The sequence below is a fragment of the Nelumbo lutea genome, chromosome 1 (assembly GCF_056320005.1).
Source record: "Nelumbo lutea isolate HS-2025 chromosome 1, American lotus-T2T, whole genome shotgun sequence".
Classification (NCBI taxonomy): domain Eukaryota; kingdom Viridiplantae; phylum Streptophyta; class Magnoliopsida; order Proteales; family Nelumbonaceae; genus Nelumbo; species Nelumbo lutea.
The window spans coordinates 176,474,442-176,530,098 of record NC_142684.1 but is presented as its reverse complement, the minus strand read 5'-3'; the positions used below and the strand labels follow the sequence as shown (position 1 = coordinate 176,530,098).

The following is a 55,657-nucleotide window of genomic DNA, read 5'->3' as shown; positions in this document are numbered from 1 at the left end:
ACTAAGCAATCATTGTATTTGCACTGCCTAATCCCAAATTCTGGGCCTTTCCTTGGAGCCGTCGGTTTGCTCCACCTCTCTTACCAATTGGTGCTTGTATGGCCAAACCATCTCAATAATCCCCTCTGGTTAATTGGGGCTACCTTATTGTTGTTTTTGGTTTGATAAGAAATAAGAAAAACAGAAAGTTGAGGGCAAGTTCTTAAGAAATTTCCCTCTTGCCTAAGGTCCCTTGGCACACTTAATTCATTACAATACTCTCAACTCAACATCACATCTATATCCTGATTGAACTTAACTTTCTGTTCCCTCTTATTTTTCCATCAAAACAAAAACAGCCTAAGTTACAATTCATCTTATCACAATATTCTCAACTCAACATCACATCTATATCCTCATTGCCCAATATCGTGCTCTATGTATGAAGCATTTATAAAAATTCCTCCACAAAGGATGCTAGCATAGCCAATTCTATATCCTAAAAAACTTCTCCAATTGTCCAACTTGAATGTACTATGCATCAATTGAGAACCGCTGGAATACACATTCACTTTATCCACCTAGCTCTAGTACTGTAGGCTTAAACATAAAACTTCAAACTCAGGAAGGCTTTAACCTTCCCAATGAGCATGGAGGCAAAAGGAACAAAGAGTGTTTCATGCAGGTTCAAACATATAGCAGCACGAGCAAAATAAAACAATAACACGACACCAAAACATTCTTTTTTTTCTGGTTGGTATGACATTGCAAGAAATTATTATACCCATGATATGTGAAAGACAATGAAAGAGGGATGATAAATTTGATCAAAACAAAAAAAAAAAAAAGAAAGAGGGATGATAAAACTTTTTTTTCTGGTAAGGAGGAATTTCGCAATCAATTATTCTAGACATCCTTTCTTATTCTTTTAAATGCCAGTGTTAAATTATAGTCAATACAAGAGTGTAAAATCGCCTTTTACATGCACAACCAATGGCTATAAAAAGAAATTTTCTCTTTATTAATACAAATGCTGATCCCTGAGGCGTAGTAGGACCATCAACCCAGAAATCTGGGCCTTCAGCTGACTGGGTGATGCATGTGCTTGGGGCAGAACCCTCTCTGAAAAAATGAAACATAAGCTTCCAACTTTTACTTTGTGAAAAAGTTCTCTCTAAAGTGTATAAACATAAAACATGGAAATACTCCATAATATACACATTACGCAAACACTCAAGTAGGAAAAACTTGGTAATTTTCATAAAGAACAAGCACTGGATCTTTAAAAAATAATGCCATTATAACATAAGAAATTTACAAGATTGAGCATGGAATAATATATATTATCCTCAAAAGTAGCTGCTCAGGTTACACATTGAACAATGATAACAATGACATCATATAAAACCACCCAATATATGTTCAATAGCAGAACATGGTAAGGCATTTTTCACTAGTCCATAATGTCAGCATATAATTATGCAAGTCATACATGAGAGAGAGAGAGAGAGAGAGAGTATTTTCCAAGAGGAAGAGGTTTAGCTCTACTAGGAATTCCTAGATAACTCTCACAATGTTCTCTCTATTCCTTTTAATGAAAGCCCCTCTCAGCATATGTTTCCTAGAACCTTATTCGGAATGCTTTCTCATTTTTTTTTTCAAATTATGCACTTCTCGTATTTGTAAACATAACATGTTGATTAAAAAAACAAACTTACTAAAGTTTGACTAAAACTTAGGCAAGTAAAGCTTTGTTTTGATTACTATGGAAATGGAACCATTTTGATTTTGATGGAAATTCAAAACCATGGTCATTATAGATCAAAAGATGGATTAAGCCAATAACTTCAATTACATGAGTTGATTCCAAGCTTTTAGATTTAATGATTACTTAAATCGCTAATTATTACCAAAAAAAAAAAAAGATTTAATGTTTACTTTACCTTACATCAGTTCAATCAATTCAAATATATACTATCCAGGACTGCATAACCAGCAGCAATTCCACCTTCATTTGATGATGACACCTTTGTACGCACCAGGTAACCACATTGATCATTCATTATAGCCTTCTCTTTGTTCCTGCATATCATACTCAATGCCATGCTTAATGCAAATGTTTAACTTCAAAAACTACAGTTCTGAAGTGCAACTAATTTAAAAAAAAAAAAAAACAAAACCGAACTTTAACTCAGGATTTTATTCTGCCTTAATTGTTCATCCTTCTCCCTCTCTCCAATGCATACATGATAAAAGGGTAAAACATGACAGAAAAGGGAAATAGAAAACTTAATACCTTAGATAAGCACTATATATCCCAAGTTCTGATATGGCATTTTCTTGATGATAAATGCCATCTCGGACCAGAAATGCAGAAGAAGCAGTTGGAAAAATCCTTTGCATAAGAATGTAAGCTGCTAGTTCTTCACTTCCTTCCTGCTCCAGTTTCAATAGAATTTCCCTCACATTGTCACCATAGATATTATTCCCTGGAGGGTGATCATAAACAATTGTTATGGACTCCACCACAACAATAGAAATAGCAATCACAACAATAGAAGCAGCAGCAACAACAACAACAGCAAATGATGATTAACCTTTATCAGCTCTTAACATAATCTCCCTAAGGCTCTAAAGGGGTAGTTGCGCCATGTCCCAAGGAAGGTCAAGGATATCTTCTATGTTTCTATATCCTGAGCATAAGAATGTTGGACAATAGAGATCCAAAAAAGGTCCAAAATCTGAATTAAAATGTTGCAAACAAGACTGACTTATTACCTGCTTCCTTGAAAGGCAGCTCTCACGTGCATCGAGGCACCAGCTGTCACTCTTCAGAAGAAATATTTGCTGATGTTTTATCGTATTGATTTATGGTGCACTTAGGGTTTAAGAGAGAAGATGAAAGAAGAAGACAGAGAAGAGATGTAATCGTAGGTTAGGTCTCTAATCTGTTTGAGTGCCCACTCAGTTATTTTATTAGATCAAATATGGAGCAGCAGGACACTTCTACCTTTGAACAAGACAAATGACAGAATATATTGACACATACATGTAATACCCATACTACCCTTACAAACATCTCCCTCAAGTTGGTGCAAAGATCTATCATACCCAACTTGCTAATAACCTCACATAAGTGAACCTTACTAACTCTGGTAAGAACATCTGTAAGCTGCAATTGAATAGTCATGTATAGGGGTGCTCAAATTTGGATGATAAACCTAAAACCTAACCGAACCAAACCAAACCAAATAAGCTAGTTTGGTTCAGTTAATTTGAGTATTAGTTTGGTTCAGATTAAAAAAAAAAAAAAAGGTTATCTGTTTTATTTAATACTTTATACTTATTAATTATTATCTTTCCCAATGACTAATTTAGCAATTCCCCATTGGGATTTGGGCCCATTCTAACTTTTAATTAATAATAGTTAATTAAAACCTAGACTAATTATTAATTGTTTGTGAATAATGGCCAATTCAGTAACTCACCTTTAGCATTGGGCTTTGGACCTATTCTAACTTTTACTTAACAATAGTTAATCTAACTTTTAATTAATAACACTTATTAATTATTCATTAATTGTTGAATGTTTACCATTTATGTGGAATCAGGGACCAACTGAACCGAAAACCGAACCAAACCGAACTGAGCTCAGTTAGGGTTGGTTCGGTTATGAACTCTAGTTCAGTTCAGTTCAGTTAGAGAAAATGGTCAAACTGAATAGTTCATTAGGTCTTCGCTTCTAGGGATGCAAATGGATCGGATCAGGTTCGAATCACAGGGTATATCTGAATCCAATTCGATGACTTGTGGGTCTGATCCGATTGGATCTCACACATATTGATTCAGATTGAATCCGATAAGGATGTTGGATATCCAGATGTGATCCAATTCAATTTAACTTTTAACAAAAATTAATAAATTATTAAAAGAAAAAGAAAATATAACAGTTTAAATAAAGAAAAACAAAAAATATAAGTAACTTTTCAACTATTTTCATCATATATATATATTTCTTCTCTACTGCTGAAATCTTTCAACTTCTACTTTTCTTCACAAGGAATTCATCTAAAACTGCTATCAGCAACTTCTACTTGGTATTAGAGCAGGTCAAAGGTTCCTTGAGCTACTTTATCATGCAGCCCTAGATCGGCCGACTACATGGTGATTTGAGAGGCTGATCGAAGATCTCAGGTAAGCCTAGTTTTTGGATTTTTTTGGTGGATTTGTTTTGCCCTATAGCTGGTCTAGGGTTTCCCATCAAATTCAGGAAAAACTAGACAAAGGGGGAGAGTCCTATTTTTGTAGGACTCTTCAATTTTGACCTAGGAAGTGGCACCCTAATTTTTTAGGGTTCTTTGGAGTTTTCTGAAGAGGGCAGTTCAAGTCCTACCTTTTTTGGAGGTTTATGGAGAGAGCGACAGCCTCTTCTCTCTTTTCTCTAGTCCCGCAGAAAAGGAATCTCTGTGAAAGGATCATCTGGGGTACCAAAAGGGAGTCTGTGATACTTAAAGGGATTTATTTCATATTCTATTATCTTGAAGTAACTTTATAACCCTTTTTTGAGAATTATGGAGGGTAACAGAGTTGAAAACAAACCTGGGGGTGAAATTGGACCAGTGGGGGGAGGTGTTGGAGACCTTTCCGGGGTTGGGACCATTACTACAGTTAAGTTAAATGGTTCAAATTACTTAGAATGGTCACAATCTGCAAAGATGGCCATTGGTGCTCATGGGAAGTTGGGATATATCACTGGTGAGGAAGTGAAACCCGTGACTAACAGCTCCCGGTGGGTACCAGGAAAACTATATGGTAATGACTTGGCTGTGTACTTCAATGCTGCCCCATATAAGTAAAAATTTTTTGTGGGTAAATACAGTTAAGGAAATATGGGATGGGGTTGCAGAAACCTACTCACAGAGTGAAAATGTTGTTAGGACCTATCAGTTGAGGAATCATATTATTGCTACTAGGCAGGGAGATAGAACTATCGTTTATTTTTCAGCCCTTAAAACTCTGTGGCAGGAGATTGACCATCTGGAGACAATTGTTTGGGAAACCACAAAAGATGCAACTGCCTACCAAAAGCCCCTAGAGAAGTATAGGGTTTTTGAATTTCTTGTTGGACTTAATCCCGAATATGATATTGCAAGGCAACATATCCTTTCCAGAGGCAGTGTTACTCTCACTTAGGCATATGCCTTTGTATCAGGGGAAGAGAGTAGGAGAAATGTGATGATAAAGAATTCAGGTTTTGAACAATCAGTCATGATCAGTACTATGAAACCTAAACAGAGTGGAGACCAAGGTGGCAATGAAATCAGGAAGGAAGATAAGAAGGATTTGATTTGTGATTACTGTAAGAAGCCTAAACACACAAGAGATACCTGCTGGAAGCTTCATCCTCATCTTATGCCAAATAGAATCAAAAACAAGGGAAATGCTCACATGGCAGTCGCTGGTGACATACCTGGCCCTCCTTGCAACTACTACAATGAGGGTTGAACTTGAGAGATATGGGTAGTTCCTGAATCAGCGAGATACAGTCAGCCCTAATTCAGCAACAAGTGGACAGTTAGGTATAAGTGGTTCTGGAGCACACTCTACTTTCTTTGCTCAAATAGGTAGTTCACATGCCACTACAAACTATGTTTCTACTATAGGTAAGGAGGGACCTCCTTGGATTATAGATTCTGGAGCCTCAAAGCACATGACCCATAGTTCCACTATTTTTTCTTCTTACCAACTTTGTTATAGCAGAGACAAGTCTCCACAGGTGATGGATCTCATGTTCCCATTGCTGGGAAGGGGTCTGTCAAGATTACTGATTCCATTTCCCTACCCTCTGTCCTTCATGTTCCCAGATTGAGTACTAATTTGTTATTTATTAGTAGTTTGACTAAGAACCTGAGTTGCTCAGTAATTTTTTCTCCTTGTAGTTTTGCAGGATCTGAATTCAAAGAAGACGATTGGGAGTGGTCGTGAAGTGAATGGAATCTACCTCCTGGATGCGCTTCCTCATCATCAGGGTCATCATGTCAGCAAGGATAATGAGTCAGGGCCTATGACTCAGATTATGCTTTGGCATAATCATTAGGGTCATTTCTCCTTTTCTTCTTTGTGCTTCTAATTTCCAAAGCTTTTTGAGTCTGTTAATTTGTCTAGTCTAGAGTGTGAAGGTTGTTAGCTTGGAAAACATTGTAGACATTCCTTTAAAGCTAATAATAAAAGATGTTCATCTACTTTTGATGATATTCATTCTGATGTATGGGGACCATACCATGTTCCTTCTATGGGTGGCTATCGATATTTTCTTTTATTTATGGATGATTTTTCTCGATATTCTTGGATTTACTTAATGAGATCTCGTAATGAGGTATCATCCTTGGTTCAGCAATTTTATCAGATGGTGCTAACACAGTTTCGGGTACGAGTGAAGGTGTTCAAATCAGACAATGTCAAGGAATATTTTGAAAAGAACCTTGCCTCGTATCTATTAGAGCATGGAGTTATCCATCAAAGCAGTTGTTCCTACAGTCCATAGCAGAATGGTGTTGCAGAGAGGAAGAACAGACACATTGTTGAGATTGTAAGAAGCATGATGATCACATCCACTATTCCAGTTCAGTTTTGGGGTGATGCAATTCTCACAATAATCTTCCTAATTAATAGGGTGCCCTCTCGTATACTTGGATGCAGCATCCCATTTAGCCTCCTTTTTCCTGCGAGGTAGATGTTCCACATTCCTCTCAGGGTGTTTGGGTGTGTTTGCTTTGCACATGTTCTTGGTCCTCACTACTCGAAGCTCAATCCAAAAGCAAAGAAGTTTGTTTTCCTTGGGTATGTAGAAAATCAGAAAGGGTACTATTATTATGATCCAGCCTCTGGGAGTCGGTATATTACTATGAATGTCACATTTTTTGAGTCCACATCCTTTTTCTTAAAGGATCCTTCTCAGGGGGAGTGTTTTGGGGAAGTGAGTAGGCAGTCTATTCCTCTTCCAGTTCTAGTTCCTATGTCCACTCCTGTGTCTAACCCTCCTATGTCACCTACCTTACCACCTCCCTTGCGTCCTGCTTCGCAGCGTTACTCACGACAGTGACTTCACAGGGAGGTTGATTCCACTGCAGAAGATCTCACATCACTTCCTATCGGTTCCTTGGAGACTCCAGATTCAGCTAACACGGATTCAAGTATTCCTCTTGATCCCTCTAATGTTTCAATTCCTATTGATTCTACTAATCCCATTACAGATGACCTGAACCTTCCTATTGCTTTCAGAAAAGGAAAGAGAAAGTGTACTACTCATTGTATTTCACAGTACCTATCCTACAATGGACTTTCCCCTTCCTATCGTGCTTTCCTTTTCTCTCTTGACTTTGTGTTTATACCCAAGGGTGTCAATGAGGCTCTCTCCAAACCTGAGTGAAAGATAGCTATGCAGGAAGAGATAGAAGCCTTAATTAAGAATCAGACATGGGAAATTGTGGATCTACTAGAGGGCAAGGAGAATGTTGGATGCAAATGGGTTTACACAATTAAATATAAGGCAGATGGAAGTATAGAAAGGTATAAGGCCAGACTGGTTGCGAAAGGGTACACACAAACCTATGGCATTGATTACTTAGTGACCTTTGCACCAGTTGCAAAGATGACTTCTGTTCAGATCCTTCTCTCTCTTGTTGCCACATACTCTTGGCCCCTATTTCAACTTGATGTGAAAAATGCTTTTCTGGATGGAGATTTGCAAGAAGTGTATATGGATCTTCCTGCTAATTTCCACAGTGATGCTAAAAAGGGGAAGGTATGCAGACTAAAGAAGTCACTTTATAATTTAAAGCAGTCTCCCAAAGCATGGTTTGACAGATTTAGGAAGGCCTTGATTTCTTTTAGCTACACTCAGACTCAATCAGACCATACCTTGTTTGTGAAGAGGATGGGATCCTTGGTGTCAATCCTGATTGTTTATGTGGATGATATTGTTGTCACAAGAAATGACCTAAGTGAGATTGACAGTTTGAAGAAGAATCTACACAGAGAATTTAAAATTAAGGATCTTGGGGAGCTGAGGTACTTCTTGGGCATTGAAGTTGCAAGATCAAAACATGGAATCTTTAATTCTCAGAAGAAGTATGTTTAAGATCTTCTACAAGAAACGGGGAAGCTTGGAACAAAGGTTGCCAGTACTCCTATTGATTAGAATCACAGAATTAATGCATCAGAAGGTGAGCTGGTAAAGGACATTGGGAGATACCAGAGACTTGTGGGGCGATCGCTATATTTGTGTATGACAAGACCAGATATCTCCTATGCAATGAGTGTGGTGAGTCAATACATGCATGCCCCACGAGTCCAGCATTGGGAGGCTATTGATAGAATTCTTGCTTACATGAAGGGACACCCAGGCAGAGGCATATTATTTGTTGACCATGGACGGTTGAAGCTATAGGCTTATACAGATGCTGATTGGGCATGATGCCTTAATGACAAAAGATCTACTTCAGAAGTCTGCACCCTTGTTGGGGGTAATCTAGTCTCGTGGAAAAGTAAGAAACGGACTGTGATGGCAAGATCAAGTGCAAAAGCTGAATACAGGGCCATGGCACATGGAGTTTCAGAACTTCTAGGGATCAGCTCCTTGTTAGGAGAGATTGGTGTTGAGGCAGAAGAACCTATGATGTTGTACAGTGATAATCAGGCAGCAATTAACATTGCCCACAACCCAGTTCAGAAGCTGAATACAGGGCCATGGCACATGGAGTTTCAGAACTTCTATGGATCAGCTCCTTGTTAGGAGAGATTGGTGTTGAGGCAGAAGAACCTATGGTGTTGTACTGTGATAATCAGGCAGCAATTAACATTGCCCACAACCTAGTTCAGCATGACAGGACAATAGACATTTCATAAGAGAAATGGTGACTTCAAGGGAAGTGTGTCTTCCATACATTGCTTCTTATTTGCAGCTTGCTAATGTTTTCACAAAAAGTGTTGCAAGGAACAAGCTGGAACATGATCTACGCAAGTTGGGAATGTGTGACATTTACTCCCAACTTGAGGGGGAGTGTTGAATTGGGCCGATTTCAAGTTATTGGGGCCAAATTATTTATCATTTATTTTTTAAGTTGTTAAGTTATTGGGCTTTAGGCCCATTAGTATATGTTTTTTAGTTGTACTATTCAGCTACTTATGTAGCCGCCCTACTAAGGGCATTCTTGTAATCTCTCATTATTTTAATTCAAGTATATAATACAAAGAGGGGTTAGCAGCCAGAACCATTTTTTTCTGGTTGACATCCCACTCTTTCTTCCCCTCTCTTCTTTTCTACTGCTGAAACCTTTCAACTTCTACTTTTCTTCACAAGGAATTCATCTAAAACTGCTATCAGCAACTTCTACTAATAACATATTTATAAATCAATAAATAAACAAATAACATATATATTATATCGGATCAGATAGGGGTGATCTAAATCCGATCCAATTCGAAAATCATCCAAAATGAGGATATTCGAATACAACAAAATAGGATCGGACTTCAGATTGGATCGGATCATGATCCAACCCATTTGCACCCCTACTCGGTTTGAACCAAACCAACCAATTGTACACCCCTACAAATCTATCAAATAAGAAGTTTCTCTCAAATAAAATGTTGATGAACCTTAATGTGCTTAGTACAATCATGTTGTACCTAGTTATGAGCTATGTTGATGGCTGCCTTAAGCCATAAGCTTTCACAGGCCCCATGTGCCATAGATCTAAATTCAGCCTCTGAACTAGATCTTGCCACAGATTGCTTCTTACTGTGCTATGTGACCAAATTCCCACCCACGAATGAACAATAACCTGAAGTAGAATTTTTGTCTGTTAATAATCCAACCCAATCAGAATTAATGTACACATCAATACTATGGTGAGCAAACAAAATACCTCACCTAGGTGAAGATTTTAGGTACTTCAGAATCCTATGAACAGATTCTACATGAGTGGTACTGGGATTATGCATACATTAGCCAATCAAGCACACAAAATAGGAAATGTCAGGTCTAGAGAGAGAAATCTCTCTGCATCAACCAATGGTTCAACTAGAGTCTCAATTGGTTTAGATCCAACATCCTTGTCTCCTTGAGCAAATCTAACACATATTTTCTCTGATAAATGATGATTCCTCTCCTTGATCTTGCAACTTCAATCCCAAGGAAATATCTAAATGTTCAAGATCATCAATTTCAAATTCTTTACTCAGGAAATACTAAAGTTCTCATATAGCCACACTGTAACTTCCAATCACAATAATGTCCTCAACATAGACAATAACTGCAACTATTAGTCTGATAAACAAAGTATGATCCGATCGGGTTTGTTAATCAACACTCTTCATAACATTGCTAAACCTTTCAAACTAGGCTTGGTGATACTTCAAATTATATAGTGCTTTTACTAATTTCCAAACATTCCCCTTTGATATAGGAAATATAGGTGGCAATTGCATGTAAACCTATTATAAGTCACCATGCAAAAAAAAAAAGGCATTTTTTAACATTCAGCTGATAAAGTGGCCAAGACTTGGCTATAAGTCTTGCCTTGTATATTTCTACAAATTCATCAAGTTTATACTTCACAATATATACCCATTTGCATTCAACTAGATGCTTACCATGAGGCAAGCCAACTATTCCCAAGTCTTATTCTTCTCAAGTGCTCATATCTCTTCAAGCATAGCTTCTTTCAACTTTGGCTGGAATAGTCCATTTGCTACACTAGAAGGCAAAGGAAAGAAAGACTCAAGGTATCGAAGCTTCGATAAGAGGGTGAGGTAGAACTCTAAAAAACAAAATCAGAGATGGGATGTTGCATACATGCACACCTTCCTTTGCAAAGGGTAATGAGAACATCAAGGTCAAACACAAGAAATAGAAGAATCATCAAGACAAAAGAATCAATAGGAATGGAAAAACTATGAGAAATTAAAGATGGATTACCCAAGTCCAGGAGAGCTCCATAGGGTGATGGCCGATCATCTTTTGATTTCTTTCTCCTAGTGAAAACTTGAGATTTTGTTCTCAAGTCTCTGCCTCACCCTTGTCCATAGATTTAATATGTACCTCATAGTCAAAAACACTAGGCTAAACTGGACGTAAAGGGAAAAAAGTAAGTCTCCCTTCACCACAACCAAATTGATCTTACTAAAGAGAAACTTTACAAAGAGAAAAGAAAGGAATAGACTCAAAAAAGGATACATCCATAGAAACAAACTTCTTTTGAAATACAGGACAGTAGCACTTGTAGCCCTTCTAAGAAGGAAAATAACCCAAAAGCACACATTTCAGGCTCAAGAGTCATGTTTGGAACAGGATGAGGAGGGAATATGAACTTATAAACACAACCAAACACCTTGGAACAATGTGAAATAAAGGACAACCAGCATAGAGAAGTTGAGTAGTGTTGAATAATTGATTTTATGTTTGTTAGGGTCTGTTTGGATGATTAAAGCATTTTTATTTTAATCTATTATTGTACCATCACTTAGTAGGGACACAAGGGTCATTTCCCTTCTTTTTTTTTTTTGCCCTATATATTATAATGAACCTGGTGCCGCCAGCACTGTTCCATTGCCTCAGCGCTTCTTTCTTCTTTCTTCTCTTCTCCTCTCCTCTTCTCTTCTCTTTTGCTGTAACCTTCAATCAAATTTACTGTCAAGATGGTATCAGAGCGTGGCCATTGAATCTGGGCGATCAAGTGTCTTCTCCAAGCTGCTGAATCTGGGCGGAACAGAGGAGTACATCTGGGTTGATCGAATCAGACCTACAACTGGTACCGCCCCATTTTTTTTTCTTTTCTTCTCTTCCCTTGGTCGTGTACCAAGAGGAAAACGAATGGACCTGAACCACTGAATGTCGGCACACCCTTGTAAGGTTTTTCCTCTGTTTGTTTTGGATCATGTGATCCTGTACCTGTGAAAGGTTTCTGTAGGTCACGTATGACCTGTTTTCTCTACTTGTTGGCTTGATGCCTTGTGTGTAAGGATCTCCCCTTGTGATTATTGCTTGTAGACCTGCTGAGAAAACTAATAGGCTAGGACTGCTACTCCGTACAGGTCAGAAAATCAGATCTGTCATCTTGTTTTTTTCTGGAAATTGGTGCTGGTCTAGTGCTCAGATTAAGTCCAAAAACTGCAGTGTGGGTGGACTAATCACTTTTGTGTGTGGAGCTTCTTGCTCTGATATAAGGAGGGATCCTAAGTTGAAGTTTTTTGATAAAAAAATCTGTGTTGACCATGTCTTCTAAGAATTCTGCTACTTCAGGGATTTCTGGAAATCAAAATGGGGAAAGTGGGGGAATGGATATGAGTTTCCTCATGGCTGTTATTCCCTTTGATGGTCTGAATTACCTTGAATGGTCCAGGGGAATAAAACTCTACATCACTGCTAGGGGAAAAATAGGATACATCAATGGGAAAGTGAAGGAACCGAAGAGCGGAAGTGTTGAATATGATAGATGGAACCAAGAAAATAGTATAGTGATGTCTTGGCTCTTGGTTTCTATGCTGCCACAAATGAGAAAAACTTTTATGTGGGCTGAAACTGCTTGTGAAATATGGAAACAAGCAAAGTCCACCTATTCAGAGCAGAGACACTATGCCAAGATATACCAACTGCAAGCTGAATCATCCACTTGCAAGCAGGGGAAAAGGAGTCTCTCGGTGTACTATTCAGATCTGACATCGAAATGGAAAGAACTTGATCACTATCAGAATGTTAACTGGAAGTGTGATAAGGATGCAAAGGCATACAAATCACTTGTATCTCAACAACGGGTATTTGCCTTCCTCTTGGGGATGAATCCTTCATATGAGTCCATCAGGGTGCAGATCTTGGGAAGTAAAAACTTGCCATCAGTTCAGGAGGTTTATGCCTTGGTTCAGTTAGAAGAAAGTAAAAGAAATGTTATGAATTCTACAGAGGGGGAGCCAGTTGCTCTAGTTGTCTGGGGAATTTCAAATACTAATGTTGGAGGTGGTTCTAAGAAGGGTGACTCTCAGAAGAGAACAGATGATAAGAGTAAGCTTTGGTGCACTCACTGCAAGAAGGCAAGACACACCAAAGATAACTGTTGAATCTCCATGGAAAGCCTAAATGGGCATAGGATTTGGGTAAGAAGTCAACAATTGATCAGGGCAAGAAACCAAGTCAGCAAACTTAGAAAATGTATAATTCAGCTAATATGGCATCTCAAGAGACTGGTCCCATGGTAACTCAAGAAAGGCATCCCAGTTCTGACCCTAAGGAAGAGATCATCAACTCCTTCCGTAACCATTTGGAGTTATATAGTAGGACTCTTCGCCGGATGGATACTGGTCCTACTCCTTACCTCTTTTGCATCTACTTCAGGTAACACTGCCACCGCCTTCCATGTGTCATCTCATACCTCTTATTCCCCTTGGGTAATTGACTCCAGAGCCTCAAACCATGTGACCAGTAAGTCAAATTTATTTCAAGCATACAATCTTCTCTCTGAGAAAGATAAGGCAAAACTAGTTGATGGTTCTTTTTCCACCATAGCCGACCAAGGAACCATATCTCTCCCACTCGACCTTACCCTTTCTAACGTACTACATGTTCCTAAATTACCTATAAATCTTCTTTCCATTAGTATTATTACTCACTCCTTGAACTGTTCAGTTACTTTCTATCCATCTTCATGTGTGTTTCAGGATTTGGCCTCGAGGAAGGCGATTGGTAGAGGAGCATGGTGGATGGCCTCTACATGTTGGAGAATAAAGTTGATCTTGTGGTTACAGAGTCCTTGAGTTCGTCCAATGAGAATCAAGCCTAATTATGGCATAGTCGTCTTGGTCATCTTTCTTTTGAGTCATTAAAAGTTATGTGTCCAAAGTTGTTTGAGTCTTTGCCAGTGAGTCAATTGCAGTGTCAGACATGTCAATTGAGTAAACATTGTAGAAGCACTTTTCCTTTGACAAATAAAAGATCTGAATTTTTGTTTCATAATGTTTATTCTGATGTTTGGGGCCCTGTTACTCTACCTACTGAGGTTGGATATAAGTACTTCATTACCTTGATCGATAATTACTCTAGATACACCTGGGTTTACCCTATGTGATCTAGAGAGGAAGTGCCTAAATTTGTGAAAGACTTTCAACGCATGGTGTTCACTCAGTTCCAAACTGAAATCCATATTTTCTAGTCGGACAATGCAAAGGAATACTTCCATAGTGATCTCATGGAATTCTTTGCTTCAAGTGGACCACTTCAACAAAGCTCTTGTGCTAGGACAACCTCAACAAAACGGTGTTGTTGAAAGAAAAAACCGTCATCTTCTTGAAATAGCTCGTGGCTTGTTAATCCATATGAATGTTCCGAAACGCTTTTGGATGGATGTTGTTCTGTATGCTATGTACATCATCAACCATATGCCCTCTTAGTTACTAGAGTATAAGGCGCCACATCAGCTTTTGTTTCCTACAGCTCCGTTGTTCCCCATTCCAATGTGTGTTTTTGGGTGTCATTGCTTTGTTCATAACTTGTCACCTACTTGAGGTAAATTTGATCCTTATGTTATTCCTTGTGTCTTCCTTGGTTACCCTCTATCTCAAAAGGGGTACCGTTGCTATGATCCCGTCTCTCGTAAGTACTATGTCTCAATAGATGTGTCCTTTGAGAATCAACCTTTTTTCTCGGTTTCTCCTCAAGGGGAGAGTAGGGTTGAGGAGAAACAAGCTCAGACTCAACTGCCACCTCTACCTGACCCTCCATTCCATGTCTTTCTTCGCTGCCACTAAAGCCAATAGAGTTCAAGAGCCGTGGAACCTAACACTATGCAACCAACATCATCAGCTTCACCGGAGGTTGATCCTCCCCATCAGCCAGGTACACTTGCTTCTATTGATATGACTGCTCCTTTCAATGTTGATTCCCCTATCATTAATGATCTTGATGTTTTTATTGCTAAGAGAAAGGGTGTTAGATCTTGTACCACTAACCATCCTATCTCTCACTTTGTGTCCTATGATCATATTTCATCTTCATATTGTGCATTACTCTCCTTTGTTGACAGTATCCCCGTTCCTAAGAATGTGGCAGAAGCTTTATCCAAACCTGAATGAACAGATGCAATGAAGGAAAAGATTGATGCATTACACAAAAATGGCACTTGGAAGTTGATGGATCTTCCTGAAGGGAAGGAACCAATGGGGTGCAAGTGGGTGTTCACAATGAAACACAACGCTGATGAAACTGTTGAAAGGTACAAGGCCAGACTAGTGGCAAAAAGTTTTACACAAGTATATGGAGTGAACTTTGCAGAGACTGGGAACTTCATTATCCCTCCATTAGAATTCTCCTTTCACTGGCGGCAAATATTGACTGGGAACTTCACCAATTGGACATCAAAAATGCTTTCTTGAATGGTGACTCAGAAGAGGAAGTGTACATGACCCAACCTCTAGGTTTTTGTGCTAAAGGCAGTGAACAAAAAGTGTGCAAGTTAAAAAAATCTTTATATGGGCTGAAACAATCTCCCCTGGCCTGGTTTAGTAAGTTCCACTTAGCAGCTCAACAGATGGGGTTCAAACAATGCCAGTCAAATCACACACTATTTGTGAAGAAAGGTGAAGGGAAAATTGCAGCTCTAATTGTGTATGTGGATGACATAGTGATCACAGGAGATTGGGAGGCTGAAATACAGAGACTAAAAAAGTTCTTAGCCACTCAATTTGGGGTGAAAGATCTAGGCCCCTTATGTTATTTCCTTGGAATTGAAGTTGCCCGCTCTCACAAGGGCATCTTCATTTCCCAACGAAAATATGTACTAGATCTACTAGAAAATACAGGCAAACTAGGGGTGAGACCAATTGACTCACCAATTGAACCTAACCATCATCTGGGAGACAGTTAGGGAGAGTTCTTGAAAGATGTGAAGAAGTTTCAAAGACTTGTAGGGAGACTCTTGTATTTGTCTATGACCAGGCCTGATATTGCTTTTGTAGTGGGTGTCCTTAGTCAGTTCATGCGCAACCCTAGGACAACTCACCTTGAAGCTGCAGAGAAGATCCTCAGATACCTTAAGAAGTTTCCTGGAGTTGGTTTGTTGTTTCAGAAACATGGACATTTAAAGGTCGAGGTATATGCTGATGCTGATTGAGTAGGGGCAGTTGATGACCGAAAGTCTACCAGTGGATATTGTGCCTTTGTAGGGGGAAACCTAGTCACATGGAGAAGTAAGAAGCAAAGTGTGATGGCTAGGTCTAGTGTTGAAGCAGAATACAGAGCTATGTCTCATGGAGTTGCTGAAATCATGTGGATAAGAAATCTGTTAGGAGAACTAGGTTTTACAATTAGCAACCCTATGTCACTCTATTGCGACAATAAGGCTGCTATCAACATTGCAGCTAATCCAGTCCTCCATGATAGGACGAAACACATTGAAGTGGACAAGTATTTTATTAGAGATAAACTTGTAAGTAGAGAAGTGTGCACCCCATATGTCAGCTCAGAAGAACAACATGCAGACATCTTCACCAAAGGTCTTCATCATGTGCGGCATAATGATTTGCGTGACAAGTTAGGCATGATTGACATCTATGCTGACAAGTTAGGCATGATTGACATCTATGCTAACAAGTTGGGCATGATTGACATCTATGAAATAATTGATTTTATATTTTTTAGGGTCTGTTTGGCCGATCAAAGCCTTTTTATTTTAATCTATTATTGTACCATCACTTAGTAGGGGCACAAGGGTCAGATGCCTTCTTATTTTTTTCACCCTATATATTATACTGAAGCTAGCGCCGCCAGCACTGTTTCATTGCCTCAACACTTCTTTCTTCCTTCTCTTCTCCTCTCCTCTTCTCTTCTCGTCTCTTTTGCTGTTACCTTCAATCAGATTTACTGTCAAGAAATAGGACACTGAAATGAACAAAGTTTATAAGAAAATACACAGTAAGAATGGCATCAGACCAAAAGGTTTTAGGAACATAAATGCCTAGCACAAGACCTTGCAACCTCCAAGAGGTGAGGGTTCTTCCTTGCACTCCAGAATGTTGGGCAAACCCACACAAGTGGTTTTGTGTTCAATCCCATGCTCCAAGAAATATTTTTGCAGGCCAAAATTCATATATAGATAACTCCCCTCCATTATCTAAATAAAGAATTTTTAGGGGTTTTCTAAACTATGACCCCATATAGTTGGGACAAGGCTTAGATGATGATGATGAACCATCTGAGTTTAAAATTTCTGAATCTGATTTCTTTTCACTTTTCTGATCTGCAACAACGATCAAAAAGAGTTTTATTAAAAAACAAAAAAATGTAAAGCCCTGATGTGTCTTGGGTGCAAGGGACAGTTAAACAGTACATAATTGACATCACAAAATCAAACAAAAGAAAAACTATCATGGGCTAATAACCAGCCTCATATCTGGAACCCTGGCATGGGGACCTCAATTCTGTTTAATGGAAACCTGATTCTTCTTCCGCCATGCCAAAAGTGCAAAATTGTAGAGAAAAGATGAAAAATATAAATACGAATCTAATGATGACAACATGATGAGGGTTCTAAGAGAGCTGAACCTGATGGTGGAACATGCACAATGCTGGGGACCAAAGTGATGACCATGAAGGAAGATCTAACAAGGAAGATGAAAAGACATCCAAGAAGGTTGAATGGGGCAGGAAGATCACAAGGCATAAAAAAGTTGTTCTTGACAAAAGAGACAAAAATGGTCAGACCACAAGACATATGCAGGATATTCTGTGACAGTCTAGGAAGACAGGAATAAAGAATCTTCAATTGGGAGGCAACGATTTAAGAAAGCAACCATTGAAAGCATTTTGGTCAAAGTGGTACATTGGGTGAAGATTTTAGATATTTTTGTCCCCTTTTCTTCAGATGGCATCTTTAGAGGATGTTCCAGCTCAGAAATCAGCTACTCCCAGTGGAGTAGCGCTGGGCCAAAACCATGGATCACAGCCCTTGATGTATTGATGTGGTCCCACCTCAAATGGAATGAAGAGACATAAAGTGGGGCCACATCAATGTATTGATGTGGCATCCTCATCAACAGTGCTAGGGAACAATTCAACCTAAAGCCATTAGGTGAGGTCCCTGAATAGGTTTTTATTCTCTAACACACACCTTCATGTGAAAGCTTATTGGGATTGAAGTGTGGCAAGCACAGGCCCACCTATACGTTGTGCTAAAATATAATTAATTATAATGCAGGCAACAGGGACCAAACACTCTTAGTCAAACAGGCTGTGTTACCATGTCAGAGAACCATTAAACCTAAAAGCTTAAGCTGTTAGCTGGGGTCCCTGAATAGGTTTTTATTCTCTAAAAAACAGTTAGACAAAATTTAATTGCAACAGCAACCAGCAGCTGAAGATCAAGTCAAACTGAACATCGATGGCTCTAATTTGGGTAATCCTGGGTTTTCAGGTATAGGAGGGACTTTCAGAGATGGTTATGGGACTATTCTAGCAAAATATTCAGGACCCATAGGGAATGGAGACTCCACAAGTAGGGGTGTGCAACTTGGGTTGGGTTGGATTGAGCACTTGTTAAATTTTTGAATGCACCCCAGCCCTAACTCAAGTCTAATGTAATTAAAATTCTTTAGCTCAGGCAAACCCAACCAAGACCCCTGTCCACAAGGGCCAAACTTTCAGCACTATTGCATGGTCTAAGGCTGGAAGGTTCACTTAACTTCAAAAATGTGATGCTTGAAGGGGACTCTGAAGTGGTTGTGGACTGCCTAAAAGATAGTAATCAAGGATACTTGGTAATACAGAAACATTATGAGGAAATTAAGAAGCTTGGCAAGGAAAATAGGAACCAACTTTCCATGTGTCCTGAGAGAAGTCAACTTCTTGGATGATGCATTCTCCAAATAAGGAGTCAATTATTTTGGGGACAATTGAAAGAACAAGTACTGTGTAAATCTAAAAACAGGGTTAGGTGGCAGAAGCTGGCCTAAAAGGAGGAAGGCTTGGCATTTTTGTAAATAAATAAACAAACAGTGCACATGGAAAGGATGGTGCCCCTAAGGAGGCACCCTATCCTAACAATGATTAGGAAGATCCATACCAACAGCAAGAAATCAAATCCAGACTCCAAAACCTGTTGCTCAATCATCTCACAGATTCCACAACAAAACATTTAATTTTGGAAATGCTTTGGCCAGAAAAAAGGTGAAGTGTAGTAGTGACAAGTAAAGGAAGAGTTGTTTGTAAGATTTCTACTTAATTTTTTTTATATGGAATGCACAGAGATCATTCAAAAAAGAAAGAAAAAAAGGATTTTGATGACAACCCTGATATAAGTATTTTGTAGTAGAGAAAAGATAGTATCAAGGATCATTGTTTTTCTTTTGTGATAGCAACAAACTTTTTATATATTACCATTTTTTCTATCAAGATTAGCTCATTGCATTCTCCCCTTTCTTTTATTTTCCTCCTTTGGACGGTTAGACTACCCAATTTAGTCATGATGCAGACATGCTTAATTTTTTTAAATAAATATTACAAATAATAGATGAAATATAACTTAAGATTCCGGTAAGGTTTTCCTCATACTGTCACCATAGATGTTGTATTTTGAAGGATGATTGTAAATGATTGCTAAGGATAGAACAACAAAGGTAAGAATGGCAATAAAGACGACAGTAATTATAAGAACAATGACAATAACAATAATAATAGTAGAAATTGTTAACAGACTACCACTAGGGACAGAACAATAACAATAATGATAAAAGAACTGAACCTCCTCCTTCTCGTTGGGGTTTGAGAACAAATGATTCAGGGCTGTCAATGGCATTCTTCACAACACTAGAGTCATACAAACTCCACAACCCAGCAAAGCATTTACGTAGTTTGGAATGGCAATAAAGACGACAGTAATTATAAGAACAATGACAATAACAATAATAATAGTAGAAATTGTTAACAGACTACCACTAGGGACAGAACAATAACAATAATGATAAAAGAACTGAACCTCCTCCTTCTCGTTGGGGTTTGAGAACAAATGATTCAGGGCTGTCAATGGCATTCTTCACAACACTAGAGTCATCCAAACTCCACAACCCAGCAAAGCATTTACGTAGTTTGGAAATGTCATCCTTGTTCTCAAGGAACCTGCTTACATGACACAAATAACTAAATGGATAAAACACTAAATAAAAGAATCAATTATTTTAGTTATAGATTCTATTAGCTTGTAGCTTAACCAAATTGACTGTTGGATGGTTGGAGTTCCAACCTGTTGTATCTAACCTCAATTATAAATTAATAAATTCCCTTCTGCTGATAAAAAAAAAAAAAGAATTGATAGCTTTATTTCAAAGCTTCAGATTGGTTCATCCTGAGTTTTTAGAGATAATTAAGTGTTATAAGACCTGCAATGGTGATTAGAGTAAAAGGAAGAGAGAACAGAGAGAAGAGATGGGCAGCCAGCTTGTTCTCAGCCAGCCCTAGAACAGGATTTCTATTATGTGTTCAATAATACATAAAAAAAAACTGATGTGCCCCTGATTAGTGATGGGACACTCAAACAAAAATAAGAAAGCCAATTCAGGCCCACTATAGACACAAATCTAACATATAAAATATAAAGAACAAAAGGCCCACAACATCACTCATTACAGCACTCCCCCTCAAAGCTAAGCATAGATGTCCATATGCCTAGCTTGCCAAGTAAACCATGAAACTTCATTGACAGAAGGCATTTTGTCATAACAGCAGCTATCTGCATCTCTGAAGATGTGTAGGGAATGCACAAACCAAAGACAATTCTCTCTCACAAAATGTTGATCAATCTCAATGTGCTTAATTCTATCATGCTGTATTGGGTGATTAGCAATATTAATTGCTACCATGTTGTCACAGTACAACTCAAGAGGACCATCTACCTTCATTCCCAACTCAGCCAAAAGAGTCCTAAGTGTTTGAAGGGTTAGGATCCATCATATGGATGGCTGAACCATGCTACATGGCTGGGCGAAATTTCAAAAATTTCCTAATCCTTCTGGAAATTGAATTCCCTATGTAGTCTTGCACTGAACCGGACCAGATTTGAAACCAAACAAAGAGGGAGATTTGTACCTGATATGGATATCACAAATGCAGATCCCAAGGTGAAAGTTAACGCCCAAATCAGTCCTAAAACCAGCCTCCACTGAAGCTGATTCAGCAACACAGTTTTCAACAAAACTGAGATTCAACTATTTGAATCGAACTGAGGATGATAAGCCTGATATCCCCTGAATTTTCTTGCAAAAATCAGAGGAAAAACTGATCTATATCAGTCCTAGATAGCTGATGTCGAACTGGGAAAAACTGAGAGATAAAATGGTGCAGAAAGAACCAGAAACTACAAAAATATGAAGCCGTCTTGGACCGGTCCACCCCCTCCTTTTTTATAATCTCTTATAGAGATATCTCCTAATCTAATTAGGAGTTAATCCAAATCTAAATCAGATATGGACTCAAATTAGAAATATACCTTATCTTCTTATAAGATTGGGTGTTCCATACCCAGATTCGCCCCATGGCACATGACAACTTAAGTTGTCATCTGATAGCTTAATTAATCATATTAATTATGGGCCTTAGGCCCATCAATTATAAGGCCCATGACCCAAGGGTGTAGCATAACCAACTTAGGACTGATTTGTATGGTGTGGGCCTCACAATGACCTTACATAAGTCTACATGAGCTCAGCCCAGCCTCTGTGAAAAGGCTTGGACGAAATCACTGCTAAACGTAGTAAACCCCTGAGCACATCACTATGGGCTCAATATGGGCCCAACATTTACACTTAAATGATCATTGAATTCAGCTATCCTATGAAGATCCAACAATAATGGACTTAAGTAAGATAAAGCCCATTAAGTAATCAGCTCTGTAATGGTCTCTTACACTTAACCTCTTAGCCCATAATGATCAAACACTGCCCGACAAGGAAGAACCTCTCCCTAGGCTACAAGGTGTAATGTCACACTCTCCACTCAGATGGATCCCGGGAAATAAAACATTTTTCATAAAACATTAATATATTTTGCAAAACCAAATCTCAAACACAGTTGAAATCCATTGCTGGAAGTTTAGGTTTCCATCAGAGTGAGTGTAAGCCCTATCATTCACTTTGTCCAACAAAGGGATCAATCCTATCACTATGATCACCCACTCAAATGAATTCTCAGACTGCCTCAACATACCCAAGATTTTGACCCTTGATGGATCTCACTAATTGGCATATAAAAGACAGCCCAATCCAACACCTAGTGCAGTACCATAATCAAGTCTAGGGTTTATGTATAACTTTCCAGTTTTACCCATCAATCTCTAAGGTCTAGGGTATAACTAGAAAATGGTCTAGGTTCAGCGATTCATCCAAATACACACTGCATGTGCTTCGGGTCTAACCCTAGCAGTTGAGACAAGCTACTCCAACTTCTTTGCTAGCACATCAATGTCAGCCTAAGCAGGATAAACTCCCTAAGTCTATCCAATGACTAAGAACATTCTAAACTAACACGAGTCTCATAAGTGTCTAGTTCAATGAGTAATTACGCAGAAACATACCAATATCAACATGAAACAATAATGTGCTTTTATTCATTTACAATAAATGCATTTGTATATCAATCTGATTGGAGCTAAGGGCATACATTGTCTAACACTAAGCCACAATAGTCCTGCAATGTGCCAATACCATGATCCATGGCTTATATTTAGCTTATGCACTTGATCTAGCAACAATATTTTGCTTTTACTCATCCAAGTAACCAGGTTCCCCTAACAACTGTACAATATCCAAACGTATACTTTCTGTCCCCAATCGATCCTGCCCAATCAACATCAATATATGCTTCTATCTCAAGTTTTTTTTTCTTTGACAAATGAGAATAGATTTTATTAATTCTTAAGCTATAGGCATTACAAGCATCCCTAAGAGAGGCACAAGATGCTACCTCTCTATAAACAAAAGCAGAACATAAACTATTACAAAATTATTACAAGTGAGCCCAAAACAAAGATTGTCTATTATCCCCTTGTTTGGCAAGGGTATCAGCTAACCCATTAGTCAATCTCCTCACCCATTCTATCTTCAAGTTCATAACCTTGGTGATCCATAAAAACTTTTTTATCTCATCCGTGTATAACCATATTACAGAATCTAGATCATTTAACCAACCCACCAGTTTTGAGTCCCCTTCAATCACCAAATTGGTTATATTCAATTCATTAGTAATTTGTGCTCCTTGTAAGGCAGCAAGTAATTCTGCCTTGAGAGAGTCCCCAATCCCCACTAAACCAGAGAACAAGGCTAACAATTTGCCATCCATGTCTCTCACAACCCCTCCTATACCAGCAGGGCTTGGATTCCCCTCGCTGCTCCCATCAAAATTCAGCTTTACATAGTTTTCAGGTGGGGGTAGCCATACAGTATTTATCCTTTCCCTTCTAGAAGAACTTCTTGCCACTCCTTCCCAATTTCTCCATAGGTCATTAGGAGAAACTTGAGAAAACAGATCCATAGATTTTATCTAATGAATCACTCTAATCATTGCACAGTCCCTTATCCGTTCCTTGCTTCTCTCCTTCTCAAAGAAGATTCTCATATTCCTCCCTTCCCAAATAGTCCAAACTAAGGCTGCTCTGACACATCTCCACATTATCCTTCCCCTCTTTTTTGGCCAAGTAAACATAGAAGGATCAAACAAATTAGCCTCTGCTAGTAAGGACCACCTACACCCAAACAAAGAAAAAAACAATTCCATATATCTACAACAAAAGAACAGGAAATCAATAAATGGGAGCAACTCTCATTATCAGACCTAAACAAGACACACCAATTAGGAGAGAGACATAAATCGGGTTTCCTCTTCTGTAGCATTTCCAAGTTTATTGTGTCTCTTCAATAGAATTCCCTTCCCTAGACATGTCCTCAAATATCTAAGGATCCTCTCAACTACCTTCATATGGGGAATCTTAGGAGATGCATATACTAGCTTACCACATGCACAACATAAGCTATATCAGGTCAAGTAAGGGATAGGTATATTAATTTCCCTACCAGCTTTTGGTACCTTTCCTTGTTTGAATAATCCTCACCAATAAACACTCCATAGGTGTTTCTACTAGTCTACTCCCCATCATACTCGTCTCCTTTAGCAAATCAAAAACACACTTTTGACCTTGCAACTTCAATCCCAAGGAAGTATCTTAGATGGCCTAGATCTTTAATCTCAAATTCAGATGCCAAGAATTTCTTCAATCTTATATCTCTTATGGATCACTCCCTGTGATGACCATTATTAGCACCCAATGTTTGCTTGGTCCCCTCTCCAACCCACTTTTCACACTCCATATGCCTAATTAGACCTTACCAACCTCTTTAGAAGATGCCAAAACCCCAAGAAACCAATTTTTCAGTTCAAATACCCTCAAATCCACTATTAAATCTATAAGATTCCCTTCTGATGGTCATGATTATGCCACATCACCACACTTGTCACGTGATCAAACTCCATCATATGAAACAAAACCTTTAAATAACCAAACATACCAAATTTCAGCCTTAAAGTCCTTGATTTTGTCATTCATCTATCAAAGATTCTATTTTGACGAAACTGATAATTATGACTAATACTATGACACTTCTCAAGCCTAAAACCTACGACCCAAACATCTTTGGCATGACCAAACCCTCCCAACAGCCTCATAATTCAAACCCATGCCACTACATCAAGTTCCAGCTCAAAACTCCCTCATTTACCCAACCATCAAACCAAGATTCCATTTTAAGCCCCCTCATTAACTAAAATACCCACAACCCAAATTCCCACGATTCCAACACCTTTAAAGCCATCAGACAGTCCCATTAGACGCCAAATATCCTAAGGTATCCACCCTCCAAAAAAGATTTCAAATCAACCACTCTTATCACCCGCTACTATCAAAATCATAGATCTCTATCACAACACCTCTCCCAAGACACATGAATTTTACGAAAACTTTTATTAACCTCATGATTGACTACCCATCGAATTTCAGACCCAAAAATACCCATTTTACCCTTCATTTAAAAAATTCCAAATCGAACACTCTCTTTGCCCGCAATTCTCAAAATCATAGATTTTCATCATGAACCTTTTTCCAAGGTCCCCAAAACCTTCCTCAACCTCCTGATTAACCACCCATCAAATCAGACCTCAAAATACCAATTTTGCCAATCACATAAAAATATTCTGAATAGACCACTCTCATCAATCGGTACTTTCAAAATTATAAATCTCCATCACGACACCTCTCCCAAAACACCCAAAACTTTCATTAACCTCCTGATTGACTCCCATCAAATTTTAGCCCCAAAAATTCCCATTTTACCCCTCATACAAAAAGATTCCAACCCAAGGGCTCTTATTTGCCACAATTATCCAAATTCAAGATCTTCATCGCAGCACCCTCCCAAGAGACATCCAAACCTTACCATTACCATCCAAGGTCTCTCAATCAATCATCCTCCTATTTTTAGACCCAAAATATCCATTTTACCCCTCAATCAAGAAAGGTCTCGATTAAAGAAACCATCACCTAACCTGTTCTCTTTAGAGGTCACTTCACTGGTGCTTGAGGACATGCTAAACTTACTGCAACTCAGCACACAAGCTCTTCTCAAAGAAGATAAGAATAAAAACACTTAACAGCTCACAACAAGGGCATAACAGTCCAAGGACAGTGTCTTCACTGTTAACAGTCCCAGAAAACTAGTTTATATGTGATTGTAGAGCCTTCAACCACAACTTTCTGCTATCAACTGCCTAGAAAACTTCCTCAAACTGTTTCTTGATTGTCCAGCTTCTAGACCTGCACAAACAGGTCTCTCTAGCAGTCGTAGTAGGACTACTCTCTGCAGTATGAGCTCCACTAGCTTATAGCCAACAAACTTAGGGCGTCCTTGGTCAGAAACCCCAAGGAAAAAACCTAGAGAGTTGCAACCAGAACTGGGGTTTCAGGAGAAAGAAAGAAAAAAACAACCTGAACTGAAAGTTGAGAGAAGGGGAGAGAACAATACAAACTAGGGCAGGATTATTGCTCTGATACCATGAAGATTCAAACCCTAGGTTAGAGAGGAGAAGAGAGAGTTTGAAAGAAACAATGGGCATCCTTACTCTCTTCCAGCCCCTTATTGATATATAAATGAGGGTTTTACAATAATACATGCATGGACAAGTATACCCCTGCTTAGGTGGCAGCAAAAATACATAAAAACAAAACATAAAGGGCCAAGATAATAGATAATAATAGGCCCAAGCCCATACGGTTAAGACCCACAACAATTCCCATTCAGTGTCCAACTTTTATGGGGCTTCTTATCCTTCCTCAATGCAGCTGGTTTCATATGTGGATATAAAATCCAACATGTCTCCTTGGTGCGTTTCTCACCGCCACAATAGATATATTTAAGATTCTTCTTGTTGAACTCTTTCCCCCTTTTGGCCAGAAGGAACCAATGTTGAATGTTCAATAGGTGGTTGCACTCGGGTATCTACTTGCATTTCCTTTCTTCTTACTCCATTCCTCATAAGGTAATAAGCATGCACAAGTCTATAAGTCCATCCCTTCCCAATATCTGTGAACTTATACCTTCATATATGGGATCCAACCGGCTAGGAACTTAAATGCCCTTCCTTCCTCTGTTTGTGTGTCATGTTTCTCCTTGTCCTTTGTGTTGTCCCAGTCAATTATAAGATGATGGTCAAGTTCTTCCCACAACCCCTCCAATGTAGTAACGCGTGTGGCAACAGACAATGTCTCCTTGCTTTAGGACAGCAATATCTTGTGTTAATCTATAGATTCTAGCATTATTCTTCCGCTGTCCATAAGTCTTAGAGACATTTTCCCAAATCCTGAAGGTGGTAGGGAAATATTGGATAGTCCTTGCAACTCACTCTTGGAGTCATAGAAGCAAGAAGCCATGACACAACAGTCACATTTTCCCTACACCGGGTTGCATATTCAGCATCTTCCTCCTTGGGTTCCTTCTTTTTCCCATTAATATACCCCATGAGATCCCGGGAAGTGATGAACAAATTGGCCGAGACAGACCATTCTGAAATTATACTCATCTAGCAGCACACCAGTTATTTGTAAGCTGTGCAGGTTGGGGTTATCAAGATTGGAAGACCTCCCAACAGATTGGTTGTCCTTAAAAGACACTACTTCTGAAACCAATGACATTTTTTTCTTCTACCAACACACCAACTGCTGCTATTACACCAGATTCAACATATACATGCTGAAACACAGGCCTAGAGTGAAAGAGAACACTACCAGAGCAACAAGAACCCAGCTGTAACACTTTTCTCAGACCATCTGTACCTTCCAAAGCTTGAGAAGACCTACAGCAGTCGGCAATACTAGTAACTTGGTTTCAGTACAAAACTAGAACTGCCTACTCAATCCTCCTAAATTTGTCTTTAACAAACCTCCCTAGTAGCCAAATGGTTACTGGCTGTCACCACAATCTAGTAGCGCATAGACTAGGCTGAAACTTCCCCTTTGATCCCTACTCCCAAAGAGAAACCCTAGTTATAAACTCCCTTGGGCACAACAATCAGAACTAGGGCTCTCTAATCAGTAACAAGTGTAAGAAAACCCTATTCAATTCTAAGTTAAAGTAGAGAAGAAGAAAAGAAAGAGAAAGAAGAAGAAGAGAAGAGAAGAAGAAGAAGGGTTCGGCCAGACTAGAAAGAAGAAAAATTATTCTACCTAGCCGACCCACTTGTATTTATTTCAAATAATAGAGTTACAAGAAAGACCAAAATACCCCTGATGGAAGATGGGACACATAACTTAAACTTAGATAAAATAGACCTTTCACTCTCAAACAAATAAACCAAAATGACCAAAATACCCCTGATTTGAGACAATAGTCCCAGCTTGTTACAAATATAATCTACTCTGCCCCGAGACAATCCCTTTGTAAAGAGATCTGCCCACTGATTTTCTGAGCTCACATGAGATGTGGTTATCACTCGACTTATCACTTTCTCTCTTACGAAGTGACAATCAACCTCAATGTGCTTAGTTCTCTAATGGAAGACTGGATTGGAAGAGATGTGAACAGCAGCTTGGTTATCACAGTATAGTTTCATGGGTTTATCAATTGAGAACCCCATCTCATGTAGCAAATTCTTCAACCATACTAGTTCACATGTGGTATGAGCCATATCCCTGTACTCAGCTTCCGCACTACTCCTTGCCACCACTGTTTGTTTCTTGCTCTTCCAAGTTACAAGATTGCCACCAAGGAAGGTACAATACCCTGTAGTTGATCTCCTGTCTGATATAGAATCAGCCCAATCAACATCTGTGTACCCTACTATCTCAGGGGTCCCTCCACTTCGGTATAGCAAGCCACAACCTGGAGCACCCTTCAGGTACCTAACAATCCTCATAACAGCTTCCCAATGAGGAACCCGAGGATGTTGCATAAACTGACTCACCATACTCACAGCAAATGATATATCTGGTCGGGTAATGGTCAGGTAGTTCAACTTTCCCACCAACCTCCTGTATCTTCCAGGATCATCAAACTCTTCACCTACATCAACACTCAACTTGGCATTGAGTTCCATAGGAGTCTCTGCTGGTTTGCACCTAACAGCCTTGTTTCTTCAAGTAGGTCAAGAAAATATTTTCTCTGACATAAGTTAATTCCATGTTTTGACCTTGCAACCTCTATTCCCAGGAAATACTTCAGCTTACCCAAATCTTTCGTATTAAAGTGGTCTTGTAGGAATTTAATCAACCTATCAATTATGTTACTGTCACTCCCAGTTATGACAATATCATCCACATACACCACTAGCAAGATTTTCCCATCTTATGATTCACGGATATGAACACAGAATGGTCTACCTGACACTATTTCATCCCAAAGTCTTTCACCACTTCACTGAACCTGCCAAACCAAGCACATGGAGATTGTTTCAGTCCATAAATTGCCTTTTTGAGTCTACAAACCTTACCATCCTCCCCCTGAGCAACAAACCCAGGTGGTTGCTCCATATATACTTCCTCAATAAGATCACCATGTAGGAAGGCGTTTTTTATGTCAAGTTGTACAAGAGGCCAATCATACATAGCAGCTAATGAAATCAACACCCGAACTGAACCAATCTTAGCCACAGGAGAAAATGTCTCCATATAGTCCACACCATACAACTGAGAATAGCCCTTGGCCACTAACCTGGCCTTCAATCGCTCTACACTGCCATCAGGAAGATACTGTGTAGACCCACTTACACCCAATAGCATGCTTACCAAGAGGAAGAGCAGTGAGTTCCCACGTGTGATTGTGTCGTAGAGCAGAGAGTTCCTCTTCCATGGCTTGCCGCCACCCTAGGGAGGTAAAGGCTTCCTGGACAGTCTTGGGAATGGAAACAGATGAGAGCAATGATATAAAGTTGCGATGAGAAACAGAAAGGTGAGCAGTTGAAACATAGTGTGAAATAGGATGGGAAGTACAAGTATGTTTACCTTTCCGCAGAGCAATAGGAAGATCAAGATCTGAGGGAGAAGCAGTAACAGGATCTATTGACGATAGCTGAATTGGAGGAGGGTCCAATGCACTTCTGTGGGTATACACTTGTGTGATTGGCGGCCTCTCAGTAGTAACTGGCATGGGATGTGAATCTGTAGCAGGAATAGGAGCCACGGGAAGGGGATCCGCAACAGGGACGAGAAGAGAAACTACGGAGGAAGGAGAAACCACAGCATCTGAGAAAAACGAGACGGATTCAAAGAATGTGACATCAGAGCACACAAATGACTTATGAAATTTAGGGTTATAGCACTTATACCCTTTCTGAGTCCTCGAGTAGCCAAGGAAGATACACCATTCAACACAATACAACTACCACCACACCACTGTTGTCGTGAACTTCAGCAGTCGAAAACAAACTTCTTTCAGCACACATATGAGGCAAAACAGAGAGGAACAAGACTAATAATGCATACTAGTCACTCCAAACCTCCACAACAAAAAAAATTGAACCAAAACACAGCATTCACAATCCCCTATTTGGGCAAAAAAAACAGCATTGTTCATACCTGTCCACATACAGCCATCTTCGTATCACTGAATAGAGGGTGTCTAGTACACAACTTCAACGACCACCACCACAGTGACTGGAGGCATTCTCACCTCCAGAACCACAAAACAACGAGTCCTTTTTGGCCCCTTGTCGAGCTTCCACTCAGGCTAGCAAAAAATTGAGGAAAGCTGAAATGGTTGGCGGCGAAGAAGAAGAAGAAGAAGAAGAAGAAGAAGAAGAAGAAGAGAAGAGAAGAGAAGAGAAGAAGAAGGGTTCGGCCAGACTAGAAAGAAGAAAAAATTATTCTACCTAGCCGACCCACTTGTATTTATTTCAAATAATAGTTACAAAAAATACCATATTGTCCCTCATGAAAGATGGGACACATAACTTAAACTTAGATAAAATAGACCTTTCACTCTCAAACAGATAAACCAAAATGACCAAAATACCGCTGATTTGAGTATTCTAACAACAAGAAACAAAAAAAATAACAATAAGATAGGAGAAAGAGGAGAAGAAACAAATAGTTTGGAATTTGTAGAGGTTGGATCTTTAGTGCTCTGATACCATGTTATCAGACATGCAATGGTGATTAGAGTAAAAGGAAGAGAGAACTGAGAGAAGAGAAGAGAGTGAATGGGTGGCCAACTTGTTCTCATTCGGCTCTAGAACAGGATTTATATTATGTGTTTAATAATACATAAAAAGACTAATATGCCCCTGATTAGTGATGGGACACTTAGACAAAAATAAGAGAGCTAATTCAGGCCCACTATAGACACAAATCTAAAATATAAAATATAAGGAAGAAAACGCCCACACTATCGCTCATTACAACATTAAGGTTGAATGTGATTCCAGGTTGATATTAGTTGGATGAGATTACGAGAACCTATCATATAGTATGGCCTTGGAGATTCAGGCAGTTGATTAGTGAGGCAAGAGAACTAGTGTCTAGATTGAACATCTCATTTGGATGGACTCTAGATCCGATTCATCATAAGAAAAAAGAAAGAAAGAAAGAAAGAAAGAAAGAAAAGACTCCTAGATCTACTAACTCCTAAACAGATGGTTGCTAGGGTTGAGTTGGGAGAACTGTGTTGCATTGGTGAACTTCTCTCCCAGGGTAAAGGTGTGTTTCTTACTTGTAACTACTGTTGCTTTTCTTTTCTCATTTTCGTCTCCTCTTGGTTTAGTTCTACTCCCTTCTCTTTTGGATCCCAGATGAGCTTGTATTCGTTTGCTTCTCTTTATTAATAAATCCCTTTGTTACTAATAAAACAGAAAGCCCAATATAGAACTGAAGATTAACTTCAATTGCATCTTGAATGAATAAAGAATTATGAAAGAAGAAAATACAGGTCTGTTACCTTTCAAGTACATTGGGTTTTGCCAGCTCTTGTTGGATCTTCTTAGTTCCAGCCAAATGGTAGGAAATAGAAGGGCATTTGATAGCAGAGGATTGCTCCACTAGTAGCCTAGCTCTCCATTCCTAGTTAATGAATAAGAACATAAGCATGCCAACCACCACGATGGAAATTGCACAATATTTAAGGCTCATTGTACTCTAGGACAGTCTACCGCAGTAGCATACAATGATCAACAGCTCTGGGATGAACAATTTTATTGGGCCCACCTAGGAAATTCCATGCACCAACAGTTACCCAGATCCAGTTCCTTGTACTAGCTGTTGCATGTTTTCCCTCCATGCAGAAGCATAACTTGGAAAAAAAATGTGGCCAATCATAACCTTAGAGTAGTCAGATCAGATCAGTTCTCATGATAGAAGATACTCTAGCTGGGAATTCCAATAGGATATATTACTCCCATGTGTTTCCACATGTACTGGTTAGTCATGCTTGGGGCCTACTATCTGGTAGTAAGATTTCTTACTACAATATAGGCCATCTCTGAAACAATAGCCAATGTCAACATCTACAAGGCAAAGCATTTTCTCCTGGGGAAAAACTCTAATTAGAGCAAAGTAGAAGAACAATGGAGAAATGGTTCTTACTGATTCTGAAGGATAGTCATTTGGTGTGTACCCAGCTCTGAAATAGACGACTGCAATTTCTTGGCCACCTCTGCAAATATAAAGCTTTAAAGTTGTCAATGTCAAACATATGAGAAATACCACAGACAAAAAGAAGAAATTAGAAACGTTACAGCTGTCTCTGGTTTGAAGGAAAAGGCTTTTATGGGTTTCCCTACCTTTCCCTTCAAACCAAACACGGCCTACAAGACAAAATGACAACTATAGAATTGAATACAAGAAAATGAATTGTTATAAAGCTACATAAAATTATTAATCAGAAGAAAATTGAAAAAGAAAAGGTAAATGAGTCACATACACAAGAAGTGTTCCATCTGGCAAAAGCTCCCCTTCTGCATCAATTTCTGCCAATGTTCTGCGAATAGTTGTTACATCATATGTGTTGTAAAGTCAAGGAAAACACTTATGCATGAAATTTGTATGAGACTTCTCTTATTTAATTCTAAAAGGCATTAGTAGATCTTATCCTCTAAGCTCTCCAGCCAGGATAATAGTAATATCCTGTTAATACAGAACAGAAATTTCATGGCAATAAGGGAAGAAAAAGATAAATTTAACAAAAATAGAATAAACACCAGTTTCTTGTGAATCCATCTCTTCAACTGTTTTATCAAAAAAAAAAAACCTATAAAAGCAACAAGTTTTTAATCTCTTCTGCTTATTTGTAAAAGTGTATAGTATCCAGAAACTTCAACATATGTTGCGTATAGGGTTGCGAATGGATCAGATTTAACCAAATTCGTTTGAATTGGCATCAGATATCTTTAATATAATAATAATCAGATAGGATATCATTTGATAATATGATCTGTTTATTAATCAAATTCAATTTGGATATTTCTCGATACAATCTGGTAGGATCTGATTTTATTATATATAATTATATAATATGTATGTATATAGCTAAATTTATTTGTCTATTTACAACATAGTGTCTTTTTTTATTTTTTTATTTTGTAAATTTATGCTAGTTTTATACAGGTCTACTGAGATTCAATTCAAATCGAATATCCAGATATATAAACAAATCAAATTTGGATCTAATATCTGTCAGATATTGAACCAAATTTGGACATACCAGATTCTTATCAGATCAGATTCAGGTATACCCTATCCAAATTCAACCTGATCCATTTATATCCTAGATGAACTTGATTATTTTTTTAACTGCTTAGGATGTTCTTCTTTATATTGTAAATGTGCATATAGAGGTCAGGTCTGCTTCTTGAGCCATTTAGTGGAGTTTAAAAAACTCAAGAATATCCATATGGCTCTTTTCACACTTTATTCATGGGGCAAATTTCAGTTTCAACCTCCTTGTCACATGGCCAAAATAAAAATTCGAAGCTTCAGATAGCTTGTGTCACTACTCCATGTAAGGTTGGGTACAAAGATGGTGTGGACCAGGGAAGTCAACAAGTGGTTGATCCAGAAGGTCCACAATCTATAATTGACCACAATATTCCTCCATAGGTGTCTGTGAGTGTATGCCTATGTACATCAAGCATGTTGTGACAAATATTACTATACAACTTTTTAACTATTAGGGGCCTGTAAACAAAGAATTTTAAAAAGGGGGGAATTCTTATCAATTTCTATATCCATATCTTGGACTCAGGAAAAGCAGAGCACATCCCATTTCACCAATAAATATTTTAGAAAAGAAGAGTATATTTTTCACATAAAGGAGGTAACTCTAAAGATAAAAAGGATATCTCTCCTTCAATGTGGTACAAAGCCAATGTTGGTCATACATGTTACGTTCTTCAGCTTGGACCACAATCATTACAAAAGCCCTGTATGGATGTATTTAGAATTAGCAACACTTCATCATAGACAAAGGCAGCAAAATCTCAAAAGAAACTTCTCAAATACAAACCAAAGGAAAAAAAGCACGATTTGTTGACTCCAACCTTGAATTATTATACTCATTCCAAGCTTTAGCCAATGCCTCAGCATACTGACTCACAGCATCATTTCCAGGGACCCTTTTGGGATCTAAACCTAGGTGCTTACCATTGTGATCAAGTAAGTACCTGCAGAATGAATGGATTTTAATTAGATAATTGCTGCTTACCCTATCTTACCCACTTTTGCAATGTCCAATATCCATGTAGATATGATACTCTTCCCCATGTGCACAGAAAAAAACCAAATAGAACCAATAAACTGGCCTAAACAAGAACTTCAAATTTGATTTTCTTTACAAGTATTTAAGCCTGAATTTATTCTTTGTAGAGAACACTGATGTGGTCCCCACTGTGTCCATACAGTTAGTTGTTATGTTAGTTTTTTTACAGTTTGTTAGTTAGTAGTTATTCCAGACTTATGTTATTAATTTGTCTTTTATTATTTTGCCATGTAAGCAATAAGGGTAGTTCAGCCCTTTTACATTTATTTAGATATGAATATAAATTATAAGGAGTGGGGCGGCAATTGCTAGTTCACTCACTCTCTTTTCAGAATTCTATCTTCGAGTTCCCCTTCTCCTCTCCTTCTCTTCTCTTCTATCTTTGTTTGTTTTTCTCATCAACACTTAAAACAGGTTGTAGTCTTGTTCGACTACTTGGTATCAGAGCACTCGATCTAGGGTTTCTCATGTAGGTCTAATTCAGCCAACCACACGAGAATTATCTAGGGCTGGAAGTCTAGAAAGATCATTCCTTTGGCTGATTCTTGGAGGTCACCAGAAGTCTTTAGCAGCTGTCTAAAGATTGGAGAGTGTTCTTGGTAATCAGGAAGAATCAAAGAAGAATTAAGTGATTAGTTTTTTTATCAAGATTGAAGGTGCCGACAGCAATTTGTTGATCAAGATTGAAGATTGAAGGTAGCAATCAGAATTTTCTGGGCAAGTTCTTTCTCTTCTTGAGGCCGGCAGCAGTAAGAGATAAGTTGGCAGTCAGTTTTCATGAAGTCTTTTTTTATTGAGATTGATATTTAAAAAAAAAAATCATCTTTGATTATTCTGAGAGGTGCGGCTGGAAAATCTCTCCTTTTTTACCTGTTTTTAGGGTTTTTAAGAGGAAGATCTAAAATCCAGGTCCATTATTGATTTCGGGACAGTAGTTGGACTTGCTTCTCTCATCTGAGTTTGTTTTTTGCTCTCTGGAAGGTCCAGAAGAGCTGTTAATTGTTTCTGGGTAACTGCAGAATCTAAGTCATCATCCTAGATCGGCTGTTATCGGTTTTTGGGTACAGTATTTCCTATTACAGTGATTTAAAAGTCTTCTTTTAATTAACTCCTAACCAGGAATGGAGTTTAAGAACCAAGAGGAAGGTGTTTTTGGGACTGGTGGTTCAGGTAACACGACTGAGAACACTTTTCAAATTACAACTATTAAGTTTGATGGATCAAACTACTTAGAATGGGCCCAGTCAGCCATGATGGCCATTGGGGGTAGAGGAAAACTTAACTATATGTTGGGGGATGTGAAGGAACCAACTAAGGAGGATCCCACTTATGCTAAGTGGGTTCAGGAGAATTATTTGGTGACGACATGATTGGGTAACTCTATGCAGCCACATATCAGCCAAAACTACTTGTGGGCAAAAATAGCTAAGAAAATATGGGATGTTATGAAAGAAACCTACTCCCAACCCCTTAATGTTGCTAGGGCTTATGAGCTAAAATGTGAGGTTAAAAATCTCAAACAATGAGAGAAACAGGCCTTCGTTTATTTTTCAACCTTGAAATCCTTGTGGCATAAAATTGACCACCTTGAAACAATTGAATGGGAGAACCAAAAGGATGCACAAACTTATAGAAAGCAGGTTGAAACTAATAGAGTGTTTGAGTTCCTGGCTAGTCTGAATTCTGAATATGATATTGTGAGACAGTAGTTGTTGACAAGAGATAGTGTGACTCTATCACAAGCCTATTCCCTAGTTCACAGTGAAGAAACTAGGAGAAAGGTTATGTTGCAACAACAGCCTTTCAAGTCAGCCTTGGCAACAGTTAGACCTAAGTCTGGGGGTGATAAGGAGAGGGATATGAAGAAGGAAGATAAGAGGGACCTAGTATGTGAACATTGCAAGAAACCTAAACATACTAAAGACACCTATTGGAAGTTACATCCTCATATAGTTTCAGCAAAACTCAGGAACAAAAAGGGGCATGCTAATGTGGCTGTTAATTAGAGCTAGGACCACAAGCACCTCTCCTTGGAAAGCCATTCATGATCTGCTATCAGTTTTCTCCCCTCTTATCAGGTATGATTTGAGTTCAGGTAACTCCATAAAATTTTGGGAACAAACTTGGGTGGGGACTGCACCTCTAAAAGACCAGTTTCCTTCTTTGTATGCTCTTTCGAATTTTAAAAATGAGCCAGTATCTTCTTTCATCACCCCTTCCTCTTCCAGTTCTGGGCTTGGGTGGAACCTAGGTCTGAGAAGGGTTGTGAGGGGTTCAGACCTCAACAGTATTTCAAGCCTCCTCGAACTTCTTGATAATGTCTTCTTAGACCCCACTAAGATGGACTCTAGAATTTGGACCCCTGCCCCCACTAACTTTTTTTCTTGTGCTTCCTTCTTTAAAGTTTTAAGCCAGTCCACCAATCCTGTTACCCCCCCTTTCGCAATTAATGAGGTTTGGTGTAGACCAATTCCTCCCGAGGTTGGTAGTTTTTGGTGGGAAGCCTATCTGGAAAGAATCAACACTAGTGATTTGCTTCAAAAGAAAAGACCCAATACTTGCTTGCCACCTCATTGGTGCGTTCTCTGTGAAGCGGAGGAGGAGACTGGTGTCTTGCCAATTTGCAAATTCAATTTGGGAGTGGGCCTTTTCCCTCTTTGGGTGTAGTTTGAACCCTCCATCAGACATGCAGAGTCTTTTCTCCCCTTCTTTTTTCAAGTGGCGTGTGAAAAGAGGAAGGACTATGTGGAGAGGACTGAGGGCTGTAGTATGTTGGTCATTATGGGAAGAAAGAAATTCTAGGATTTTCTCAGAAGTTGGGAGAAGGGCTGAAGAACTGAGGGCTATAATTCATATTAGGGTTGTACAATGGCTGAAATCCTTAGTACTATTCACAGACTACACAGTGGATGACATGTTGAGGAAGTGGGGTGAAATTGCAAACTATTCACAGACCAAATCAGTAATGAGTGTAACTTGGACCCCCCCCCCCCACTTGTTGGATTCTTAAAACTAAACTTTGATGGTAGTAGTAGGAGGAACCCTGGACAGTCAAGGATTAGAGGTGTATTCAGGGATGAGAATGGGGTCATTTATGCCTTGTACTCAAGCCCAATTGGAGTGGGTGACTCCCTTAGAGCTGAGATCTCTGCGGTTATGGAAGGAATCCAGAAAGCTAAGGAGATGAATATCAAAAAACTCATAATTGATGGGGACTCGGAGGTGGTGATAGGGTGGCTGAATAAAGATAATAGTGGCTTATGGAATTACAGTAATAAGAGGAAAAAAATTTAAGTGGCCGGTGAGGGAGATGGAAGTGAAGATGAGGTGGGTTAAAAGATCAGCTAATTCTTTAGCTGATGGATTAGCTAAACAAAGGGTAGAAAGGGATTCAATGTTTTGGGCTAAATTGTAATTTACTGTTTCGATCTTTCCTTTTTCTTTTCTTCTTGAGGTTTCAAGTTGTATTTGGAAGATAAGAGTGTTTGTCTTCCTGTTTGTAATTATTTTCTTGCTGAATTAATGAATTTATTATTGATCAAAAAAAATATGGCTGCTAACACTGATAGTACAAACTCATTGAGCACAAGAGGCACTCCTCTAGACACCCTAGCTGTTGTTCGAGCTGCTCTTACTCAATTGGAAAATGAAGTTGGTAATTCAGCTCCATCTCCTCAGCCACCATCAGCTCCTCCAACCTCAGTTTTTGCTCATTCAGGTAATCGGGCCTCAGCTTACCATGCTTCAGCTCCAGATAATACAGAACATTTTCTACTGATGATTAATGAAAGTGTTATTAATCAAAAAAAAAAAAAAGATAATACAGAACATTATTGGATATAAGATTCAGGAGCATCTAACCATATGACTGGCTTGCCATCACTGTTTACTACCTATCATTTATCTTGCGGTAGAGACAAGTGCCCATTGCTAATGGCTCTCTTGTTCCTATTTCTAGCAAGGGAGACATCAAGTTGTCTAATGTCATTTCCTTATTTTCAGTTTTGCATGTTCCTAAACTTAGTACTAACTTGCTTTCAGTTAGCAGCCATACAAAAAACCAGAATTGTTCAGTGACTTTTTTCCCTGATCGATGTGTTTTACAAGATTTGGAGACAAGGAAGGTGATTGGGACTGGCCGTGAGACAAATAGAATCTATCTGCTTGGAGGGAACTCTCATTGGGAAGATAGTGAAGCTAGGAGGTTATTTGTTTCTCAATCTGTTGGTCAGGTTATGCTTTGGCATAATTGATTGGGTCATTTATCTTTTCAGGCTTTAAGGAGTTTGTTTCCTAGTTTGTTTGAGTCAGTTCAGATGTCCTGTTTGAAATGTGAAAGTTGTGAGCTTGCAAAGCATTGTAGAACAACCTATTCATCGAGTAATAAAAGAAGTAATATTCCTTTTGAAGTTATGCATACCAATGTCTGGGGACCTTATCATATCACTGCTATGGGGGGTACAGATATTTCTTGCTATTTGTTGATGATTATGCCCGTTTTTCTTGGGTTTACCTTATGCTTTCACGAGATGAGGTTCCAGCATTGACCCGAATCTTTCATCAGATGATTTTAACATAGTTTGGGGTCAAAATCAAAATTTTTAGATCCGATAATGCGAAAGAATACTTTGCAAAACCATTAGCATCTTATCTCCTTGACCATGGGATTATCCGTCAGAATACTTGTCCTCATACACCACAGAAAAATGGGGTTGCTGAGAGAAAGAATAGACACATATTGGAGGTGACTAGAAGCATTATGTTTAACTCCAATGTGCCTATACGTTTCTGGGGGGATGCTATTCTTACAGCAGTATATCTCATTAATTGGATTCATTCACGGGTTCTTGACATGAAGCCTCCCTTTACCCTTTTATATCCTGATAAAGAGTTGTTTACCGTTCCCTTTAAAACCTTTGGTTGTACTTGCTTTGTTCAGATTCTTGGCCCTCATCGTTCCAAATTTGATCCTAAGGCCTCAAAATGCATTTTCCTTGGTTATGCACAAACTCAAAAGGGGTTGCTGCTATGAATCTACTTCTGGGAGGAAATTTGTCTCTATGGATGTCACTTTCTTGATGATGTACCCTATTATCATAGGGTTTCTCCTCAGGGGGAAAGTAATGAGGTTGAGATTGATCCATCAGAAGTTCATTTACCTATCCCATTAAGTGAAGAGGGATGTAATGGGGAGGATTGTCAGAGGTGTCGGGATTTGAGAGTCTATCACAGCCGGTGGAGGCAGGTTGATTTTGGTCATCAACAGTCAAGACCGGCCCCAGTTCCTTTTGCAGATCCAGATCCAGGTACCACAGTTCTTTTATCAGGTATTATAGATGTGATACCTTCCATTGTTGAGTCCTCACCTTCATTGGATGACCTTGACCTCCCCATTGCAGTCCGTAAAGGCGAACGCCGTTGCACCACATCCACAGCCCACTACATTTCCCAATTCTTGTCCTATGATCATCTATCCCCCTCTTACAAGTCCTTTCTTGCATCCGTTATTGATATTCTGATACCCAGAACAGTGCAGGAAGCCTTGTCAGTTCCTGAGTGGAAAGATGCAATGAAGGCAGAAATGGATACCCTTATCAGAAACCATACTTGGGAGATAGTTGATCAGTCCAAAGGAAAGAAACCGGTTGGATGTAGATGAATGTTTACGGTGAAACATAATGTTGATGGTTCCATTGAAAAGTATAAGGCCCGATTAGTGCAAAGAGATTTACTCAAACATATGGTATTGACTACTTGAAGATATTTGCACCGGTAGCAAAGATGACAACTATCAGAGTCTTATTATCTCTTGCAGCCAGTTACACTTGGCCTTTTGTTTCAAATGGATGTAAAAATGCCTTCCTTAATGGAAACTTGCAAGAAGAGGTTTACATGCAGTTACCGCCTAGATTTTATGGTGCAGAAACAGGAAAGAAGGTTTGCTGGCTGAACAAAGCCTTGTATGGACTAAAGCAGTCCCATAGAGCTTGGTTTGATAGATTCAGACAAACCCTTGAAAAGTTCGGTTATGTGTAGGCCTAATCAAACCACACCTTATTTATCAAGAAAGTAGATTCTTCCTTAACCTTGCTTGCTGCATATGTGGATGACATTGTAGTAGTAGGGAATGATAACAGTGAAATTGAGACTCTTAAGGAACTCCTTCATCAAGAGTTTGAGGTAAAAGATTTGAGAGAGCTACGACACTTTTTGAGTATTGAGCTAGCTAGGTCTAAGCATGGGATTTTTGTTTCTCAAAGAAAGTATGTTCTTGACTTGTTAGAAGAAATTGGAAAGTTGGGTGTTAAGCCTACTAACACACCTATTGAACAGAACCACAAGATCAATGTAGAAGGTGGAGAGCCTCTTGAAGATAAAACTATGTTTCAACGGCTAGTTGGAAAACTTCTCTATCTTTGTCTCACACGACCAGACATCAGTTATGCAGTTAGTGTTGTTAGTCAGTATATGCACTCTCCTAGAACTATTCACCTACTTGCAGTTGAGAAGATATTGGCATATTTGAAAATGTGCCCTAGCAGAGGTGTTTTATTCAAGAATAATGATCACATGAAGATAGAAGTTTACACAGGTGCTGATTGGGCAGGGTGTGTTGATGATAGAAGATTTACCTCTGGACATTGTACATTTGTAGGAGGTAATTTTGTCTCCTGGAAGAGTAAGAAACAAAATATTGTTTCTTGTTCCAGTGTTGAAGTTGAATATAGGTCCATGGCTAATGGTGTGGCTGAAATCCTATGGTTGAGATCCCTATTTGAGGTGTTGGGTATTGCTTATGAGAAGCCCTTACTGTGATAATCAGACTACTATTAATATAGCTCATAATCTGGTACAACACGACAGAACTAAGCATATTGAAGTAGACCAACATTTTATCAGAGAAAGGGTTGCATCTCAAGAGGGGGAGTGTAGAGAACACTGATGTGGACCCCATTGATGTGGTCCCCACTGTGTCCGTTCAGTTAGTTGTTATGTTAGTTTTTTTCAGTTTGTTAGTTAGTAGTAATTTCAGACTTATGTTATTAATTTGTCTTTTATTATTTTGCCATGTAAGCAATAAGGGTAATTCAGCCCTTTACATTTATTTAGATATGGATATAAATTATAAGGAGTGGGGCGGCAATTGCTAGTTCACTCACTATCTTTCCAAAATTCTATCTTCGAGTTCCCCTTCTCCTCTCCTTCTCTTCTCCTCTCCTTCTTCTCTTCTATCTTTGTTTGTTTTTTCTCATCAACACTTAAAATAGGTCGTAGTCTTGTTCGACTACTTTCTTAAATTTATTGTAATAAAAAATAGAATAAAAAAAATACTGGAGAAACACCATGCATTCTAAGGTCAAGATAGAATTACTTAACCGGTGAAGCTCGCTCACAAGACAGCTAAGACCAGGGAATGAAGATGAAATAGTGTTGAGCTCTATTTGTAATAGTAGTTTAGTTTGAGCATCAAGCATATAATCTGATCGATGTAAGCCCAAGCGTATTTCCTATTAAAATAATTGAAACAAGATCAGATTCTTTCACATTGTAAAGTTCCAATTTCCCACTTACCATTAGCCCAAACAGTAAGTTCAGCTTATCTGAATATTATAGATACAACAAATCACCTCTTTTTTATTGATTCCTAACATTTTTGAATGAATATCCAAAAGTCTATGAGTGAAGGCATCCACTTTCTTAGTTCTGCAATGCAAGGATAGGTCAGAGTAATATAATTTAATTAGTGTTTCCAATCTACCAAGTCACAAGAGATAATAATTTGAAATCAAGCTCAAGCACACTTTCAAACTACAGATAGACCAAACACGGAATGGAAGATTTACGAGAACCAACATTAAGAATGTATTATACACTGAACAAACAGAAAAATGAATGCATCCATGGACATGATAAGTTGGGTAAAAAGCTGAAAAGTAAGTGCAGTGTTTCAAGCAAGCCCAAAACAAACAATTATACATTCCTAGTATGGTAATACAGAATACAGAAAATACACCTTGCTCTCTCTCTCTCTCTCTGGGATGCTTGTATGATAAAAGACATAGAGCTTTACATGCTATAAGATAATTGAAGCACAGGAACCGTTCAGAAGCTGAACATTTAAAGGAAGGAACATCTATAAAATCATATTGATCAAGAAATCTCTAAAAAATCCTGTTATAAATTTTAATCGCATTAATGATCTCTTTGCACATGGGTGGTTTACACCGAACTTCAAAAAGTGCATGGGAGATGGACAACAGGCGGCAACAAAGTCAAGAGCTGCCTCTGGTGCCAGTGGAAGAGATAGTGGAAGAGACTTCGTTGGTGGCGACCCCTATTGTGGTGGTGGGTAACGAGATTCATAGTAGGAATGTAGGAAATTGTCTTGATCAATCCAAAGAGTTGGGAAATAGTGGTGTAAGCCCCAAGCAAATGAGGAGAAGCAACGGAGAAGTCTTGTTAGGAAACAAGGAGAAATTCATCAGCCGGGGAGGTAGGCAAGGACAGTAAGTCTGAAACTAATCAATCTTCTTGGGTGGCATCGAAACTTCTGGAGCTGGGGACTTTCCTGGGAATTTCGATGGAGGGGATGGAAGCTGATACTATTAAGTTCTTGGAATGAATTGAACAAAGAGTGCTTATGAAGAGGGGAAAATTGGCAGCAGAAAAAGCGGGATTAAAAACAAAGAGAAGCATAGAAATGATGAGATTAACTTGGGGTCTGAATGATAAGGCAGGGGGCAGTGAAGGGGCTGCAAGGGAGTCTAAGAAGATGTGAAGTGTGGGTCCTTTTCTTTAGTTTTTTCTTATGGAAGTGAAAATTCTTTCCTGGAATGTTAGAGGACTGGGGTTGGGAATGAGGAGGATGATGGTATGTGATTCTTTGAAGCAATCGAAGTCTAAGATTGTCTTGCGCCAAGAAACTAAGCTGGAGTGGGTTGATGCCGCTACAATTCGAAGTGTTTGTGGGGAGGCTCAGGTCAGATGGAAGGCCTTGGCTGCCTTGGAGAGTGTTGGTGGAATTGTGAGCCTTTGGGACCCTACCTTCTGTTCTTTGGTTTCTTGCAGAATTGGTAATTTCTCAATCACTCTGAGACTGAAACTACAAGATGGAAAACTTATTCAAGTCACAAACGTTTATGGTCCTGTTGATGCTAACTTTCGAGTGGCTTTTTGGACGGAATTATCAGATTTGAGAGACCCTCAGAACTGTCCTTGGGTAATTGGGGGTGATTTTAATGCAACTATTTCGGTGGATGAGAAGAATACAGGGGGTAGAAGAACTGGTTCGATGAACATGTTTGCTGACTTCATAAACAGTATAGAATTAACGGACGTCCCAATTCAGGGGAATAGATTCACTTGGACCAATAACCAATCTGTCCCGATCCTGGTTAGGCTGGACAGATTCTTGGTTTCTTCAAACTGGGATGAATTCTTTCCTGATTTCAAACAGCTTACCCTTCCTAGACCAGTGTCCGACCATAGCCCTATTCAGCTTGTTTGTGGTCTCCGTGAGTCAAATCCCCGTTTAAGTTTGAAAATGCATGGTTTGAGAAGGAAAATCTTATCCCCTTAATCAGCTCTGTATGGAATGAGTTGCAAGTGGAGGGCTCTAGTTCTTTCGTTATGGCATCAAAATTAAAGGCTGTCATGGGTAAACTAAAAATTTAGAGTAAGGAGAAGAATATGAAGTGGGTTACTGATAAAAAGGCTTTGTTGAGCACCATTGTAGAGATTGATAGAGCTGAAGAGGTGGGTCCCTTGTCTGAAGATCTGAGACTTAAGAGATCAATTGCAAAAAGCATATAATAATAAGATGGCAGTTGAGGAAGAGAGGAAGTGGAGACAAAGAGCTAAATCCATTTGGCTTAAAGAGGGGATAAAAATACAAAGTTCTTTCACAAAATGGCAAATGCTCGTGCTAGGTTCTCTTCAATCAGCAAGCTGGTGTGGGAGGACAGGTGTGGTGAGTCTAGTTCAGAAGTCAAATCTGTAGCTACTTCTTTCTATGAGAACCTTTATAAAGAGAAGTGGGTTCAGAGACCTTTTCCCTCTGAGCTCCAATTTAATAAGTTAAATGAAGAGCAGAAAACCTGGTTAGAGAGACCATTCTCAGAAGAGTAAATTAAGGGTGCAGTAAAGAAGCTAGAAAATGATAAATCACCGGGTCCTGATGGGTTCTCTAATCTATTCTATTTAAAATGTTGGGATATTGTGAGGAGTGATCTGATGCAGGCGTTTCAGGCATTTCACACTAATGTCTCCTTTCAGAGAAGTCTGAATGCAACTTTCATCATTCTTATTCCAAAAATTGAGGTGGTTGTCAATATAAAGGACTTCAGGCCCATTAGTCTCTTGCACAGTTTCTACAAAATCTTGGTGTAGAGAAGATGGGCCGAATGGCCCATAGGCTGTTACCGTATGTTATCTCTATGTTCTTCTCTGTAATGGGCCTTATTCTGGGCCCATACTCTTTTATGTTCCTTTTTTGTAATTTCTTGTCAACTAAGGACCTCTCTTGTAATTACTAAAAGATTAACTTAATAAAAGTGTATTAGAGAGTTAGAGGGATGTTATGTTCGAAACACTCATCCTCTAACTCTCCTTGCCGCAGCTCTCTCTTCTTCTCTAATCTCTCTTGCTAGTCTCCTTTGTTTCAAACACAGTCCCCACTTCTAGGACTGTTTTCAACTTGGTATCAGAGCAGGCCACTGCTTGGCATGTCCCTCATGTGGTTCTAGTCCAGCCAACTACATGAGGAGGTTCTAGGGCTGAGAGTTTACAGTCATCCGCCTGATTCTTGGAGGTCATTGGAGGGTTCCCAAGCTTCTACACACTTGGAGAAGGGTTCGGTGGCCAGGAAGAATCAGAGAACAAGTTGCTTTACCTAATTTAAAATCAGAGAAAAGGGTTTTTCGAAGTCATCCTAGAGGACAAGTGTTCGGCCTGGTTTATTGTACAAACCAGAGACTCTCTTACTGTAAGTCTTTGCTCAGTTGTTTCTGGGTTAATTTTTCACTGTTCTGGGTTGTTAAAAGGGGCCGAAGTTTCCTTGAAAACAGTGCTACTATTCGGCTATCCTCTGGTCTGACTTAATCCAGAGATTTCTGGGTTGTTTTTATCTCTTTTCTGGACTGTCAAGTAGCCGAAATACCCTTGGAATCACTGCTACTGAGACTACATCATTCGGCCACTGTTGCTGGACTGCTCCTACCCAGAAATCTCTGGGTTGTTTTTGGAGGTCCTATTCGGTTGATTATTGGGTTGGGAAGTTGCTGAGACTGTTAAAACTAAGAGGTACTAGTCTCATCTTCATTCCAGCCCCTTCTTGAAGGCTGAAACAGTAAACAGTACCCTATACTTTGAGGGATGAAACAGTAAACAGTGTGCTGTCAAGTATTGCACATTGAGTGTTCGACAGAAGGTCTCTCAAGGACTGAATTTCTTTTGCCTTCATCTTGGGACATCGACTGTTAGAATCAGAAATATCTTGTGTTTGGAGGTTGTTGGGTGTCTTTTGGAGGCTGAAACAGAAAAGAAAAGAATTATCACCGAACTTTGCATGATGGATTTCTCAAACTTTGAAAACAAGAATACTGCTGAATATGGGCAGATGTTGGGAACCCCAACCGATTCTATGCTAGCTGTAACTACAGTCAAGCTTGATGGGACCAATTACTTAGCTTGGTCACAATCAGTGAAAATCCATATTTGTAGCAAGGGAAAATGGGGTTTTATTTCTGGGAGCAAGAAAGCTCCTTCAGAGGATGATCCATCTTATGAGAAATGGATACAAGAAAACTACACTGTGATTGGGTGGCTTGTGAACTCAATGCAGCCATAGATCAGTCAACATTATCTGTGGATGAATTCGGCTAAAGAGATCTGGGATAGTGTTGCAGAGACTTATTCCCAAAAGCTGAATGTTGCTAGAGCTTACAAACTGAGAAGTGATGTGAAAAATCTAAGACAGGGGGAGAAGTCACTTGCAGCATACTTCTCAATCTTAAAAACTATATGGCAAAAGATTGATTTAATAGAGGTCGTGACTTGGGATACCCCTAAGGATGCTGAAACATACAGAAAATTGGTTGAACGGAATAGGGTGTTTGAGTTCTTGACAGGGCTGAATTCTGAATATGATATTACAAAGCAAAACATCTTGTCCAAAGAAGATGTTTCATTGTCACAAGCCTATACTCTAGTCAGCAGTGAAGAAAGTAGAAGGCAAGTGTAGGTTCAAGGAGTTGGTATTAATGATCATTTTGCAAATATAGGAATTAAACCCAAAGGGGTTACAGAAGCTCACAGTGGCTCAGGAAGGAAAGAAGTGGTGTGTGAATATTGTAAGAAACCGAAACATTCAAAGGACAAGTGCTGGAAGTTGCATCCCAATCTTGTACCTATCAGATTCCAGAAGAAGAATTATAGTAAAAAGACATGAAGTGCACATTCAGCCACAGGCACAGATACAGAGGTTGAATCTACCAGTGCACAGTTGGCAGCCATGAAAGCTGAATATGAGAAGTTTGGAAGGATGATCAGTCAGCTTGAAGGTGCATCTTCATCATCCATCCCTTCTGGAAGTTCATCCACCATTGCCTTTGCTCACTCAGGTATAAGGGCTTCCGCTAACCATGCATCCACCTCAGGTAAACACAAAACCCCTTGGATCATAGACTCAGGTGCTTCTGATCACATGACCAACCTTTCCACTTTATTTGTTTCATATGACTTACTTCCTGGCCGTGACAAAATCACCTTAGCTGATGGTTCTCTTGCCCCTATTTCCGGCAAGGGAACTGTCAAGGCTACAGACTCCTTACTCTTACCTTCCACTCTTCATGTGCCTAAATTAAATACCAATTTGTTATCTGTAAATAGCCTAACCAAATCATTGAATTATTGTGTAACATTTTTCCCTTCTCACTGTGTGTTTCAGGACCTGAAGTCTCAGAAGGTGATTGGGAGTGGCCATGAAGCGAATGGAATATACTTGCTCGACACCCCTGGCCAATGCTGTGGTCATCCCAAGAATGTTGCTTTTGGTTCTACCTTTTCAGAGTCCGTTAGTCAAATTATGTTGAATCATTGTCGGTTGGGTCATTTACCTTTTTCTGCTTTAAGCCATTTGTTTCCAAAACTGTTTAAGGAAGTCAGTGTGTCTAGTCTCAATTGTGAGTCCTGTCAGTTGTCAAAGCATTGTAGAAAAAATTACCCTGTGAGCAATAAAAAATCCTCTTTTCTTTTTCATATTGTGCACTCTGATGTGTGGGGGTCATACCATTTATCCTCTATGGGGGGTTACAGATATTTTATCTTGTTCATTGATGACTTCTCTAGATTCACCTAGATATACTTAATGAAATCCCGGGATGAAGTCCCAAGACTTGTGAGGCAATTTCATGAGCTTATTCTAACTCAATTTGGTACCAGAATTAAGGTTTTCAGATCTGACAATGCAAAAGAATACTTTGAGAAGAGTTTATCCTTGTATCTTTCGGACATGGGGGTTATTCATCAAAGCTCCTGTGTTAGAACCCCTGAACAAAATGGAGTTGCTGAGAAGAAAAATAGACATATTGTTGAAGTTGCAAGGAGCCTTTTGTTTGCCTCACATGTTCCCACAAGATTTTGGGGTGATGCTGTACTTACTGCTACATATCTCATAAACCGTATGCCTTCCAGGGTTCTAGGGTTTAAATCCCCCTTCAGTCTTCTTCATCCAGACAAGGATCTCTTCCCAATTCCTCTTCGTGTGTTTGGTTGTACCTGCTATGTTCACATTCCAAGTGTGCAAAGACACAAGTTTGAACCGAAAGCCCACAAATGTATCTTCCTTGGTTACTCCCCCACACAAAAGGGTTATTGCTGTTTTGATCCAAAGACTGGCACCCGACATGTCTCTATGGATGTTACCTTTAATGAACTTTCTCCTTTTTATAGTTCCTCTCAGGATGGACTTTGTCCACAGGGGGAGAGTCTGTGACAAGTTTTTGCTCTTCCTCTTCCTGTCCCAGTTGAGCCTCTTGACAAACTTGTATCCTCACCAAATGAGTCAAAGGAGGATCAAGCACTTCATACCTCTTGTCCAGGGGGCCCTATTTCTTTACCCCCTCGCCCTATCCATAATCCCAAAGTGTATCAAAGACAGAGATCCAGGAATGAGCAAGTGGTTTCCCTTACAACAGATGAAGCTCATACATTCCCAATCACAGATGAGATAACAGGTACTACTTCAACTCCTTTAGAATCATCTTTTCCAGACCTTGATGTCCCCATTGCTGTTAGGAAAGGGAAGCGGAAATGTACTGCACACTGCATTTCCAAACACCTTTCTTATGACCTGCTTTCTCCTTCATACTTTGCCTATCTCTCTTTTGTTGCTTCTAACCCCATTCCTAGGTCTGTCTCAGAAGCTCTTGGGATTCCAAAATGGAAAGATGCTATGGAAACCGAAATGGATGCTCTACATGCAAATGGTACTTGGGAGGTGGTGGATTTGCCTGAAGGGAAGGATCCGGTTGGGTGCAAGTGGGTTTTCACCATTAAATACAGGGCTAATGGAACTATTGAGAGGTACAAGGCTAGGCTTGTTACAAAAGGGTATACACAGACATATGGAATTGACTACCTGGAGACTTTTGCCCTTGTTGCCAAGATGACATCTGTGAGGGTTCTTTTATCTCTGGCATCTCACTTTGATTGGCCTCTCTATCAGTTGGATGTAAAGAATGCATTCCTAAATGGTGACTTACATGAGGAAGTCTACATGTGCCTTCCCCCAGGGATGTATGGGAAAGATATGCAAGGAAAGGTATGCAGATTGAAGAAATCTCTTTATGGTCTCAAACAATCTCCTAGAGCCTGGTTTGAGAGATTTAGAGTTGCACTTGTTAGATTCGGCTATGTTCAGACACAGTCGGATCATACTCTATTTGTGAAGAGAAGTAGATCCTTGGCAGTGTATCTCATTGTGTATGTTGATGACATTATAGTGACTGGTGATGATGTTTCAGGCATTCTGGCTCTTAAGTCTTTCCTACGTACAGAATTTGAGATTAAGGATCTGGGGGAGTTGAGATACTTCCTTGGCATAGAAGTTGCCAGATCCAAGGATGGGATCCTTATTTCCCAAAGGAAATATGTTCTTGATTTATTGTCTGAAACTGGAAAACTGGGTGCAAGACCAACTGCAACTCCCATTGATATGAGTCACAAACTTTCAGCTACAGATGGAACTCTGTTGGAAGACACAAGGGTTTTTCAGAGACTTCTTGGGAAGCTCCTGTACATGTGTATGACTAGACCAGACATTGTGTATGCTGTCAGTTGCATTGGCCAATTCATGCATGCTCCTAAAGATACTCATATGGCAACAGCAGAACGGATTTTGTGCTATCTGAAAGGCTCTCCAGGGAAAGGAATCCTATTTACCAAGCATGACCACTTGAAGCTTGAAGCCTATACTGATGCTGATTGGGCTGGAAATATGGATAACAGAAGATCTACTTCAGGATATTGCAGTCTGGTGGCTGGTAATGGCACATGGGGTCTCGGAATTGTTGTGGCTAAGGTCCTTAATGGAAGAACTTGGGATTGATCATGACAGACCCATGATGTTGTACTGTGATAATCAGGCTGCCATCAACATTGCTCACAACCCGGTACAACATGATCGAACCAAACATATTGAAGTTGATAGACATTTTATCCGAGAAAGAGTCTCCTCCGGAGAAGTGTGCCTTCCATTCGTTACCTCTGAAGGCCAATTGGCAAACTTTCTCACCAAAGGCATCTCCAAGGCAAGACTTCATCATGACACTGGCAAGCTAGGCATGATTGACATCTATGCTCAGCTTGAGGGGGAGTGTAGAGAAGATGGGCCGAATGGCCCATAGGCTGTTACTGTATGTTATCTCTATGTTCTTCTCTGTAATGGGCCTTATTCTGGGCCCATACCCTTTTATGTTCCTTTTTTGTAATTTCTTGTCCAACTAAGGACCTCTCTTGTAATTACTAAAAGATTAACTTAATAAAAGTGTATTAAAGAGTTAGAGGGATGTTATGTTCGAAACACTCATCCTCTAACTCTCCTTGCCGCAGCTCTCTCTTCTTCTCTAATCTCTCTTGCTAGTCTCCTTTGTTTCAAACACAGTTCCCACTTCTAGGACTGTTTTCAACTCTTGGCTAAGGTTTTGGTTGTTATCTCTTGTAACCAAAGTGCTTTTGTCCCGGGTAGACAGATGGTTGACTCTGTTCTCATTGCTAATGAATGTTGGAGTCCAAAAGAAGAGAGGGGACCCCAGGTGTTCTGTGTAAACTGGATATTGGAAAAGCTTATGATCATGTTTACTGGCACTGCTTGGATCTGGTCTTGAATAAAATGAATTTTGGGCAGCTTTGGAGAAACTGGATCAGAGTTTGTGTTAAGACTCCTAAGTTCTCCATCTTAATTAACGGGCAAACAACAGGGTTTTTTGGAAGTTCAAAAGGTTTGTGACCCTTTCTCTCCCCTACTCTTCATTTGTGTCATGGAAATTTTATCTCTCTTCAGCAAGAAGGCTATTGAGAATGGGCTTTGGGAGGGCTTTGCAATTGCTCTGAGGAAAGAAAAAGTCAATATTCTTCAATTTGCTGATGACACCTTATGCTTTGTTGATGCTTCTCCTAATCAACTGGAGGAGGTGCTTGGAATTTTGAGTTGGTTTGAGGTGGTGTCTGGCCGTAAGGTTAATTTGAGTAAATCTCAGATTATCCCTGTAGGTCTTGTTACAAACCTAGAAGTTTGTGCAGAAGTTATGGCTTGTCAGACTGCCCATCTTTCGGTCAAGTACTTGGGGCTCCCTCTGGGAGCTAAATATACTTCCTCTCAGATTTGAAATCCAGTGGTTGAAAGAATGGAGAAGAAATTGGCTTCCTGGAAAGCTAAATACCTTTCTTTTGGGGGGAGAGTGATTTTGATTAAAAGTACTCTTTCTAATTTACCTACTTACTACCTCTCCCTATTTCCTATTTCTTCCAAAGTGGCTAACAGAGTGGAGCAACTATAGGAAAATTTTCTCTGGAGAGGTTGGGAAAAGGAGAAGAAGGTTCATGTTGTAAACTGGAATCAAGTGTGTCTTCCTAAGGAAGTTGGAGGGTTGGGAATAAGAAAATTGAAGAAATTCAATTCTGCACTCCTGTGTAAATGGCTTTGGAGATTTGCAAATAAAAAAAAATGCTTGGTGGAGAAAGCTGATTATGGACAAATATGGAGTGGACTGGGGTGATTGGAGATCCAATTCTCCTATTTCAAGAGGGATAAGTTCCATTTGGACAGATATAATGAAGAACGCTAGTTTATTTGAGGAAGGAATCGGTTACAACTTGGGAAATGGGGAAAGAATCAAAATTTGGAAAGACTCTTGGTGTTCTGAAGTGTGTCTGAAAGATGCCTTTCCTCTCTTGTATCAAATTTCTGTAAATCAGGACTCCTCGGTGGCTGAGAATTTCAATGTGGATGGTAATTCTTTCAGTTGGAACCTAACTTGTAGGAAGCGCCTCTTTGATTGGGAAATTGAGGAGTATGCAATTCTGTTGGGCCTGCTCCAGAACCAGAGGATTGACCCAAACATGGAGGATGCTTGGAGATGGAACTGGGAAGCTGATGGCATGTTTTCTGTTAAGTCTATGTTCAGTAAGTTGATAAGTTCATGTCAAGAAAACTTTCCGGCTAGGCAGATTTGGAGCTCATTCAGTCCTTCTAAAGTGAAGTTTTTGCTCTGGACAATGGCTTTAAATAAATGTCTATCCAAAGTTAATCTAGTGAAATGTGGCATTCAGATTTCGGATATGTCATGTGGCTTATGTGGTGGGGTAGTAGAAACTACTGAACATCTGGCCTTACATTGCCCAGTCTCGAACTACATTTGGAGGCATTTTCTCCAAGCTTTGGAAATCAGCTGGGTAATGCCAATTTCTGTGAAGGATCTGCTATTGTGTTGGCAGATTGAGGGTCTCAGCAAGAAAGGTATCCCGGCTGCTGTGCTTTGGACTATCTGGATTGAAAGAAATAACAGAATTTTTCAGGGCAAAGCTAAATCTTCAAAGGAAATGGTGCAGATAGCTGTGGGTAAACTTCTGTCCTGGGTGTCGGCATCGGAGTTGTTTAAAAATCAGAATTTCAGTCTGTTGTTTAGATCTCAGAACTGATTGTATCTGTAATTTGTGGTGGATCTAGGCAGCCTCTAATGACCTAGGCTCCTATGTACTGGTTCTTATTTTAATAAATTACCTTACCTTTTCAAAAAAAAAATGATGAAGGAAAACCATTAAAAACATAGGGAACATGGTGTGAAAATTTTGGAAACACAAACAAGAAAAATGATAAAATGGATATTCAAGGAGTGGGTTTCTTGACAAAGGGTCCCCTTTTACCCATCAAAAAAAAAAAAAAACAAAGGGTCTCCTTTCTAGTAAACAAAAAGTAGTGCTAAAATTTTATTGGAAAGAAGAATAAGAAAAAGTACAAGTCAAAGCAAAAAAGATAACCTGACTGACCACTCAAACAAATAAAACAGCTTAAATATCTGAACCACAAGTGTTGCATCCCACTAACATTTTTCTGTTAGCTTGTTAAATCAATAGTCTCCAAGTTGGAATGCAGCGTTCTCCTGAATGCTAGCAAGAATACTTCCCTTGTTAGAGATATACATAATGATTTCTTAAAACCAACCTTGATGAATAAGACTACCACATATCCTGAAAATTAATTAACTAAACCAGTGCTGTAACATCCTTCAGACTCTTCATCTATGTTCTATTGGACAATGCCAGAATACAACAGTAACCATGGTCAGATAAAAGGCCCAAGGTCCAGAAGGACGGTGTTTCTTTCAGGCTTCAGTACATCCAACATTACTTCTTTGGGAAGATATCAAAACATTTCCATAACTATTTATCATAATAAAATCCAAGAAAAGCCTGTGAAATCTATGGACAACCAAACACGGGAGCAGAAGAATTTTCCAACCACAATTTAGAGCCTTGAACATATGATAATCCATGTAGCAAGGTCAGTCCGTTTTTTCACCATGTCAAACAATGCAATTACATTTGAGAATTTTATCTAGGGAACACACCGCCCATCATGTATTTCTTTTTTTTTTTTACTATACCTGAATACCATAATATGCTTTCAGAATTAAGTTCCTTTTGGAAATTTATCTCTTTATTTGTGTAGTAAACTTTAAGGATATGTTCTCTTTCAGGTTTTCTAACAATGCAATGACAACAATTATTGACACCAAGACATAATCAATGTCATTATTACATGGACTACCACAAGCCTTATGATATCTGGCTCAAAAAGTTTCCCAACGTGCCTCATGAGATCGAGAAAAGAGAAAAGAGGCATCCAAACACAGAACAAGACATAGAAAAAAAAAGGGAATAACAGAAAAGGACTTGCATCCAATCCCTCAATGTCACATGATCAACAAACTATTAATTGGCAAATAGGATCAACTTGACCATTGTTCCAGAGTATAATGATAACTTTTGTCAAAACCATAAAATATGGAAAACAACCAATTTCAGTTATATATAGAACTAATGAATTAAACACTAGTGAGAGAGAGAGAACCTGGACAGTGAGTCCTGTAAGAATTTCCCATCTAAGCTCACACGATCTACCAGCTCATTGAAGAGGGGAGCTAACTCACATGCTTGTTGCCAATGACTCCGAGGGAATGACATGGGCAATAAAGCAAATGGAGCATGTACCATACCTACACCCGGAACTGTTCCTGACCTCTTCTATTCCATCACCAACATGAAATATAAGACTGGCAATTCTATTTACTTCACCTTAAATCAAGTTTTCATAGTTATATTTTTGTTTTCCTTTTCTACAGACTACAGGATTCAGGTCAACCATGATCTAACAGAATCAAAAAGCTTGAATAAATAAATATGTGGATTACTGGATACATGAAACTAGGAGGGAAGGGGAAAATAAAAGAAATAAATAGCAAATAAGGTATTGCTTGAACAACTAAAACATGTAAACATAACTGGTTCATATGGTAAAATAATGAATATCAAGATCAGCTAATTAAGATTAATTGCGATATAACCTCAACAAGCCTAACATACGAAAACATATTTCTTCCATTTCGAATCAATCAGCAATGAAGAAAAAAAAATGAATCGAATAAATTTAACTGATAAAATATGAAAGATGTATTAATTCCATTTAAATCCATATAAGGAAATAGAAGCACCTGAACGCTCCTGTCTCCAACAACAAGTCCATGGAGAGAACTCCACACCAGAGCGTCATAAACTAATTGCTGAAGCAATTTTGGGTTGATATTATGAAGGCAAGCCATGGGTCTGATACTAGTAGCTTCATCTTGGGTTTCTTTCTCTTCAAAAGTTTCACATTTCAGAGGAAAAGAAGACGAAGATAGGGAAGAATGCGATGACTGAACCATTGTTTTTCTGGGTTTCTGCAGCTGGGTCTGAAAGATATTAATGATAGAATTGAAGGGGAAGTGTGGTTTTGGTTTGTAAGGCAAGAGAGTATCAGTGGGAGGGAGTGAGAGGGACAGAGAAGAAGAGCAAGCAGCCCCCATGTTTCCTGAATTTTCTCTTAATGTGTTTCTGCCTTGTAAAAGCTGATTTTGAAAACTTCGAGCAGCCATCGTAGAGGTGGAGTGTTGGGCTTGACTGGATAATCTGACTTCATTTTCCTACGAGGCTATTAATTTAGTGCACGGCTTCTCTGTAAAGGATGGACGCTGCATCACGGATGGTGGACCTCACTCTCAGATTCTTAGATGCGCCCCTCAACCTGACCAACCCAACCAGACTTGCTCGAATTAGGTTAGGGTTGGCCCAAGTTGCAGCTCCAGCTAGGCAGATGCCCCGTTGCGTAGCCGAGAAAACATTACCTGCGAGTTATGACTGCGACCCCCCAACGACGCCCAGTGATTTTTGAACACGTCAGTGTTTCAATCACTGAGGGTTGATGAATTATTCTGTTGTTCTCTGCGGTAGCCCCTTCAAAGAAAAAACAGAAATAACAAAAAGAGAGACAGGTTCACTGAACTTTACTAAAAAAATGGACAGATTCATTGAAAATACAAAAGACAAAAGGTCTTCCAGCCGTTGTTTAACGAGAGGCCCGGGCTCCGGAGCTTGTACCCGCAATGGGAATGGCCGAATAGAATTGGAATCTGCGCCTCACAACAATCTCACAGGCTTGTATTGGGAATGTTTCCTTAAGGTCAGTGTGAGGCACCATGTGTGAGGAGCAGATCTGGTCATGGCCGAATAGGCCTTTAACCATTAGCCCCACTATAAGTAGCCA

At 39.2% G+C, this 55,657-nt stretch overlaps 1 protein-coding gene across 5 annotated transcripts; it reads right to left on the bottom strand.

Annotated features, from left to right (window-relative positions):
• Window positions 1–868: 868 nt before the first annotated feature.
• LOC148879403 (glutathione synthetase, chloroplastic-like) lies at window positions 869–55,414 on the bottom strand. 5 transcript variants are annotated; one of them, XM_088960934.1, is made up of 13 exons: window positions 54,567–55,414; window positions 53,927–54,096; window positions 41,925–42,000; window positions 41,674–41,804; window positions 34,079–34,201; window positions 33,881–33,961; window positions 32,464–32,544; window positions 32,127–32,196; window positions 31,483–31,604; window positions 19,998–20,137; window positions 2,276–2,468; window positions 1,923–2,061; window positions 869–1,101 (listed from the first exon to the last, which is right to left on the bottom strand). In XM_088960934.1, exons 1-12 carry the CDS (start codon window positions 54,987–54,989, stop codon window positions 1,938–1,940), a joined length of 1,734 nt encoding a protein of 577 aa, XP_088817060.1. In that variant the 5' UTR covers window positions 54,990–55,414; the 3' UTR covers window positions 869–1,101; window positions 1,923–1,937. The 5 variants fall into 5 exon arrangements, with proteins under 5 accessions (XP_088817060.1, XP_088817059.1, XP_088817063.1 ...); XM_088960933.1 differs by having other exon boundaries at window positions 53,927–54,099; window positions 54,567–55,342; XM_088960937.1 differs by lacking the exons at window positions 41,925–42,000; window positions 53,927–54,096 and having other exon boundaries at window positions 54,567–55,368.
• Between the last annotated feature and the right edge of the window lie 243 nt (window positions 55,415–55,657).

What these genes read in the sequence shown, in the direction of transcription:
- LOC148879403 (XM_088960933.1), bottom strand. Translation starts at nt 54,989, where the DNA reads ATGGCTGCTCGAAGTTTTCAAAATCAGCTTTTACAAGGCAGAAACACA. An exon ending in CCAGATGGAACACTTCTTGT is followed by an intron (nt 32,197 to 32,463) that starts GTATGTGACTCA and finishes TTATATTTGCAG; the next exon opens with AGGTGGCCAAGAAATTGCAG. An exon ending in ATGACTATCCTTCAGAATCA is followed by an intron (nt 31,605 to 32,126) that starts GTAAGAACCATT and finishes TTCATTAACTAG; the next exon opens with GAATGGAGAGCTAGGCTACT.